Raw genomic sequence first — 72089 nt, 5'->3', positions numbered from 1 at the left:
AATTCAATCTCAGTACCTTTGGGATGAACAATAGACAAGGCTCTTTTATAACAGAGGTCGCAAGCCTTTCAGAAAGGATCATTCTTTACTCTTTACAGAGCGTAGGCTGACTAAGCACCTGTACTGATGAAGGTCTGTAGGTTTCTCAGAGCACAAATAATAATAATATTAATGAAAAAAATTTCCCAATCAGATAGCATCTTGACTCAGGCACTGTAAAGTTTCTTACAAACATTCATGAATGTAGCCTTAAAAAACATTTGACTGTGGGTACAGCAAGATTCACACCAAAATAATGAAACACAAAACAAATTGTACAAATTGGCATCTGATGTAAACTGGCATCAGTCCGCTGCAAACAACATATCTGCATTGACTTGAATGAGCTAAGGATGTAGCCCTACATCTTTTAGTCTAGCCTATACAGCAAGTCCCACCCTCGCGTTTCTGCAGTACAAAGGGAAATTGCAAGAGTGAAGACGTGACATTCATGGTTTCTGCAACTGTATATGCAATTCAGGAAATGGCATTCAAACATTTTTTCATCGTCATCTGAACGCAGAGAACGCAAATCCAAAGAATCCAAGGGTACCTACTAGGGCACTTCACATTTATGTGTGAGCAGATTTTGAAAACAAAATACTAGGACCTACTTTTAAAATATCCCAATTGTTTCCCCAAATCTTCCTTCAGGCTCTTCACATCCTTAATGTTATTATCCATTAGTCTGACCCACGCCTCTTCAGAATCAGTGCTGTTATTGATGTTAAACTGCGCCAGCTGATTTAGATTTCCATGACATATGGACTCCTGTCCACTAGGTACTCAGCTGCAACCACTAAACTCATTTCACTTAGATCTCAACTCCAAATAGAGTATTAGGGATAAACGGTCAGTGCTTTAATGGTCATTTCACACTTCATCATCAAGTCATCCATTCTCTGCATGTGCCACTTAAGTCTTCCATTCTGTTCCCTCAAATATATCATAGCAAAAATGAACATGACAAAACAAATGTTGAAAAAAGCAACCTTTGCTTGTTGTTGGTGGTTTTTTTTTCCCTCTAACTAAATGGCGAATTGTCCCATTATACTCATTTCCTGCAAAATATGTATCTCCAGGACCTTCAGTGCAGCAAAGCAAAGCACTGCTACAGTCATCTTCTGTGTGGAGTGCTTCTGTTTTACATACTGACACGCATTTTAACATGAAAAAGGTCAGAGATGGAAACAGCACAGCTTGTTGCTGTGACAGCAGACATTTAACAGAAAGACTTCTGGACACACTACAGTTTAAAATAATTTAGTAAAATAATTGCCATGATTGATTTTTTAGGTCCCCGAGTTCATACCACACACTTTTGTGTGACAACTCCCTTCAGTGCTGTTTTTTCTTTCTTCTTTTTTTTTTTTTTTTCTTTCTCTCCAGCAATGACAAGAAATGCATTTCAAATAAGTTCTGGGTTGTTGTCAAAGTTTGATCAGATTCACAAACTCCACCATCATTTGTTGGCTAAGACCAGTCTACAGAGCTGTTGCCAATCCTTTGTCCAAACAGCCGGTAGCATAAGGCTAGCAGAAAATCATCTTGTTCAAATGAACCTTTGATAGCCTGCCCTTATGACAAGCTAAGCCGTATTTGTAAGGAATGCAGCACTTGCTTTTGTTGCAAACACAGACGTTGTTACAGCAATGGCCACATCAGGACTGCACAATACATCTGCTCCTGAAAATAATTAGTATAGTTATAACAAATGAAAGCCAGAAAGGATTATGTTTGAGGAAGAAAAGGAACTGTGAGATACCAGAGAAATAAGCAAAGCTGTTGAACTTGGGAGAAACACAGTCCCTTACATACGACACCGCACAGCCTTGGATTCAGCCATTTAAGATAACTAATTTAGGCACAACGATATCTACAAAACTAAACCCCACAGAGTTTATAAGCTAGACTTCCTCCATAGTCAATGGAGACAGACAGGTACATCTGATGACAGCTTCGGTGTGTTTGTAAACAAAAATCAGCTAATCTTTGTAGAGCGATGTGGCACAATCCCAGAAGGAAACCACCTAAATTTACTAAGGGAAATACTGGTAGAGTGATTATATCAAGTATATAATATCAGTATGTATACTGATTCAAAACTGCAAAGTAGATTTCACAATGTTAATTCAGAAAGCCAAGTACTTTCCAAAGGGAGAAGAATTAGTAGAAGAGATTATAGTATTTAGCATAAGTGTGTAATAGAGCATTCATCCTAAAAGTGGGAGAAATTGTTTCTAGTCCAGTTAGTCAAGGGGGTTCAAAGCTACACTTTTCAGAGAGGTGAGTCTGATTTTTAAAACTTGATCCCAGTGTCATTCACATGATTTACGTAGTAACTCTTTAGCAAAAAAAAGCAAAAGCTATTCTTGCAGAAAGGACCAGAATTTGAGACAAGCCATCCTGCAATACAGCGTCTTCATCTGGGCCAATATATCAAGTCTCTATGGCCACACGTGCAGAGGGTAACAACAGAGTTTCAGCAGCGGTGTGCAATCATGAGATGCCACCCAACTTTGCCTATGACTTGGTAGTTTGTGCACTCTTCTGGTCTGCAGAGCACAAGAAGAAGAAGGACTTATAATTAGATTCTGCACTTTCTTGAAACGACTCCCTAATCACAGGACTATACACAGCACAGCAAAGTGTATAAGGCATAGACCATCTCAGCTGCTGCTTTGACCTGAGCTAACTATGGTCTGAACTTTTTATAAATGGTCTGAGAAATCCAGGCTGACGTGGGATCACAGGGTCCTTAGGCTTTATTGACATATCTCCTCATTCTTTGACTTAGAAATCAGCTTGGTTTGGAGCAAGGTGTACAGGTGTAACTTTGCATGATCAGATTATTAATCCCCTGTGACAAGCTCTGTCCTTTGCACACAATTACCCTTATCAAAAAATCACCACTTTGGTCTGAATCAGGGTGCTGATTAGCATAAGGCAGTAAGAAGGAATCACATAGTAGAAAAAATGGGAAAAATTAAAAAAGAACTAACACAAAATGGCAGTGGTAAAAAGCAAACAACATTTGTTGAACATAACATGCAGATGGGTTAGAAATCTAAACACAGATCACAGCAAAGGCCTCTATTAGAAAGAAATCAAAAGGGATTTTGTTTTTATTTTTAAGTACAAGAATCCATATTTGTTCAAAACAAAATCCCTATTTGGATCTCCATTCTGGACAGGCAACATTGAAATTAGACATTTTTCTTAAAAATAATTTTCATCAAAATATAATAATTCAGTAAAAATCCCAGTAGATATGGAAAAAAAAGCCCATGAAAAAGTTATAGTTCGTTTCACTTTTCTCAAGCAGCACATGTTGGCTTACAATGGCAAAATGCTGTTCATGTGTATCCATATGAAATAAAATGGTACGGAAATGGCAAAGATGGCCAAAACCTCCCTCTCAAGCCTCACACTGTTTTTAGAGGACAGAAAGCTTTAAAAATAGATTTTTTTAGAGCATAGTTAAAACTGCTGTTTTAAAATCAGCTGTAACAGTAGATGGACTAGATTCACTACAAATAAACTTTTACTTCAAGATATAGATAAATTAAAATCTCAGGTCCTCATCATTTTGATTTTAGGACTTCAAAGGATGAGAACACCAGCTCTGAAACTTGCCGATATCTCTCTTTTGTACCCAGAGCCTGCAAAAGCCAGACTTCAAAATAATGCAGGAAGAGCAGTTTGCATAGAGACCTTTCCTTTGACCATGAGATCATCAAATAACACAATACATAATTTTGCTTTATAAACATAAGCCTCCATTGTGGAAAGCATTTACACTTGTGTGTGTAAAGAAAAGCAGGAGCTAAAGTGCTTTTCTGAAAAGAAAGGATTCCTTAAAGAGAGTATACACAAGAGTATACACTAATAGTGAGATTTTGTTTTACCTTCTTATACCTTGCTAATAATCTCAAGTGTGGATTGGAGTAATATTTTATCCTCTCCAGCCACAGCCCCAGACCTCCTGATTTGGCAGGACGATGGAGAAGACGGATCAGCCCTTTCCTTGACACAAGGGTGGTATATCCCTCTCTCTCTTTGCTGTTACCCTGCTTTTCACTGTATGTGGAGCATTCGTCCTCGAATATCAAAGTGTTTCAGTATTAAATAGTTGTTTTTCAAACAGCACACAGGAGTGGAAATATTATTGATCATATATATAAGTGTATATGTTGCACAAGGTTCAGCTATGGCATTGGAAAATTATGCAACTGGCCCGTGGTCATAGCGTGTGCCTATCAGGAAGACAGACCTGAGGCACCTGATTGTCACATTCCTGCTAAAGAAGCTAGACTGCACTCTATTTTAAAGCTAGATTATAATCTGTTCACCTCAAAGACATAACACAATCAATTTGTGATCACATTGCTAGTGCAAACTATTACTGATATGAAACGCAATATTTAAAAATATGTTGAAGCATTTGACTTCTCTCCCTTTCTTTGTATACTTAATTTTGACAGTTCTAAACAAATGTCAAACTTGCTTTCAATTTTCTCCCTCCTCCTCCCCACATTTTGTGCTGGTGCATTACTAACAGAATTAAAACTTGAAAATAGCCTTAGGCTTTCTAACCACTTTTGAATGGTATCAGAGGTTTTTGTTTATTTCAGAATATAAACTCAAAGATACTAATTTCGCCATATTTTTAAATAATAAACTAACGAATGTTCATAGCTAAAATAATAAAAATGGGCTGTAAAATGCAAAGAACAAAAAAAGAAAGAAAAATGGATACCATATTGCAAAGAAAAAAGAGTTAGATTGTCATGAATCTGAAAGGAAATCAATAGGACAACTTTGGAGACCCATTTCAATCTGTTGTTGACATTGTTTTCTAGTAGTAATTTTCTCAAAATGTTAACAGTATTGAGTTTGCTTATTGATTCTATTATTTTTGACCTTGCATTAGTGTGGGCTAATCTTACATGCCATAAAATTTCCTTTCACAGCTAAAATTATTGTATGGCTCTAGGGGAAAGTTACAATCAGGTCACAGCCCCCTTAGGATTTTGATGAGCATATAACTGGCAATAATGAGTTATTTTGGTTTTCTATATACCTTTCTGTTCTTTACATTTTATTAGAGAGTTTAGGCAGGACTGTCATACAAGTGATCAGTATATTGACTAAAATACCAAAATCATAATAAATTGAAAAGTAAACTTAGAGCAGCTAGATAGGACTATCTCTACGAGAGTCAATAGTATAAACATATAGAGTGAGCTGAAGGCAACATGTTACTCACTTGCCTGGGGATGTGGCTGAGGAGCAGACTACAGCATAGCCAGCTGTTGCAACATTTATGATTCAGCAGCAAAAAGAGCAACTCCACTCGTCTGCTATATAACGGTAAGAAACACAATATAACAAAGAGGATGATGAGATTATCCTCACAATATAAATTTACGTCATGTATTCCAAGACATATACCTGTGAGACCTTATTTTCAGTCCCTTGTACTTATGCATTAATTACACAGCTATTATTTTTACTCAAGATTCCTGTATTAAGTGTTCAGAACGGACAGTGCTAAATTAATCAGCAGCTACTACATGGTTCAATAGTTTAGCACCATTACCAGTACTTAAACATTTCTCAGAAGACAAACCCATTTGTTTCAGGAAGGATCTTCTGTGACTCCTTTATGCTGAGTGTCTGAATACCTCCCAAGAAAAGAAATGGGAATTTCAAGTTTCAAGCCACACTGAACGGATGTCTAATGCTCTATAGTGGCCACACATCTTTGCTAAAAATATAGGTTTGTGAGAAAACTGCATACACATTTGGGGCTAAACAGTTATTTTCATAAGATCACAAGCAGTCTGACATTTTGAGTTCCTAATAGTGATGGTGGCTGTTTAGAAAGCATTCAAACAGCCGACAGTCGGGTTTATATCTAAGGGAGATATTTTGGATTCTGAAAACTCATAAAGGTCTAGACGTACCCAGATGTTCTTTATAAAAGAACTTTAACACCAGAGAAAAGACACCCAAAGATAAGTGCCCTGCTTGAAGGCTGCATAGTATATATGTCCCCAGAGAAGAGAGCTGGAGGGAGATTTATTGTTTGAGGCTTTTAGCCTCAAGCTTAATTTTTAAAGGTATGTATTTCCCTAGAAACAGAATAGTTCCATTTAAAAGTCACAGGTGCCCTGAAGCTCTGCTTAGAAGATTACCTCAAGTTTCATTTAATAATGGGCTTGAAACTTGAGTCAAATTATTTATTACAGTGGACAATACTTTTGTCTGTTTTTCCTTTATGGTCATCTTAGGTGTAAAAGGGCTCAATAAAAATTAAAAATTATAGCAGCTTATACTGTTCTGCCAATGAAGGTTTTTTCTTTGAATCGTCTTTAAACCTGGTATATAGTTCAAACCAAGCCTTCCATGCAATCCTAAAATAAAACAAGTAGCAGTTCATCCCAGTTTATCCCAGTCTCACATTTTGTTTTTACAGTTTTGATGTCCAAATCCTGATAGTAGTAATCACTATGGGAACACAAATATGAGTTTGCACAAAAATGCGGCAATTAGAACTAGATAGACTGTTACACAGTGGTTGAAAAGATAGATTTTTGTACAGATAAGGTTTGGAAAGTTGATCAAGAGAGATATCAAAAAGAGCTGAGCAGAGAGAGATTTTTCACTTTCTGGACAATTTGGAAAATTCTGAAAGGTTCACCCTCTCGCTCTGCATCTTGTTTAGCAAAAAACCCAGTCTTTGTTCTAAAGAGAATAGTTACACATAAAAAAACCCCCAAAAACAAAACAGGTAAAAAGAAAGGGGGTGTGTGTGCATGTGTAGAAGCTGTAATTTTAAAATAAAATTTAAAATAAAAAAGAATTTTTAAACAGTGACAATTTCAAATGACAACTATGTTTAAAAAGAACACATGAAAACAGAGCTCTTTTAGAAACAGCTTTTGTTCTTTGTCCCCCATAAATAGGATCAAGTGGTCACACACTTGATTGAACATTTGGGTTTTACTGACTCAGTATTTTCCCACTGAAAACAGTATAAAAATACTTTCATCACAATGGTGTCAAGTAATATTTCTTTTCTAAATCATAAGTGAAATGTCTAATTTTTCCTTAAAGAAACATATGGCGTTTTTCTAGAAATACAAGCATACAGTAGCTATTAGGGCTTTTTGTTATTTATTTTAAACAATTTAAGAAGATGCTTTATTAACTAGGAGAACAAAAAGTCGCACAGTGAAAAATTCTATTTTGCTGTAAGGTCTCTACTGTCCTTACAACTTCAGGAAACAAGCTGAAAGTGCCGTACACACTACAGCGTAGTACTTAAGCCCACTAAGAAAATACTTGAGCACATGCTTAAATATTATCCAGGTTGTCTAATCTGTATTGTCTACTTTTGCTGTTATTACATTTTTGTGGTATTGGATGAAGAACAAAGGAAGAAAAAGTTGGAGAAGATTTAAAGAAGTATGAAGCCAAAATAACTTACAACAGCAGATTTTTTTTTGACCTCAAGGAGGGAAGCATTTTCCAAGACCTGATTTGATAAACAACCAGTTTTGTTTCTCTGCAGTCCAGTTAAAAGGAATTTAAGAAATCAAAATACAGAGAGATATTTACTCTCTTAAAATTACATAGGCATGAGTATCTTTTGATTTTTTGTTTTAAGAACTCTCTCAAATGCAGAGATTCAAAGACGAGACAAGCCCAAGCCAGTTATTACACAACCCATCTACAGAAACTTACAGAAGCTCTTACATGCAAGAATAATCATCATATATGGGTTCCTAACATGGCATTTTGAAAGGGGACTCGAGATGGTCAGCAGTTTTACAGGCACCATTAAGTCTAAGTAGAAGTTGACAGAATTTAGGGGATGAGTCTCATTTGAGCTATGACTATCTTTATACGCCTTTGGCGGTGCAAATGCACCTTAAAGTGAGCATAAATTACGTTCAGTAACAGCTAAAAAGTTTCCAAAAACCATCAATGAAAGGCAATGAAACTTGAGCTTCAAAGTCACTTTGGTGCTTTTTGAAACCATGACAGAAATCTTTCAAAGGCCTCTAAAAGGCAGCAGAAACCAGGACACCAGCCTGAGGAACACATCTAGTGACTCTAAGAATGAACAGGGAGCAGTACACTTACATATGTGTGTCCAGTAAGTATCTGATAAAAACATCTCTGTGTTGATGGGTAAATTATAATTACTCTTGTGGTTATGTACTGATGCATCTGTTGCTGTTCCCCAAGGATGCTGCATTTCTCGGGATAGTAACTGTCTATGGGTAGCACTGTAATGGGCACATGGACACCTGGATATTCCATATGCACAGGACTAAGTAAAAACTTTCAATAAGCTTCTGACTATCTTATCTCAGACCTCCTTGAGACATTTTAGTCCATTTCTTTGGGGTTTTTTTGGGTCTCAGCTCCAGCTAGATTTAAGGATTAGCTCTATGTGGTACCAAAACTGGACTCCACATTCTGTAGAAAGCCTGCTGCATCAACTTTAAGAAAGCTGAGCCAGTGTCCTCAGTCTCACCTAGTAACCCCCAAATTCAGGTCCCCCTCTACACTCAGGACATTGCCACGTAAGGTAGTCTTAGGTCACTCTAGGTAACTGAAAATGTGTGGATTATTTTTTTCAGGCACTGTGGAAAATAGAGCTTTTTACCCTCTTCTGTCCTCAGCAAAACCTCTTATAACTGTGATTCTGTACTACTGAGTGAGGGATTGCACCTTGCATGACATGGGCACATTCAGGAAATTCCTGCAGGCTGTGTTTTCAAGAGGAAGGAGACCTCTCCTTCATTCTTAAGGAGATTTGAAATGAGGGACTTCTCAACGCCTTCTCCTATCAGCTACCTTCTGCTCAGATTTTTGCTAGTTTCTCACTGCATAAGGCTATTTTGGATTCCAGTCTAATGCATTTAATTCTCCCAGATACAAGGGAACTACTTATCAGAAGGGGGATCTGGACACTACAAAACATCGAAAATTTTGGTACAATATGTAATTTTCTTTCTACCTATGCAATCCATGACATCAGAGGCTTATATGATCAAAAACCGCAGCCCTTAGTTTCTTTGCTCTTCTGTTCCACAGCTCTAAAATGGAAACATCAAGGCTTTCCAGTCCGTGGAAATCAAATGCAAAAGCACATACTAAGCACAGGGAGGGGCTTGAGTGCTGCAGTAATGGAGTCATCGAAGTTTCAGCTTAGGACACAGAACAGACCACAGAGACTTTTGTTGCCCACTTTTTTGCCATCCACCAAATGCCTGTTTTCTGCTGCATCTGTCTTTAAATCAGCTCTGAGCTGCTCTTTTATGTCTGTTACCTCAGATTTTTCATGAATTAAACTCATTTTGTCTACTTCATTTCAGAAAGACAGAAAAGACAAGACAGTAAGTGATGTGTGTGTTGTGGAGGAGAACTGGCACATTGAGTGGTGGCCTTAGGTTACTCTCTTCTGGGATTTGTATCTCCAAAATCCCCTCTGATCTTTCCCCCCCCCCTTCTTTCAGGTTTACAAATTAATTTCATTTGAAATCAAATTTAATTCAGTGCTACCTGAGCTCTGCCACCAATCACTTATCTATGGTCACTGTGATATATATTTATTTATATTTATACAGTGCATTAAAAAAGCATCTATCCCAGGCCTCCAAGGAGCCTTTGCCATGTATCAGTCAGTATGCAACCACACTAAACTGGTAAAGAGGTATTAAACCAAGAGATGCCAGTCTTGGATGCACCAGTCTCTACTCTCTCCTCCATTCTCCTAAGTGATTTTCAAGTTGTAGTCCCCAAACCCCATAGATTATAATCCATAATGGATTTGCAAATTGAGCAAAGAAAGAGTGGTTTATAAAAACATTATTAGGTTGTTAAATTTTACAGTGTCCCAATAATCAGCAAACTGGAAGTTTTACATATCAAAATGCAAGGGTGTGAACTCCAAAGCCAGGGTGTCCCATTGCAGAAGACTACCAACGGCACCAGTATATCGGTTATACCGCACCAAAAGAAGTAGTAACTTAAATATGCACTCATCAAATGGTGATAAGTTCAAAACTGCTGCTTAATTTGCAAGACAGAGTCCAGACAGAGCTATCAACCAGCACTGATGTGATATAACTTCTGAGAAATGCCACAAAAGATGTCTGCTGTGAGAAATACAGAGGAAAGAAGAGTCTATGAAAGCAGCTGTGGGTTCAGAAGTTATAGTAAATAGTAGTAGTAGTAAATAGGAACCACTGCATCTCCTTGTAAAGGTATAAAAACCCATCGGACAGGCCTGATGATTGACAATATTCACGGCTACTTTAACCCAATAGCAAGGATGAACACTCTCCTACCCTTTCATAACACCAAATTCACCACCTAGCTTTGGTAAAACATTTTTTTCTTGTAAAGTTCTGAGACAAGAAGACAGGCACACCAGGACAAGCCAATTTGCACATGCAGCATTCCACTACTGTACCCAGGGTTGATTTATCTGCTGAACTTTCTCAAATAATTATTTGCATAAGAAATTACCCAACCTGACAATTACTTGAATCCACAGTTGGAGTAACTACAGACAGAGATGAAATAACTGTGCTTAGTTTTGCGCACGTATTCACATCACCAAGTTTTCCGAACATTTAGGACCGTTACAAGAATCACAACTTTCTAGCACACCTTTCTTTGTCTGCAAACTCAGTCTCTTCTGTTTCTGGAAATAGCTACTAATTCATTATTATCACTGACATTTCTTGCAATTTCATGTGTTTCCCTAGCAGTGCCTGTTTCCTCAGTTTCATTATTATCAAACAGCTCTGCTGTGATAGACTGCTGATCCTCATCTTCATATTGATTAATTTCATTTTCACATGCATCATCCTGATTTTTAACATCTTCAGCACAGTCTTCTTACAATGAGTCATTTGCAAGACAGATTTTCATTATTGGAGTCATCCCCAGCGTAGGAATGTGCTGGACCAGTTTCAGGTACAAGGCCATATTCTGCTCAGCTAGATTAGTATAAATTAGAAATGCATGTACAAAATTTAGCAGAATTATTCAAAACCTCCAGTGGTGTAAGGAATAAACTGAATCTGGCCCACAGTGTTTGCTTCTCTCTGCCTTTTGGCTGTCTTGGGTAAGGAATATGCCAATCATACTTGGGCTTGATCATTATCAATGTAATTAAAATGCAATTTATTTTTTTGGATTAATTTGTAGATTAAATAGAGCAATTTTATTATGTTTATCATGGACATCTAAAATATTTAAGCATTTAATGTTACCAAGTTAGCTAAATAAATGTTTAATTTAGCATAATTAGATTTGTTTAAATTAAAAAATGTACTGATATTCCAAAATAGTTCCATATTCACTTGAAACATTAAATTAGAACTTAAAATAACTTGTAGTTGTCCTTGATTTTCCAGTGTACAGGTCATGAAATGCTGTTATCTAATACGATGCATGCTCTTCTATACATCCAGACCCTTACAACTTATTATACCATATCATCAGACCTTCAAGCTCATTCTGGCACGAAGAGAAAGACATCTGTTGTGTTTAGAAGATATAGGCATAATGTGCTCTGGAAGGGTTCAAAAGCAACTGGGCAAGTTCATAGAAGGAAAATCCATCACGCCAGGTTCGGCTGCAGAAGCCTGAGCTGCGGCCAGAGAGCGTTTAGGGCAGTATTGCTGCAGGCGATGCTCAGGCACTGGCCCTGCAGACAGGGCGCTGCCCAGACCTCTGGTGTGAACCTCTACATGAGAGCATAATGGCTTTAACAGAAAGATTATTGCTCTCTAATGCCCTTCTACAACCTAGAAGCATGAGATGAAGTTGCCTTCCTTTTAATGTGTGCAATTACAAATGTTATTGTAGGTCATAAAATTATCAGCTATTATATTAAAATCCAGTTCTAGAGCCAAAATTCAGCTGGTAAGAGGACTTGGAAAGCAGTGTAGCCAACGGAAACAAGCTATACGATACACACAAGCCAGAAGCAATTGTTTGTCTTACATTTCAAAAAATGCACTCCTGGGAGTGGCTACCATTTCCCCTCTTTCTTTTTTGTGAACTTTTTCTTCACTGGGAACAGACTCCAGCCTTCCCTGCAGCAAACTGTCAACTTTATCTGTGGAAAAGGGAAGAGAGAAGAAATGGGGGGGTGCGAAGGGGGATAGAGGGAGAGGAGCAGCAAACAGACATTGTGAAAAAGGGCCATTCAGATGCTGAATCTCTGGCAAAGCCACCCTAATTAATTTTATAGAATCATAGAATACCAGGTTGGAAGGGACCTCAAGAATCATCTGGTCCAGCCTTTCTTGGCAAAAGCATGACCTAGACAAGATGGCCCAGCACCCTGTCCAGCTGAATCATAAAAGTGTCCAATGTTGGGGAAATTTAATCTTTCCCTATCCTATAGATTTCTTCAGTCTTTCTCCCCAAGCTCTTTTTTGGACCCTCTAAGTTGCTTCACACGTTGCACAAACTGCAGTACCCCAAAACCGATGTAGTTGAGCAGCACTGGACAGAACAGAGGGATTGTTTCCCATGTCTTGAAGGTCATGGTCATCTTCATACATTCCAGTTGCTTGCCACAGAACAGCATTGGTGACTCATGCTCACCTTATGCTCAACCGATTGACTCGCAGAACCTGCTACTAAGCAGTTGTTTCCCTATCTTCTTTTTGCTCAGTTGATTATTCTTGCTGAGACACAGGACCTTGAATTTGTCTGTCTTAAGCTGCATCCTTTTCTTCAGGTTATTTCCCCTGTTCATATCATTTTGAATTCTAATCCCATCTTCCAACATAATTACAACCCTTCTCAGTTTGTGTCATTTGGAATGGTAATAAGCACTCTCTCTGGTCCATCACCCAGATCTTTAATGAAATATCACTAGACCTACAGAAACTCACTTACTATATCTTTCCAGTTCTACAGTAAGCTGTTGATAAGTATTTTTGAAGTGAGTTTTTTCAACTAACTAGTATTTTCAGCTGGATCATGCTGTTTACTGGGATGTCCTGTGAAGTTCTCCCCCAAAATCCTATGCTGAAAAAAAGGGCATATGAGTATGGACACCATCCACAGGGAATGGCTACAGTTTTATTTTGAAAGACAATCGCTCAAAGTTTTGAGATGTTGGCAGTGAGCATTAGTATTTTCACCTGCTATTTTATGTCTTCCGGATGCAACAAAACAATATAAAAAGCAGGATCTATCCGTTGTCAAGTTTTCTTCAAGCCTCACACAAACTAAAATCAACTGAAATTATATTCCAGTGTTCTTTTCAACTCAGCCTTAACGTGAGTACACACGTGCACCTGCATACTTGCATACGTTGTGTGCTAAATTCTGCTACTACATTAAATTATGCATACACATTAACAAGTTTACATCCAGTTCTACAATTTACATGAAGGTGACTACAGATCCTGTTGTTTGCTCTCATAGCTAAATATGAGTCCAGCAATGTCTGAGCAGCATTTTGTGCTGATAAAGCTGAAGACAGTTTTTTCCAGAGATTTTTTTATATTTCTACATAAAGGAGAATATGAGCTAGATTTATCTATGGACCATATAATCACATCAGAATTAAAAGATCTTTGATTTGGCTACTCATGTTTACTATAGTTATTTTGCACTTCTCTAGCAGGGAAGGTTTAGCAGGAGGTAAAGATGATGTAAGATATTTTAAGATGATTATTTTCCTGTCCTACCACTATGGCCAAGCTTCTCTCCTTTATCCACAGATTTGTGCCTGCACTACAGCTGCATTTCCACGTGTAGCTGCATCCACATTTTTCACATTTCCTCTGGAATTCCTTTTGCTCCCTCTTATAATGGTCAGTCCCTAATTTTAGGAAACTTTTCTCATCTGATGAACCAGCTCTTAAAAACCTCACTTCAAAACCCATTCCGTAAGTGCTTGCATTTTTCATGAACTTTGGGTGCATCTGGTCTCAAGGACAGTATATTCTCTATTTCAACATTAGAAAAAACAACCCTAACATCAAAAATCCTATGCTATTAACAGATCATTTTGTTCGATCCATTTAAAGAGCAGGACTCAAAAGCAGCATGTTAACCTCAATCCTACGGCTTTCCTATGTAGTGATCAGCAGACCATCAGGTTCTTGTGGGACACTGTATCTGTCTTGACTTTACTGAGCTAACTCATGGGGAGGACAGTTTTATGAAAAACTGAGATCCCTGGAGAAGGGTGTCAGACTTTGTGCAGACAAAAAGCTGGCAATCCTGTGCACATATCCTTCTGCACATCATAAAGAGGTGACAGTTACGATAGTGTTTATTAGAGTGGAAATTTTTCATGCTCCTGTGGCATCTGATAACTGTTATATGCACTAATGAATGACTCATGAATGGCTATCAGAAGTAAGCCAGAGCAGAAAGTAAAAAATTCAGAATTCAAAGGGAGCTTCAGATCTGCAGGCAACAAAGACTTCTCATGTCTCACACAGCCATTGAGCTCAGAGGACCCCAGTAAAGGACCAAATGCAGTCTGCTTCACAATAAAGCCAGGGAGATGGTACAGACCAATAATTACAGAGACATTGCCAGCTGCCTGTATTCTTCCCTTTCAAACACAGACGTTTCATAGAGTACAAGATAATGGTCATAATGTGCCATTTGAACCAAGTTTCCATCTAGCATTAATTCTGCAGACATAAAATTTCACATTTGCAAATTACTGCTTGATCTCATAAGATAAAAGTTTGAGTATCTGAAGGAAAAGGAGGTTGTTTTCAAATCTCCATTTTCTTCCCAGCACTGTCCTGTTCAACCACATGAGAGTCTCACGTGTAAAGACACCAGTAAACCTGGTAAGTGACGCTGAATACGGACACACCTGCCAGGCTTCCCAGTATCATTTAAGAGACAGGCTGCTCGAAGGGGACACAAGTTTTCATTTGGGTAACACCCTTTATTATTGTAATGAAGATGCCATTTGCATCTTTTCTTCCTAAAAGAGGGTTCACGTTGCCTTTGTAATTCTGTGGCTGTTGTGTTTAGCAGCCTGGAAAAACAAACAAGGAAATTTTCAAAATTTCCTCTGAACCTCAGTGTTGCAGTTGCTGCTGAGGAGCAAGACGTCTCAGTGGCCAAGTGGCCTTGACTTCTGCATCAAGACATTCTCCTGCTCAGCCAGCTGCTCACCTTTATGTTCAGCTTTACTAAGCTGACCCCACTACAGCACTTTTAGCCCAAGATAGGAGGGTCTTAGAACATGGACAGTTATCAAGGAAGGAGGAATCCATACATTTCATATAGCCCATAAGAGGATTGTCATAAATACATGCACTTCCTTTTGTCACAGAAATACAGGATGGCATTGTCCCCTCTCCAGAGTTGGCCATAGTCCCCTTTCCTCTCTGTATCAAATACATCCACTCTCCATATCACTGAAATAGCAGATGAGCTTCTCTTCCCCCTTGATTTTCTCTAGGTAATATAAAATTCAGCATTCAAGGTGCTCTTTTAAAAAGTAGGTTACCTCCCGATGAAAATAAGAGTGCATATTTGTGCTGACAATAGTGGATGATGTTAGTACTGTGCTGCCTGTATAAAAAAAACCCCACAGAACACCAAGAACAAAAGAAAGATACCTTTACTTCCTCACTAAAATTCCCTCAGTTCGAGTCAAGGACACCTTTCACCACTTCAACTGGCAAGCAAACGCTATCACACTCCAACCGAATTGTGAATTGCAGACAAACACTCACTATTTTCACAACAAGGCACGGAGACTTTCATAACTGGAAAGACTTTTAGAAGATGCTTTTTCTTTCCCTGAAAAAAAGAAAGCTTGAATTTTTACAAGAAAGATCCATCCTCTGTGTCCCCCCCACACCTCGGAGCTCTAATTCCTTCAGTACTCCCTGTAAGATCTCTAATCTTTACAGTCAAGCACAAAAGCTGCTAATATAAATATTTGCAATACTATCATATGTTGGAGAGTCTTGAGTGATGAACTGTTCTGTAATTTGCAGCCCACTAGCTGTGGGTGCTGTTTCCATTATGCAGAAGGAATGTGGTAGTCTGACAGCAAGTATTAAACAATGGGAAGGTTTTACACAGTGTTAAGTATGGGGTTTTGCCACTTCAGAGGAAAATACTACAACGTATTTGTACTACTTCTAATAAGACAAGGATAAGTAAATCAGGGTCACCAAGTGGACTGTTTCAGTGAGTTATGAAAGTGAGAGTAACAAACTTGAATTTACAATGCATGCCCTTTAGCTAAATCTGAGATTTGTTGCAGTTATTTTGGCCTTATTAAAGTATAATATTAACGTCCATAAGAGAAAATTTGTTATTCCAAAGACACTTCTATACCAAACAATGCTATATTTAGAGACAATAACTATCCTGCATTGCATAATCTGGCATTTGTACCACAAGGGAGTCATATGGCATTATTCACTAATGACAGAAAGGCTTCTGGCTCCTTTTCCTGGTGTAATAAATATCTCTTTAGAGCAAGCAAACTAGAGGGCCAGTACTGTGGTACTGCGGAACTGGAAGTTTTGGGGGTTTGGCTTTTTTTTTTTTTAAATTGCAAATTATCCTGAACTGTTCAGTCCTTATGACACTTATCACTACTGGTGTGGTAAGAGTTAAATTTTATCAAACTTTTAAAACCAATAGTAAATCAAATACAACTACAAGATCACTACTGAAAATTCAGCTCGAGCTTAATCATAAAGGGGGACATATTACTGTTTGATGCCTGGCACAAGTTTGGCAAATTCAGGCTAAGGAGATGGGGTACATCATTTCTGATGACAGAAATCATCACCACAGACTGCAAGTACAGTATGGATTTAGGGTACTGCTGCTTCAGCTAGGATGAGATTTCACAACTGTTCAATGACTGGACTGGTCTTGGGCTACAACATACTATGAATCAACTGTTCTTGGCAAACCTAACGTAAGTTTCTTCTTTTCAGGAGATTTTGGCAAGTGGAGTGCGATTCTGAGGCGCCATTCTTAGAATAACAACATTGGTTAGACAGCAGAAACTAAGGATTTAGGAGAAAAAAACCATTTTAACTCAATAAGCTGTACATACACCTATAGTACCTAAATCCCCTGGAGAGGAAGAAAAAAAAAAAGTCTGCCTACTTTCTTTAGACTTTCCAGGAGAAGTGTCATCCCTCTGGTTTCTCTCCCCTTTGTGAGAGGCTTGGCCTTTTTCAAACTTGATAGAGTAGATCTCATTTTCTGTGTTCTTTTTCCTGTCCTAGTTAAAAGTAGTTTTGTCAGTTTGATGGTTTTTCCTCATTCTCAGCTAGGCTAATGCTTTGGCATTGGTCCTTAACAACTAAATGGTTTGCAGTAAGATGGCCTGTCACCGACCTCTCCTGCATGAGGTTTTTCTGTATCCCCAGACAGCCAATCCTCTGTTGTGTTAAATCAATTTGATTGTAAAAAAACAAAAGATGAAGAAAATCCAAACCCCCATAAAAATAACCAAGCCAGCATGTAGTTATTGCAGAGCAGTTTCAAATCCGTCAGTGTCACCAGGGATCTGATCTTTCCAGTGGGTTGATTCACAAAACGATGGGTGCCTCCAAGAGATCCCCAGCCCGGTACAGCAGTTTGCTGCAGGTGCGTAGCCAAAGGGGTGGGAAAGCAGGACAGCACAAAAGCAAGAATCACTGCAAACCTCCAACCTGCAAAAAGCGCTCCTCTGTTAAAATCTTATTGGAACAAGAGGCTGCAGATATCTATGAATTTACCAGTCTATTGCTTTGAATCACAACTTGTTGCACTGACTTGATAGTGCTCCTAATTCCTCCTTTTTTTGGCATTTTACCCTCCTCCATCTCTTTGCTCCCCAGAGCTTCTTTTTCAAGCTACGAGTTGTTTTTGAGGCATATTGATGGGTGATGGTGGGGTACCCAGATTATCAGCATCAGTGACTCATGAATTCCTCCCACTCAGAGCACTATAAGGCATCCCATATTTATGTGCCTTGCTAGCTTTTGTCATTTTTCCTTAAAGATGCCTAAATGAGTCTGACAGACATTGAATTTATGTTGTTATTTGTAACAAATAAAAGAGGGCCACACCTGATAGCAGCTGGACATTGTCTTCAAAACTTCTGTACAAACAGAAAGATCTGATCCCTGAAGTAAAGCTTCACAAAGTCTGTATTTAAGAACTCAAGGGGCTGGGAAGATAACTTGTGTTATCTTCTCATTAAGATACAAGTGCGCAACAAAATGGAATGCAGAAAATTAAATCTCCATGGTTTGTGGCATTTTGCCATTTACCTTCAAGTTTGTTTTTTTTTTTTTTTTTTAAAAGCATGAGAAAATGATAAAGAGAAGAACTAACCAAAAGACGGAGTGAAATAGTGTGGCAGCAACAAAGGCCAAACATTTCAGGGCATGGAGCAGTGCCCACAGCCCTTCTCCTACGATCTTCTGACAAGGCAGAGAAGACACCCCCACACCAAAAACCAGAGATTGACAAGTCATTAATCTCTGAATTTTGTGGAGTTCAGGTTAGAAAACACTATCCAGATTTCCCCTCCTCTAAAAAAGGCCTGTTAACCACTTCTTTTTAAAGAAAATATTTCTAGAAAACTGTAAAAAGTAAATTGCTTCCTTTTTATAGAGCAGAACTGCTCTGCAACAGGTAAATACATATGTTCTTTTATATTTTTCATGCTCTGGATAACACATCAAGGCATTTTATAGACATCAGGTCAGCACTGACACGTAACCATCGAAACTGTCAGCTGCACAGAAAGTAACAACCCATCTCAACTCTATCCAAACGTAGGAAGTGAAGACAGACTCTGCATCACATTGAAAGTTCACCAGCCCTTTTAATAGGCAGAACACAATCATTTGTATTGAATTCTGCCAATCCAGTTACGGTGAAACAACTATAAATGATGTAAGTATAAGGAGGCAATAACCAACCAAAACGAGATCTATTATCATATTGTCCGTTCTGTGTGGACACTAGGGAAAAGAAAAGTAAGGAAGTCCACAAATAGATGAGTGTCTCTGTCTTAGACCTCTTTCCATTCCAGCTGTGAGAAGTCAGGATGACTTCAGTAAACACTGGACCAGAAAATGAAGCCTGCCACAACCATTGTGTGAGATAGCTTCAGGCACAGTTTATTTCTCTCATCATTAACAATGCATATTCTGATGAGACACTACCATTGCAATCTGCTCTAAAAGCTCAAAATAAGATTCCAAAAATTTTACGCATATTGGCAGACACGTGTTTTATACAAACATGATTTTCCAGTCAGGTCATAATGCCATCTTAAACTCAGAGTAAATTTTTGCAGCTAAGTTATAAACCCCTGAAAGCAGCATTTTATAATGGAAATGCTGATACAAGCTTAACCAGAGCAGCAAGAAGAGTGCCATACACTATAAAAATAAAAGTGAATCGTAAAGCAGTTAAGGTTTGATTACTATAAAATACCTGGGCTTGAAGTTTTGATTCAGACTTTTTTTTTTAATTACTTCTCATGACCTAGAGATACTTTTTGGACAGATAATCTCTAGGGAATTAGATCAAAGATCCTTTTTGTAACTTCTGAATACAGCACTAAGGTGTTCTATGGTCTCCTTCAAGCATAAAACATAGGACTTTGAAAGTTATTTGGTCTACTTGTAAATAACAGTGTGAAGTGAAGCTTGCAGTTAAAGAGAAACTCTTTCTCTGAACTCCAGCCAACCAAAATTGAGATTTGCAGGAGTAAACCAAAAAACAAAACAAACCAAAACCAGACCAAAAAAAAAAAAAAAAAGGGAAAAAATCTCCCAAGATTTCAAAGATGCCTGGTAGGAATATTTCTTAATTGAGCCATGCTTTAGAGCTGCATGGAATTGTTCTTATTAAAAATTAAATAAGAACAGAGAAGAAGAACATGGGAACTTTTGAGAGATTATTAGAGCTTTGTAAGATTTACTTAAAAGGTTTCTATTAGACTTCAGGGGTTCTCTCATATAAAAAACTCACCTACACAGAGCAGTCCTGAAAAGCTAGGGCTCCAGCTATCAAATACCACAATCAGTTGATTGGAAAAAAGAAAAAAGTATTTCTTTCCAATACAGTAGTAATGCTTATTTTGAATCCATGCGCTTGCTTTCTTTGCTAAATAATCATCACATTACTTTTTTTAAACTCAGCATGCTCATTTTCAGCCTACATATTTTCCCGATATTTCTGATTTAACTAATCCAGAACTGGCTCTGTCTGGGCTGCTCACCGTTGCTTTGTTTTCATCTAATGCATAGTTTGCAGTGGGCTGGATATATTTCAAGAAGCGCACACAACAAAAGTTTCTTTACACTGAGTACGTACTGTGAATCATAAAATCCACAGGGACCAGAGATACTGTATCTCTGGTTAAATGATCTTCTGTAGGGTGAACAGGATATAAGACGTGGCTTAAAGATCTTGCTGCAAATTCAGGCCCCTTCTGGAATTTTATCACCTTTCTTCAGTAAAACTTCAGGTTTGCTTCGAAATCCTTAAATATGCCACCTGCTATCTTATTTTGGAATCCACCTGCAAAAATGGAGCCTTAAGATTCATCAGATGGGGACAAAAAACGTTCTCAGTTCTTTGGCTCCCATCTGTGCTAACCCTGTCTTAGCAAGTGCACCTTCTGCATCATGCCAAGCTTTCAAGTATTGGCAGACTTTGGGGATTTCACAAATGAAACACTTAATACTTCTGGGCAACCTGAGGAGCTTTGCTGATCTTTGTTCATATTACGTTTCCAGCTCGTTCAAGTTGGCTCACGGACCAATTTCCCATTAGGTTTTTATCAAAATCTCAAATGACACATTCCCAACCCATTCCCCTCTTCGCAAAGCTATTACATGTTTTAAAAGGAGCTAATCCTGATTCCCATATAACTATCAATGGGCATAGGAAGTTTCCAAAAAATGCTACTGAATGTGGCTCAGGCTGATATTACAGATATGTGGAAATAAAAAAAGGTTGCTAATACACTCAATATATACTAATGCAATAGTAATGCAAGATTTATTGCTTGCTTTAAAGGGGTGCAACTCTTAATGATCAATCAGAAATCTGTAGAAGATTGCTCAGAGAGGAAATAAAAAAAAGAAAAAGCAAGTATGATGGATCTTATTCAAAAAGCTTGAGTACACCAGGTTTTTGGAGTTTCTGAGCTGCCTGGCCTGCCTTGTTTCAGTGAACCCAGCCACCAGCTTGGCTGCAGACCCTCCCTGGCTCAGGGGAGCTTCAGAGCCTGCAGCACCTTTCCCCATCCCACATTCTGTTATTAAAACGCATTATTAGTGAACTATTATCAAACACCAGAAACTCAGTCTCTCTCACAGCTTCCACTATGGCAGTCAGAAATCTCCACTACACGGGGGATGGAGAGGATGTGAAGAGGAACAACTAGTCAATCCCGGTTCCTCCCAGAGCTGCAGCAAGTGCTGTTTGGTTAGAACAGATGACATGCAGACTGCAAGTCCTGGTATTTTTCAGCTCAGCAAGGATCTACTACTTGATCTTTATAACATCCATCCCTAACATACAGAAGTTATTAAAAGCAAGTAAGTGGGAATAAAAGGATGCTACTTCAGTGCCCAGTTCTTCTGGGAACTGTGTTACTTCTGCAGTCAGTCCTTCTGGGAACAGCATCTCCGAGCTGTTGGTGTGCCTGTGCTTTCTAGGGGCTAGAGCTGAGCAAGAAACCAGAATGAATAATTTAATCTGGAAGTTTAAGCTTTTTTATTTATGCTACATTTATCAGCAAGTTACAGTTTAGTATCATCTTTTAATTCATTTCAATAAATGCTCTGAATTTTAAATTAGAAAAAGAGTAAAATAAGATATAAAATAATTAAAAGATAGGATGTGGTTAACAATAAAGGGAGCTAAAGTGAAGCAAGTTAGATGAAGGCTTACAGTATAATTCAGTAAAGAGGACACCAAGACGGGTTACATAAACAAAGACCAGACGCTGCCAGCTCAGCTGTGCCATACAGGACAGTGTAGCTTTAAGGACCAGCACCAGCCGGATGCTGACATAGCAGAGAGAATTTGCACAACAATCAACGTTTCACAGGTGAGGACAAAACGAATGTACATAGAAAGATTTTTGAGCGCATGGCAAGTGCAGCCAAGAGACAGATAAGAGAGGAAGGGTAAGATATCTCTTACAATTATTTCCTATAGAAAGATGTAAAGAAAAGAAAAGGAAAATTTGTGAGCAGCTTAAAAGATATAACTGGGAACAATGGAAACTTCAGGATTAATATTAGGAATTAGTGTTGCTGTGAACTCTACCAGCCCCAAAAAATAACATCACAAATTAAGATGATCTTTACCACTTCCTCGCTAAAGAGTGTGTCTAGCCTGGAGAAATTTAGTCCTTGTGATAAGAAAGGAAAAGGGAAATAAAGGCAAACTAAAATAAACCCTTAAACCCTTTCTTATTCCGCTATGCACATTACTCTTAACACCATCAAATACGTGTTCTTCATATGCAATACTCAGCCTTTTAGTATTGTATTCCTGCTTTCAGCATAACTGACATAATTATTGTTTTCAATGAAATCCAAGATTTTCTTTATACATGCTATTTTTAAGGGGAAAGGTATGTACACTTATAGAACACACACATCTATCAATTATATTCCTTCTCCATTTCAATATTCTATAGTTTGCCTCATATCCCTATATGAATTTCATACTGGAACTGTTAGACTCTACAGACTAACATACAAAAATCATTCTATGGGAGTCTGAACAAGCTTTGAACAAACTTAATTAAGATCCAAACCTTATGGGCAACCAGGTTTTGGGGTGCCTTTTTTGTTTGGTTGGTTTTGGTTTGGTTTGTGTTTCTTTTTTTGTTTGTTTGTTTGTTTTTAAATCAATAGCCTGCTAAAAATCTGATGGTTAATCATTTTACCAGTTTAGGCATTTATAAAGGTCTCCCTATGAATATGCTTTTGTCTTAGAACCTTAATATCCCTTCCAAAAATGACACTGCACAACCAACACCACAGCAAAGCAAATTAGATTTTCTTAAAATGCTAAACAGTTAAAAGAATCTTAAAGGGAATTTTAGGTTTTTTTAAGCAGGGCAGGCTGCCTTGTGCTTACAGTATATTAAACTGTGATTTCAACAGAAGAGCTTTGCTCTTCAGTATTAGCTCACACAAGCCACTTTGAGGCTCTCGTATATCTTAGTACAGAACCAGAATAACTCAAGAAACTTATCTACAGCTTAATTCCCTCTTTCTTTAACTGGAGATTACAAAATTATAAAGAATTTACCAATGGTGGTCTGAAGAGTCACATAAAAAGTACAATATATGATTAGAAAACAATTTTTTGAGGAAAAATCTCTTAGAGCCCATATCATTACCAAAAATTCTTTGATGTAGAACTTTTACCTAAGAACCTATTTTTATGAGAGATTAAATATGAAAACATTAATAATCAAAGGTGAAATGGATCAGTACATACTGATATGCCAGGCAGGGACAAATAAGTTCTCTCTTATATTCTGTGTACGATACCAGCGTTTTTTAACTCCTATTTCCAGCAGAGTCAGGGACTACACCTGTTTTGTCAGGTGATGGTGTCAATTTATTAAAGTTTAAGTGTTGATTAACAATGAAATCCAGTCATAGAAAATGAAATCAATGAAAACTAGCAATGTTTTGGTGAGCTATTCAAATAGTAAGGTTCTGTGAACTTAAATATAGTTTAGCACATTTATTGTAGGGGCTATGCTAGTGCAAGTCTCCTTCTCCCTCTAACATTGTGCTCCCTATTTAGGGTCATCAACTGTTCAGTCAATGGTATTTAATTGTTTACTGACACCGCATTAGCCTCAAATCACTTCCATTCTAAATGTACACCAGAATAGCACACATGAACTGAATATATCAACATTTTGTATATAACAGATATAAATCTAATGGGCAAAGTCTCCAACTGCTGCTGCCATTCATTTTGATAAAATACTAGCCATGAATAATTAGTATTCATTTGCTCTAATTAAGGAATATAGATAATGGAAGCTGGATTTAGAATAGTGTGAAGCAGTTTTCTGGGGCCTGTCATGCTCGGGTCGTGCCAGATCCACCCAAAGATGTGGGTGCTGCCTGCAGAAGGTGGGCATGAGGCTGCCAGTGCCCTGCTCAACCGGACGGAACCCAGGGACAAAGCATTATGCGAGGAATTACAGAGAGATTTCCAACAGCAGACGTGGACTGCAGTATTTCTCAGGTCCTACACTTCCCAAGCACCAGATTCTGTGAATTATGCCTAAAGCAGAAATACAGTACTAGAAGTACAAGTCAGCATAGCAGATGCACAGATGCTTTTCTTTATATATTATTATGCAGTAAACTTGTATATGAGTGAACAAGAAATACATGTACCAGGCAGAGAGCTTTTACAGCTCTGTTTGGTAGCTGACTGGGTGCAAAGGAGCTTTGCTCAGTGGCTGGAGCTGCACAGAGAGGAGATGGACGTCTGTTTTCTTGGTCCCTGAATCAGTCCATGGCCATGGATGGACTTGGTCAGTGTCTTTGTTCACCTGTTTACTCAGATGCAAGGCACAGAGGAACCATCACACAGACACCACTGAAATCAAATTTCAAAACCACTTGGAGAGATTCTCTTTAGGAAAGGCTAAATGTAAGTGCCAAAATACTGACAGAATCCACTAGCCTAAAGCAAGCATTTATTTAAAGAAATACACTCCCCTATGGGTGTTGCCAGGCACAGCTGGGCAGGCCCGTCTTGAAACCCTGTGATAGTTTCCCCTTCCTCCTCTGTTTAATTACTGTATCTGTCAAAACTGTGGCTGTCTTCTCCAGGTTCAGTCTGCAGGTTCAGCCCAGCAAGGCCACCAACCCACTGCTTTTGCATTCAGACCAGCTGGCAGAGGCAGCAATCATTGACAGTTACCCAAAAGGAAATTTTCAGGCAGGACACACACCCACCGACCCAAACACCTTCTCCTTACTCTGGGGCTTAAAAGATGCTTGATTTCTTTTAACCACCAGAAGAGCATGTGCACAGGCACCCATCTCAACTAAGAGACAGTTGCTCTGGCTCCCGTTACCTGCCAGATTAATTACTGCCTGCACCATTTCTTTGCTAAACTCAATCACATTTAAACTTTTTATTGCAGGCACTGGTGGAACAGCACTCATAATTTTTTAGTCATGAGTAGGTAACTGGCAACACTGCTTTTCATTGCAGATACAAGCTCAAATATAAAAATTTGTTTCTGCTTGGTTTCTAAGAAGCAGGTCCCACTTCTGTCTGGGAAGGGTGCTGTGAACTGATGCTTCTCAGGAACAAAGTAGAAGAAAAGCACTCGCCCGCTTAGTCTCTAGGCTCAGCTGAGGAGCGATACTGTTAGTAGCTGCTTCCAAAAATCATTCTGCATGAGTGCCCCTTTGCTGCAGCTCCCTGGGAGACTGGCAGCAGTGCACTGGTCCTGGCTGGGAGACGGTGCCGTTAGTGCTCCCAAATCACAGCATGGAGGACGAGCATTTTGGGCAGCTGAGCTCTAGGCTTGGTGGGGAGATGATGGCCAGCAGTGGAGGTGGCACGGAGCAGCATGCAGAGCCCCTTCTCAGCACGGACAAGTCCCTCTGCCCACCCTGTGTAGCAGGTTGCTGCAGTGGCCACGAAGGCTTCAGATCCAAGAGAAGGAGTGCTGCACGCAAGGCTTGCAAGTTAACTACACAGACTAAGAGAAACCAGGAATCAAATCCTAGGTCAGAACTAGAAAATAGAAACATAGCCTGTGTATGTAGTTTCATGTTTCCTCTAACAAATTTTCTATTGGCTGTGGAGGTCTCTTACAAAGCAAGAAGAGAGAAAAATACATTTGGAATTTAAGATCAGAGCATGCAGGAATAGCCATATGACCCAGGTATCTAAACCAAGCTTCAAAATTATAAATAATGTCAATAGTTGTAGGCAACATGTAGCCCAGTGATAACTGGAGTTCTACTGGGAATAAGCAAAGCATATTATACCTATTGCATTATAGTTTTGATTTTTCTATCCTTTGAAAATGCAAAATCATTGGTACTTTAAAAAAGCTTTCCCACCTAGATTCCCCTTAAATGCTGCTCCTTCACTAATTAATCTATGTTTTCAGTTAATTAAAAGAAAACCATTATACTTATTAGATAAGTGGAATTTACAGAGCAACAGAAAAATGCTCCACCTCTAGCTTTAAAATGGTAAAAATAATTTCAATTTAAAAAAAAACCCCAAACACCCACAAAATGAATACAGCTTACCCCAAATCCCACTTTTTTGTTCCCCTCTGTAAAATACCTTCTGGGAGGAGGCCAAATTACATACTAAGCACTTCTAAAGGGCTTAATAACACAATCAGATTTGATGTGAAAATGGTTATAGATTCTGCTCTACAGTAGTGTTAGTTGGCTCAGCTATAAAATATCTATATCTCTGTATCAATGATAGATGACCCAGTATAATAAAAGATCTTGACTTGCGTGTATGTTAACAATTAATGGGATGTATAATGTATCACATACTGTGTGTGGAAGGTAATAAAGAGGTGTAAATGAGAATTACACTGGTTAATTGGTGTCATTAATGGTTCTTTTGTTCTGCTAGAAAAGCAGTATCTTACTCTGAAGATGATATTGTAGGGCTGACTGCAGTCTTCAAGTCAAGAGTTGAGTCAAAAATGCCAGCTCAGCTATGAAATTGTTTCTTCAGGGATGTGTCCTGACATGAAACCCCCTTAGAAACCCAGATTCAGTCCTGTTGAAGAGACTTGTTTCCTCCTTCTCATGATTGCCCTCAGACCTCATCCACACTTTGCAAAACACATCAACATATGGCTCCCTCTAGTATGTCCGTAACAGATCAGGCATTTGCTCTCCATGTTTTCCAGGCAGTCATAGTCCTGGCTGGATTTGTTGTTTCACATGAGCTTAGTCATCTTGTGTCTATCCTCTTCTGTCTATCCTCTCCCTTCTCCATCCATGCAACACAAGCAGCAAGTCCCTGCAGTGATGACACTCTGATAACCATCCCCCCTTCATCAGGGTTTTTCAATTCAACCTGTTCCATAACGCAGCTTACTGCCCTGCCACAGAACACGCTTGATGATGACTACAATGAAAACCAGAAAGTGCTGATTTTGATGTTTAGGATACACTGGCCTAAAAGAGAGTGTTGCAGTATCTTGCTGAGCAGGACATTGTTTACATCTAAGCAGATCCTCTGCACAAAGATTTTTGGATCCTAAGAGCTTTGATAAGTCATGGGACATACGTAAAGCCAAGAAGAAAATCTGGACTAAGAGTAACCATCCTTCCATGAATCTAGCCATAAACAGAATACAGCACAGACCCACCATTGTTTTGAGGCATAAAGACAAGGAGGACGAAAAAAAATTTCCAAGATCACTGCAGAAGGAGTGTGTATGCCATTACACCAACATTTCTCTTTTGTTATTTCGAAGACCAGCTTCACAGTGTCTGGTAAATTAAATCCTATGATCATCAACTGGCTGGAAGTTGTGTAATGCTTTTTATACAGGACTCCTAGAATATTTTATGACAGATAGGTCCAATTCCAGCTATTGTGAAAGAGAAGGGGAGGAGTTAAATAGCTTCTCCCAGTTCAGAAGGAAAACTGGTACCCGGGAGTGAAAGCCAGGTTTCCAAATTCTACCCTATCCAGAAGAACATGCTGATATTCCTCTACTTCAGAAAAGAAAGCATGTGAAAATGCAAAGCATTGCAAAGCCTCTGCCACTTCAGTACAAATCTGAGAGCCAGTGGCTCTGACTCGACAGCTTGGGAGAAGAGCCAGCACACATACATCATTTTAAAGGTGAAACCTACTAACCGCACCAAAAAATATTTAGCAATTATAATAAAAGATACCTTTTTAACGAGTGACTTTTTAATCAGCTCTACAGTGCTGTAAATCAAACTGTGCAGGATGTTTTCCAAAAGACTAAGTGCTAAGCCACTGAATTTAAATGGTCTGACAAATGATGGGCCATATAGTGCCCACTGACATCAGAGCTGATCAGGAGATCTGTAGTGGATTTAAGGCAATGCAGAACTCTATAAAATCACTGTATCATATTCAGAGTTTTGATTTTTACATCCTTCTTCAGTATTTGTGTGTTAATTTAGTGCTTGTGGAAGATGCCAGCTATACTGAGGCCCTTTTCAAGCCAAAGCACAGGCTCAGCACAGTGAAAGTAAAGTAAGCCTCCAGATATGCTGCTAAATTTGGCTTTCAGTGCTAAACACCACACTCAAGTACAAGAGGTATGTCTACACAGGCAAGCTCAGACTGATGCATCTCCCTATGCTCTTGGATTGGTGGACATGAATGTGCTGCTTGAGAGAGCAGGCAAGAGATGTGTCCTGGAGTCTGCCCCTACCCGCATCTCCAGACACAGCGGGAGCTGTGCTCCCTTTAATTCTTGTGAATCTAGTGACAACTGTGAAAGACAAGTGTGAAGGTCAAATACACAAGATTCTGACTGAAAGCTTTATGCCTAATCTTAAAGTCTCCAAGCCTAACAAGATTTCTTCCAAGATATATGTCCTGAACAGTGACAGACCACACAACAATCTTTTCTTTTTCAAGTATAGCATTGTTCATATTGTGTCTGAGGCCAAAACTAGGATCACCACCCCAGGGTGGTGGCTGATTGCTGAATACCCAAGCAGTGAAAGACAATGTTTCCTCACAGAAGGAAGGTCTGGCTTTTCTAAAGCTGTTTAATCACTGCTCTGATGATCCTTGCTATACCTAAGTTATTTAGAGGGTTAATTTACCTTTTCAATAGTGACCTAGGTACACTGGAAAGTTAATTTTAATTACTGTTTTTAAGAAATTAATGAAATGATAATAGAAAAACACTGCAGAGATGAAACCAGTCTTCAGTCACTCTAACTTAGTTCACTTCTGTAGTAAGCTACTGTTGAAATGGGATGTCTGAAGAATACCATGAAGACAGACCATAATACTGTCACTCTCTCCAACCCCTGTTACTGCCCTGAGCAATGCACTATTTTACTTATATCTGGAACCAGCCTTGAACCCCAGATCAGTACATTGCCATATCTAGCTGAAAAGCATTAACTTTTTTTTTTTAACATTCTCTCACACCACAGACATCTGTAGGTTTTAAAAATTTTAGAGCATTTTGAGTACATCGTTTCTCTTGAACAAATTTGCATAACTAAAAGCAAACAGGCGATATAAAAATGCATTTGTGTGATCATCATTTTAAGGGGTTGACTAAAACCTTTTTAGGGAGACAATTAGAAATGCAGAGGGAGTGTGACTGATTTATGTGTATGACAGATTCACTAACTACTCTGTCTTGGTACATTCTGAGCTCTCCATTCCCATCACCAACTGGTAAACACCCACATTAAATATTTCTCTTTTGACCTGTACACTTATATTTCATTAGCATACATTACACATGGGCCAGTATCAGAGCAATTTATCCAAACTCAAGTTTGCTGGTGCAGTAGGTTTTGAGAGCAGAAAGTTGCATGCAAAATTAAAAGCCAGACAGAAAGAAGGTCCTTGAACTACCCAGAACACAGTTGTGGTTTCTAAATAATTCAAAGGTTATTTAATCTTAAACTATTCACCTAAAATTTTTGCACATGTTTATATTTGTATGATACAATGAAAAAGAAAGTAGAACAGCAAACTGTTTAACTGTGTAGGACCCATAACTGCAAAGGAATGTAAATTTGTGAACATTGTCTGACCTTCCCCGTAATGGTTTGTCTGTCTCTCTAGCTTTCCTTCCTAGCTTAAATGCTTCCAACAAGCAACTTAATTTTACTTAGTTGCCTCCCTCCTAGAACTATCCTCTTCAGGTGAACCTGAAATTAATTGGTTGTATGTTTATTAGTTATTTGGGTCATTTTTCAAGGATGTATCATGGTGAGATTTCTCACCCATAATTAATTATTCCAGTTGTACAGACCAAGGCAACTCTAACACTGGTACAATTTACTAAATCCAACACCTTTTATTTTTGGAAAAAATAAAAGTGTTAAAAGCTATAAAAGCGTTCATTAGCTGTTCTGAAACATGCACTGTGTTCTTGCACAGGCATGAGTGCTGAGGCCCCGCGAACTCATCATTCTCTTCGAAGCAATGTGGAGTAACAACAGGGCACTTCCTAGAGGAGCCACAGCATTTTTCTTACTTGGTGAAGAACATGCTCCTAAAGCAAGATACAGTCTTTACCATCAGAGACTTCTGATCTGGGACTTGTGCTTGCAACTCTCACTTCCTTGGATGAGAAAGAGGATGGCAGTGAAGAGAAACATCAGTAGCACTATACTCTGTAATACAAGGCAGATGCTGATTGCTGATTAGGAATTACACAGTACATCTTATGAGAAGAAAAAGTATTTTGATTTAAGTTAACAACTGCATCATGCATGTGTCCATATTCTCACATTGGCTGCAGAAGAAACAAGCTTGCACATAAGCCAGTACGCACATCTATCTCAAGACGGAAATGAGCATTCATGCCTACACCCTTGCCACTCTGTATTGAGTCAGCAGTCCCAACTTCAGGAGATGTTTTGGAGCCAGACTTGCAAATGGATCCGATCCCAGGAAAGTTCATATATACAGCTGCAAACATCATCACTTTGACAGTGGCTAATCATTTTTGAAAGATCTCATGGAAAAGTGTGCCTTATGTAAAGTAAGGATGAAACAGCTGACTAATGATTTTCATGACAGGAGAAAGAATAAGCATAAAAACTATTCAAAACTATTCCTCCTCTTCCCTACTCCCCTGCCCCCTACCAAAATAACTCCTGCAAAGGGACAAGCCCCACCGCTTTACACTTACACAGTCTTATCCACTTTAATGGGACTTCACACAGGCACACTGCAGGCCAGTAGCACCGAGTGCAGCAGCTGCAGGCAGACTTACCCTGAGAGGCTCATCTTTCCATTTCCCTGGGCTCCGAGAACAGTCACCTCTGACACTGCCAAAGGTAAACCACATTTAGAGGACAGGAATAACAATTGTAACATTCAGTATGTCACCAGAGTCCTTTATCCTTTTATTATTCCTAGTTAGCCTGTCAGGAAACATTTGCTACATACAATAGTGAAGAAGCATGGCACCAAGTGAATAACCAGAGACTAATCCTAACCAACCTCAATTCATTATTTCACCCTGGATCTTACAGGATGAGTTTCGAACAGAAGGAGCAAAAGGATATTTTGATATTCTTTCATCCTTCATTGTGGTTAGGTTCTCTCTGCTACAATCCTATTATCAACAATCATGATGAAAGCAAACTTGTACTCCTCCAGTTTAAGGACGTGGCCCAAGACAGCTCAGTCCAGACTGTCACCTTGCATCAACTGCAATTTCTTCACAGGCTTTTAGATTCAGTGCGAGGAATTTTATTTTAGTTGCTATACTCTGCTCTCAATCCAGATTAGGTTTAAAAGCTAATGATCAACAATGAACCAAGTTTACTTCAAATTATAAATCTGACTGTACTCAGTGCGCAGCAGCTCTTAAGGAAAATAGAAAAATTCTGGTCTTCTATGAAAGCCTCTCTCAAACACATCAGCTTAAGACAGACCACTCCAAAATTCCAGTTTCATTTAGTTGTCATTGACTTCTTTACAGAGCTCGGTGCTGAAAAGCACACATCATGTTGACTCAGAAATCACGGAAAGATTTAAAAGTAAAGCTACAAGGCATACAGTAGAGGTTCAGAGATGATAGGTGTATTACAATGTATTTTGATCTCTGCACAAAAGAATATTCCCACTAATATTGATAAGAATTAGATATACACATGCAGAGGCAGAAGCACACATTTATTTGCTTATAAATAATTTTTAAACTCAGGAAATAAATGTGTCAGTATTGTTTTCACAGACCTCTTAGATTCAGGTGACATTATGAAGACCAGAGTACTCTGACTGGGAAATAATTTCTATTTCAGGGAGCTCATTTCTTTGAAGCAAAGAACCTGAAAGTTTATAATGCTCACTAGAAATGAGTAATAATTTATTACTTATAGATATGTCTGTGCTCTGAAGTGTATGGGACATGGGATGAAATCCTGGACCCATTCAAGTTAATAACAGAACTGCCACACTTTAAAAGGGTGTTAGCCTCTATAATTTACAGTCTAAGAGCAGATATTGGACCCTGGAAAAGTTTAATTTGAACTTCAGAGAAGAATCAGACTATATCAGACTAGAAATCTTTCAACTATTTTAGGAATCGCTTGAATGAGTTGAAGCAACCGCATTACAACACATGTCCAGAGATGTCAGTAAATAATATTTATTTAAACAATGAATGGAAAATAATAATTAAAAAAAAGCCATGGCAAAACCACTCAGAAGCAACAGTCAAGCTCACATGGACACAGGACAAACAAATTATGAAAAAAAAGTAAAGCAATTCAAAGTCTTCAGGGAAATAGAAATCAGGTCCTCGCTTATAGGAGATCATGATTAAAAAAAAAAGAAAAAAACACACTGACAGTGCCCTTTTAAGTGTACAAGCTTTCTACACTGAAGAATATAGTCTAGTTGAAATTAGTATAAATCTTGCAGTGTATTAAAGCATCAGAAGATGAGGGTAGCTATGGTAATTCTAGCACTTTATTAAACACCAGACAAATTGAAGAGTACATTTCCTGCTTTTTGAAAGAAATGAATGATATCTTCTGATTGGGGAATGCTAAGGGCAAAGGAAGCTGGCTGAAATGGCTTAAAACAGTACCGCAGTACATTTATCAGGACATTTAGTGTGACTTTTCATGGGAAAATGGTGGAAAGAGGAGGGGGGAGTGATTTTTATTGCTAAAATTAATTTTATTGCAGTGCTAACTAATCCTCTTCCCCTCTGGAATCACACAAAAATAAAGAAAAATGACTGGGAATGCTCTTCCTCTTTGTGGCTTTTCAGTACTCATTTGTGTTTTCAGCGGTGCAGTGCTAGATCTGGGCTGTGCACTGCACCATTCTTCTGCCCAAACTACAGCATGGGAAACAGATACATAAAGAACGAGAATCTGATTAAGAAAAGTACATTTATATTTTGACTGTGTTTTATTTTTAACATAAAACATCTTGAAAAAAGTTTTATGATTTAGCATTTATGAATGACTAGATTTTAAGAGAATTGTAATATTTTTTTTAGGGTATTTCAGCTCTATGAGTTATTTCTTGTAGATTCAGATAATGACATTATAAATCTTTCTGTGGAGGCAATTACTAAGGCAGAAATGGCCTATTCCCCATTGGCTTTTAGGCTCAGCTTACTGACATATTACAAGCAGGCTTACCATGGTCATTAAAAACTGATCTGGGATTTATTGTACCTCTTTAAACTCTCAGTACTTTGAGAAGTATTGAACAGAAAGGAATACAAGGTGAAGTTACAAAGAAATCCAACGAAGCAATCGGGAAAAATAGGCTTAATTTATCCCAGCAAGGCCCACCAGAAGCATCACAAAAATATTTGAAATTGAGCTTTGAGTCTTTAATAGAGATCACTCACAAGAGCTATTAATCATATCAAATGGAAACACTTTTAAACAGAGGGTTTGGGAACATAAAGGACATCAACACAAGATTACAGGGCAGAAAACAAAGCCAAGATTTTAAGACTGCCAATAATGACAAAATAGCTGCCCAATGCAGTAGACGAGAATGAAAAAAATTCAGCTACAGCAACTTTTCTTGCCTAGATCCCAGTCACCTGCAGTGCAAGCAGGAATTTTATCTATACCTTGTGTTAACATCAGACCTGAGATCACTGCACCGTAGTCGGTTTTCAGGGTAATCTCTGGTGGCCAGCAGTAGGGCAGGCAGTTGAACAAATGCCTGAGAGCACAAATGCACCATCACCTTGTGCAAATGGATCTAAAAGAAGGCCAGAATAAGGGAAACACTAACTACCACTGGATTTGAGCAGGACTGGCGTACTCATTAACAGGCAAAGGTCAGTGACAAAATTTCTGTTTCATCATCTGCCAGTTAACCTTCAGTTCTAGGTTGCCAATGATAGGAGCTGCGTCTTCAGAGCAGCTGCAGTCCCAAACCGCTTGTTCCTCCAGGACATACCCCCGGGTAGAGGGTTCGGAGCATTTGGGAGATTGCCTGATGCAGTGCACACCTTCCACTTCTTATGGCTTTGTCCCAAACTGCTTTCACAGGAATCAGGTGCTGCCTGGGGGAGCTACTTTGCGGCTGTCTTTTCTATTCTACAGTCATCCCCAAGAATCCCATTCATTTTAGGGAAGAAACCCACCAAGGGTGACTGGTGTCTCAGGGTGTTATACATGACCTGTACATTGCTGTAAGTAAATAGCCAAACCCTGAGTTTTATCAACAATTCTCTATCTGTTAGCAGACCACAACTGCCTGAAAAAGAACACAGTTTCACTGCCTATTTTTTTAGAGCACCATCTTTGGTTTGAATTCTCAAAAATAGGTAGCAATTTGGTTATCTTTCTAGAAAACTGTGAATGGGCATCAGATTTGCAATGGATAATGGTTCAGTACCTTTCTGAAAACCATACTACAGATGTTTGAAGGCTGTTGATCTAAGAACTAAATGTCATTTCTGCCTTGTAAGCCATCTTTTGCTTTCTCAAGATGATTCTGACAGGCACATACATATTCTAATGTTGTACAGTATGTTAGGCTGGTCAACATTCATTTGAAAGAGTATGTTTTAACATAATATTAATTTCAATCCTGAAACCAAATTATTGCAGGTAGTCTAGAAACACAGCCTTTTTGTCAAGTTTGCATTTTCCAGAGAGATTTGTCACTCTAAAATTCTCTTTACTTTTCACCAGGAATAAACTGAACTGTATTTGAAAATAATGGCTTTAATTATAATTGGCATATCTGAGCCTACAGCTAGTGCCAGTCACTTTACTAAGTGACATTACTTATGACACTGGCAAGATCAGAGTCTTTTATCACTTTTTTTTTTAAATTATTAATAGGAGACCAATTTCCAACCTTCTCTAATATCTGATTATCTCTGGATAACTGGAGACGGGTGAAGATAGAGGATCACATCCAGAACTGGGCCCCCACTAGTAATCCCTAAAAATCCATGGTATTCAGTATTCAGAATCTTCTCAAGATGAGCAGAAATTAAAAGATTTACATCCCCCTTCGACTAAAGTGGCTGTCATAAGATTGCTGTATATAAATCAGGGGTGAGAAAACCTATGCCCCAGAACTAGGCACAGCCCATGACCTCAAGTCATATTTTTGGTGTGTGTTAGCATACAATCCACCAAAAGTGCCTGACAGACCTATTCATCACTGCTAAAATTGTGAAGAAATATTTCCTAGTAGAAATGGCATAATACTGCACCAGAGCCCAAGGGGTAGGAGGTAAGGGATAGCAAGAGGGAGAAAGGGGAGGACTGGTAGGCACTGGGTGGTACCCCTGTGCTACACCAGCCTGGGTGCAGCACCCAGAGGATGGGTGAGATGAGGGGTGCAGCACGAGGTCTTTCTGTCCCTCCTCTTGCTCCTCATGTATTTGCCTTGTATATACAGCCCAGCTTAGGATCACATTCAGTGATTATCTAACAAAACTAACAAGGTTAATGCAATCATTAAGAAAGAACAGCAGCAGTGCATGTTTGTTCTAGGCTAAGTAAATTCACCTTTCACTACAGAAAAGGGGAGGCCATTAGACTTGACTGCAGAATATGGCGCCATACATGTAGCATCTGCCTCCACATATGCAGAATTTGTCTAAAATACTCTTTCCATTAAGACAAAGCTCATTCGGACCCGCTCTTCCTCCTTGGAACGTACACAGCATTGATTTACACTTTAGTAGTAATAACTTCAGCTATTAGAATGCTCTTAGTATCCTTTTTAAATTGGCTTCAGGCATTTGGGGAGTCATTGTCAGGCCATCTAGAATGCAGATAAAGGGATCCTATGGCAGAGTAATATTCTGTATAAACTCCAGTCTAGCGATGATGATATATTTCCCATAACTCCTGCATTGCGGGCATTCCGATAACATGTGGACAAAGTGTTCCAGAATATATACTACATCACCAGCCCCCTTATTATTCAAAACACCAGCAGAGTAAACACCCTTCAGAGTCCAGGAGATCTGCAGTGTAATTTTGTTGTTAGAGAAGACCTTAATCACCTAGTGATTATTTTGACTTCTAGTACAAACATCATCCCAGGCTTAGCCTGACATTTGAGTGCTTGTATCTGAATCTCTGAGTTCCTTCAGCACCCTTAGCTAGGTAACACTATACTGCAGAATGACATCTTTTTCAATTATTATTTTTTAAAATGTATTTTCCATAAAATCTGGAAGCATCAACTATACTGTATCAGATGAGTCGTTCTGGTTTAAGACAACATACTTTACTGACATGTCCAATTCCTGATATTCCAGAAATGAGTGAATAGCCCTCTAACGTGCTTCATTCTGTAACCAAACCATGTGAGAATTATCCTTCCAATAGCTGGTGAAATACTCTGGCTGATTGGCAAAGGCAAAATGGCAGGGACTATATCAATATTAAAATACAGATTACAGCTTCAATTTTTAAATTTACTTAATGGTGTAGCATCAGCTGCAAAATATGACAATGAGACCCAACTCCATTTTCTACCTTATAAACTCAGAAGTGGTTAAAATTCTGGATGGTTTCCTTTAGCTCCTTCCAAATGAGTATCATAAGGATTTCTTCTTAAGGGAATAATTTTGCACTTTTCAAGATAGAAATAAATAGATTAACACACAAGATTATTTCATGACAACTGCTGAAATTTTTTTCAGACTAGCAGGAAAAAAAAAAGACAGGCCCTCAAAGATGTAACTTGAGAATGCTGATTTGTATTTTATATTATAAGCATAAGGATAACTATAGAGGATAACTAAGATGCTGAAGTTCTGTGAATGTTGATTGCTTAATATAAGATAATGTGGGGTTTTTTTCTTCTGGGAGGACCATTATATAGAGACACATAATTTAAAACAATAGTAACCAGAATTGTAGTGCATCTGGAAGTCAAAGGTAACAACCATATCATACAAGTTTGTGCATATACAAACATATTAAAAGAACGACAGCGAGGCACTGCTGCAAGTAGCAAGGAAACACGTACAAATGTGCACACTTGCATTTTGGCTTTTTGTATGCCTTTTAAATTTTTCCTAATAATTTTTACTTATTTCCTGAACATATCATCACAAGATGTCCTACCTGAGAGCTGGGTTAGAAAATCAGCAGCTGCACGTGCAGACAAAAGTGGTTTCTTTGGCACCATGGATGCATACAGAGGTGCTCCTCCCCTTTTCCAAGTTCCCTAAAGTGTTGGCTCTTCTCTGCTTGGCTTGCATGGAGAACCTGTGGTAACAAGGGATAATGCTGCTCAGAGCTCAAATACAGGATAATGCCCCTGCCAGTCCTGCGCTCACACAGAATTGCCTTGTGCAGAAAAGTTGGGAAAAGGTCCCTCCAAACATTGATCACACTTTCCTGTGATCAGGTGGATTGCAATGCCCAAGTTAGATGAGATAATTGGGCAGCTTCAGAAGTAAAATCTCAAAAGTAAAAGCTCCAAACCCACAAGACAAATCAGAGACAGAAAGCACACCTAGTTAATATTTTCTTTTGCTTTGTCCACACACACTGTAGCCTGTAATCTCCCACTGCCTTCCTTCACAGTCATTATGATAAAAGACAGTCGGTTGATATCAAGACTAAGTTGAAAAATTTCCATGATAGTTTGTTAGTGCATGCAAGCAAACATATTTCCAAGGCTGTGAAAAATAATGAATAAATTGGGGTTTGGGAATTTCAGTTTGGAATGTCTATCTAAATAGACCTTTTTTCTCCTCATGGCACATGGAATAGAGTGAACTGAAACATCTATAAGTTTCTTACTGTAAACTACATAACATATTGATTGCTACGCCGTACCAAAAGAGTTCTAGCACTCAAGCAAACTCTAAAAGATTCCCACTAATCTAATCTCTGTGGCATGTTACAATTCTCAAGTGTAAACTGATGCCTTCCCCAAGTGAACTAGATGACCTCCAGAAGTCCCTTCCAACCTAAATTATTCTACAATTCTATAAGCATTTCGAGTCATCATTTTCTGTGCTGTATCACTGGTGTTAAGAATACCACTTAGTATGCTCAGAAATGAACTATGCAGCAACCAAGATGTAGTTAGAAGAATGCAATTTAAAACACATTTTCTTCACAGATAATACGATATGTGGTCTTCCCAGGAGTGACTCTCATGACCTATTCCAGTCACAACCCTTATTTATAGGTGGTGATGGAATGAATGAAACCTGCTGCTCCATAGTGAGAAATTTGTGTGATGCAATAACTGAACTAGCCATCACGGGAAATTAGGTCTCTGCATGATTGCGCATGAAAACAACTTGAGGATTCTCTCTGTACCAAGTGATTTACAGTAGAGAAATATTTCTCACTGCTACACAGAGTGCCCAGATGGAATCTTTGATGGAACAGCTGTAATCCTGAAGGAGTGCAATGTGTCAGCCCACCACCTGACAAGAGTTAAAGTGGGGGAAGGAGTAATTCTTGAGAATTCATCCTGTACCTGCAGATTGACACAAGTGCTACTGGATCAAATTCAGGTCCATCCAACCCCAGTACCTGTCTCCAACATTTATACCAGATACTCAGGGGAAATGGAAGAAATGGCAGATAGTGAATAAGGATACTCAACCTCCAGGAGCAAGTGTTCTGGGTTCTTCTAAAGGCAGTAGTTATAGATGGATCAGTGTTTAACGGCCACTGATGGAATGAACCTGCCTGAATTACCCAAACAGAAAGATCAGGTGCACAAAACTTTTCCTGATAAAATAGAAGTTAATGAGAGATTTTAATTCTCTAGGCAAGGTCCAAGGCACATAACAAGAAAATCAAGGTACAAAGTGAGATACAAATGACATAATCAGAAAACACTTCCTAACTAATTTAGTGAAAGGAGTCCAAGTGAAGTTGGATTGTCCTAACTTTTCAACTTGCTTCAACTCAAAAAGGTGGAGGAAACCATTGGCAGATGTCCTCAGGATGGCCTACATATTTATTACTTTTTTGGGGGTGGGTTGCACTACAAAGACAGTGTCACCACAAGGCTGTAGTCTTTGATAAGAAAGGTTATAAAATATTGGGACAATTTAGATATTTTTGAATCATTTGCCTGCTTTGTAGTCCATTCTACCTCATCCTCCATTATTTAAAGGATTAAAGCTCAGAAGTATTAATAGTTATTCTTGAGAAATATTGAAGAACGGGTTAAGTGACAAAACACAGAAGTCAAGGGAATGGGAAAAAGAACTAACTGGATGATAAAGGAGTTCCTTTTAAATTTCTGGGAAAACTCTGAAACAAATTATCTGTATTCTGCAAAGATAACAAGCAGAAGAGTTTGACATTTTGTTCTTGAGGACTGGCTGTTGAACCAATCCAATTTTCTTCCACAAGGAAGGAGGTTTTGTGGACAGAAAACAATAGATGTTATTAACTTTTAGAGAAATTTCTGATTGCTGTAAGATACCTTGTACTTAAAAGCTAAGGAAACGTGGTTCCGATAAAACAATTCTAGGGTGGATACAAAATCAATTTCAAAACTGTACTCAGAGAATTTATCAAAGGTTCATGGCCAGAATGGGAGGCTGTATGAACTGAGGTTCCACAGGGGACTGGGGTTGGTACTATTCAATATTTTCATTAGTGACCTCATTGACGGAATAGATTATGCTTATTACAACTGCAGACAGCATCAAATTGTGAGTATGCTGGAAGACAGGATTAGAATTCAAAATGATCATGACAAATCGGAGTAGTAGTCTGAAAAATAGGATGCTGTTCAAAAGGGATAGGTGCATCAAATTTCATGTAGGCAGCAACATTCAACAGTACATGATCAGGGAATAACTAGCTAATTAACAATTCTGTATAAAAAAATTCAGGACTACAGTGGATCGTGTATAGCTTCTATCAAAGTTGGACCTCAGATGTGAAAGAACAGGCAAGACCCAGACCCGTGTACTTCTGTTGCCTGAAGCTTTAGCTAGCAGAAGAAAAGCACATGCAAATACTACTAGGTTATTAAAATAACCTTTCATATTCTGCTTAAAAATCCTTCTAGATGCAGACATCCAAAGCTTAATGTTTCTGCAAGAGGTGCAAGGCTACTGGAGAGATACCTCTGCTACCAGAGTCTTGGTTTTGAATTGCCGATACAAAGAGTTGCTGACAGGAAGAATTTTACCTCGCTAATTCCAAAATATGGGTTACTTTAGGAAGAGGGTGACATGATCAGTTGCTTTGATGCACTTGAATGACAAGAGTTGTGTGAGCACGCATTAAGTGTCTGATACTCCATTAAGCTAAGTGAGTGGCACAGAAAAAGTCAAATAGTAGTGTCTTTTAGATGGTTATAAATAATGGACTTCAAAGTAAAAACTGGTTAACGGGTGCCAGAAAGAAGTCCATCTATACTGAATCCACTGGGAAAAATTGCCTGAAAAGAGTTTATTTATATGAAAATATGACCATAGCACTGTTGTCAAGGTCAGTAAGACTTATGGCGATCTGCTGAGTAAGTCCTGTTTGTGCAAGACTGATATGCATAAGGGGTACCTTGAGTTTACACAATAATCCCATCCTTCCATGAATTTTTAGACAGATTAATAACATTAGTCTGAAATCACTTTCCACACTCTTCTGGGACAGTATCTTGAATATTACTATATTTGCATAGCTCAGGCATCTTTAACTCATCTATCTCATTCTATTTAGATACTGGTACAATAGTCTGATACAGGTATCAGACAAGAACAGAGTTCAACATTAAAGCATACTGTTACTGGGAAAAGAAACCACTCCTTATACTATCTGTGGTTGTTATCTATCTTTACCTTGTCTTTTTTGTTTTGATGGTGTCCACGCCGCATTTGAGATAAGTACCTGAACTCCAATTTGCACCAAGGTGAATGATAAATAACAGCAGGAAAGCTCATTTCACATAATTTTCAGTAACGTGATTTACTAAAATGGCATTAACAATTAAAATGATGTAAAAACACTATCACAATGAAAAACATGGAGGAGTAGTATGTAGGGCATAAGTAACAACTAGACAAGGCTGTTGCATATAGTACTTTCTCTCTGACCCCAGTTCATTAGAGAAAAAGCAATGATTTAAACTACCTAGCTAACCTCTTCCAGAGCTATAGTTTATAATCATAAATCAGGCATGTGACTACCTGGAGGCATTGGGGAGCTTGCTGCTGCACTACGTTACAGAGCTAGGAGGGAAAGAAAGTTCCTATTATTGGATCATGCAGTAGACATTGGTGCTTGAAATTTCCACTTACACTACATTAGCTCGAGGCAGTTCATTTGCTAAAATAAAAGAAACAAAGTGTAAAATATTCACTGACTTGCTCAACAAAGCAATCAACGAAAGGAAGAAAGAGGAAGAGGGAGAGAGAGGGAATGTGATTTTTTTTCCCTTGCTATCACACTGTTGATAAATACCATTAGTGTTTTAAAATTATCTCACCCATTCAGTTTAAATTTAAAAGTATTAGTGGTATTATCAGTCTGTCTATCCATCTCCCTTTATTTTGTCTGTCTCCTGCTTCTATTTTGTGTGAAATTTCAAGAGATGAATCCCATTTTCTATTAATTCAATGGCTGTCATCTTGCATTGCATCATGTAGCCCAGATCACAACAATGAAATCTAAGGGTTTAAATTAATAATATTGCAACACATCATTTTGTAAAGCGTTGTACTCATCCATATCTAGCCAGCTCAGGTACCTTGCCTCCAGTCTGATGCCTTTCACTGGTAGCTATGGGTGGGATTACACCTGTACAGTTGCAAACAATCTATAATTGGTAACCGAATACTCAGACTTCATGGTGGATAGCATTACTTTAATAGGGTGTTGAGATTTAACAAGATGTTTTTGCTTAAAAATAAAATAGTTGGGAAAAGCTTCAGGGAATATGAGATCTCTGTTCTCTGAGTGGCATTTTCCACACCTACAAATATATGCTGACAGGTAACTATATTGCATTACAATTGCCTTACATACAATGTCAGCTAAAGCTACATGGAAAGTCAGCATCTTGGAGCACCTATGCATCATGAAACAGCTGATAGATCTGGTTAACTATTAGAAGTTCAGCTATAATTTCATTATAGCCACTAATTCACAAAAAGGAAAGGAAAAAAAAAAGCCGACATTATGTGCAAGTAAATCATCAGAACCACTACAAATTCAGGAAGGAATAAAACATTATGCCTAAAGGAAAATAACACATGAGATCAAAAATACATCCTATCCAACATTTACTGTTGTTATTCAGGCATGTCTCCTATTATGTTTTGTCATGTAGAAACAAATCCACTAGTGGGAATCTACATTTTTAGTTTGTGAATGTTTCTAAAAGGAAGGATAAAAAAGAAATATGACCATAAGTTCTTCAGTGGCCAACCCAAACTATAAGAAACAGATGTGCAGCTGGGAGTGCCTACCTTTTTCTCCCCTTTCCTCAGAGCATACTTGAAGCTGTAAGAATATTCATAAGACTTTATATACTGACAAACATATGAAGCACTTGGTAAGCAGATAGGCACAGAATTATATGGGATTCATTAGATAGCTGCTAATCGTCAAGTAAGTTCCAGCCCAACCTGCTGAGTGTAAATGCAAATTTACCACCTTTGGAGCTGCCTCATTGTACAGCTATTGATTTATGTTTGAACGGGAGTTCAAAAAAAAAGTTGTCTTTTGAAGCCTTACTATCTGAGCATGGCTCCTTTGTCCAGGTGTCTTGGGGATCTCTTGCTGCAATTTTGATCTTTGTATTCCAAAAGCCTTAGAGAGTCAATTCAGGTAACTTAAAAGTGAGATATAATCAGAAAGGATTTGGAAATAAAGTCTTTGCCTTGTCACATTAATGCGGCCCTATCAAGTGGCAGTTTATCAAGAGGCAGCTCACAAGGTTTTAATGAGCATGCTGCCTGTTCTTGTACAATACTAATTAATCCCATTTTTTCACACTGGTGTGATTGCTTCATGAAACCCGCATTGTTTTATGCTCAGCAGCAAAGCGGGCTCTCACTGATTAAATCTCCTTCCCAGAGCTGGAGCCTGACAACTGAATTATACCTTGCTCAAAATAATAATGGGTATCAGCTAATAAATACGGTTTAACACACACAAAACTATGCAGCCAAAATCACACCACAAAATAGGAGTTTGACTTATAGGCACAGCAGTGTTTCATTAAACATCTGTATTATAATTCACTGGTTTTCCAACTGATGTAATAACTTAATTGATGAGAACAAAGACAAGCTTATTTATTCACCCAATTGCTTGCTTCTTGACTAACGTTTTTCCTTGGTCTTATTGTGGAAATAAATATGCAATATTCTTTTTATAGAAGTCTAATTTAGGCCCTTTTTTTCCCCTATTGAGAAGTCAACATCACAATCTGTTTCTGACAAGTTCTTGCTGCAGTGAAGCAGACCGCATTATGATAAGACAGCAGTGTGTTGTTTACCCTAATGTTCAGACATTCCAGCAAAGGTGAGAGAGGTGTGATGCTTCAGGCAGTTAATAATGAATAATTGTCTGCAAATTTACATTACAGGGTTCAAAAAGCTTGTTTTCTCTCTTTTCCCTTCCCCACTCTCCCACATGATTTAAAGCTTCTTCCACCTCAGCCAGGGAAGGGATAACTGCAAAGTACTAATGAGAGGTATAGCACTTTTCTCTGCGAGACCAAGTCAAATTAGGGACATCATAGATATAAAATAATTTTTGGGAAATAAAAAAGATTTTTTTCTCCAATTGACAAATATAAGAAGATATGATTTACTCTCTTTTGCAATGCATTAGTCGCACATTGCAGAATAGGATGGTCAAAACTTAATGTTTCATTATGCTTAAGAAGCTCCAAAGAAAGCTACTTTACCACTTAGACAGGATTTCCTTTAGAAAGTGCTCCCCACAGTCAACAAAACAGAAAAGCAATCATTAACCTTAGATTTAATATAGATTTATATATGTAGCTTTGGATGCCCTGGGAGAAACTGTTTATTATTTATCTCTCATTCGTAATAGTTCCAGAAAAGTATGAGGAATTTTACAGCTGGATCTAAAAAAAATGAAGGGGTGGGATTTTCAAGGGAGAAAGAAGAGTCCTACCTCCATCCCCTCTAGTACCATGAACTGAATTTTGCAGCTGAATTTAATGGGCGAAAAAGTAGTTTTAAAAACACATCCCTAACACCACCTTGCTGAAATATTTACAGTCTAAAGAGTACCTGGCAAGAGTTTGGCCAACAGAAAAAACACTTTTAAAATAAAAATATTTTTCATTAATTGCTGTCATATGTTTTTGCACTGGACTTTTCAGTTAAGAATACTGGTGCAACTAGAGCTTCTACAGATTTAAGAATTACTCTGAATCCTTATGAAAACATGACTCAACGAATTGGAAGGAGTGCATTCAGTCAGAAAGGATGCATGAGAAGGTGCTATCAGATAAGACAAAAATAGCAGTTTTTAAGCTGTTCTGCTTTTTGATATAATTACCAAAATGAGGAACAAGACATCTTAGAAAACATGAGCAAAGAAAAAAAAACACCAAACCCCTTTCAATTATTCCAATTTCATTCCAGTTGTTGTGATATCATAATTTAGCTAAGTCTCTCTAGTCACCATTCAAATCTTCAGCTGATGCAAGCTGCAACCATCCCCTGAGGATCTCGCCCATGCAGTCTTCCAGATCTTCCCCTCCAGACAAGATTAGCATTTCCACATTATTCACAACAGCACGAAGCAAACACGTTGGCTGCGTATGGTTCTACCAGATCAGATTCCTCACCTGTCTCTTCTGACTATGGCACTACCTCATTATTTCCCTAGGCATGATTTTTCACCATTGAATGTGCTATCACTTATACTTCTACTAAAAGAGTGGAAAGGGACATAAAGGTTAACAAAGCAGAACGGTTCTTCCCCTGGTTCATAGCCAGTTTGCAGAGATAGAAGTTCCTGGGGAATCAGTCACTATTATCTATCCTCACAAATGTCGTAACTCTGTGACAGATCAAGCTATAATTAGATCATGACCTATGTCTGATATTAGAATTCAATTCATAGAATTGATGTGCCATATGAAATAAAAATAATTAAAAAGGATAATTAATTCATATTAGAAAAGCAATATTAACCATCTGCAACAATGACTTCTCCATGTGCAAGTGACATACATATTGGCATAAAAATGCCCAAACAACTTATTTATACTTTTATATATAAAAATACACGAAAGATACTTTTGGGGCCCAGATTCAATCTATTTTTAAAAATTTGCTTGTAAGAGCAGAAGAATTTGAGCCTACCCCTAAATAAAATAGCTACTACATTATTTTCTAATAATTTTGTTCAGAAAAAAACCTTTCCCTTCTTCTAGAGAATCTAATTATTCAGTGACAGCAGTTGGCTGACTTGGGCACAACACAACATGTCAATTTTCAGTTGCTTACACAGTATCACAGAAACTGTTAGAAATTGTTTTGAAATCTGGCATACTTTTCAGTCATCCTAATTCCTCCAAGTGAGCCAAACCTGATTACATTTGGCTCACCCACAAAAGATCTGCAAGATGGGGAGAAGAACGAGTAGGAAAGAGAATCAAAAAAATCAACAAGATTTCCTCCCCCCCACCTTCAGCTATGTCTCACTGTAACAGCAATCTATACTACGTGAAACCATATGGATTTTAATTTTCTAAACTAACCTAAAATCCTCAAACTTTTTTTTATTTTTGGAATATTGATACTGCATCTGCAGGAGGAGATCATAATCTGTCCAAGAAGCAATAAGTCCCCTACTTCAAGGGATAGTTTGTAGATCTATACTCATTAACGCTCTCTTGAAATTTGTATCTGAAACCTCTCTTCCCCACGCTAATGTATGCTGGGTCCCAGTTAGTGTGAGACTAATCACAACGAAAACATCCTTAACAAATTTATCACATACAGGATATGTTTGGAATAGCTGGCTTAGGAACATGGTAAATGCATGATGCAAGTAGGTAAAACATTCCAAGTCTGAATATGAATTCAGATGCCGCAGTGCAATTACGCTGAATTACATCAGCCGAGTACCTGGCTCTTTATACGAGAACTATTCTACTTTTGCAACATATTGCCACCCCATCAGTAACATTCACTAAAAGGCCTGTTGATTTAAACCCTTCCTTTGATACCAAATTAATTTGATGGCTTTCCTTTTGGATTTAAGTAGAAGACATTTATGTTTATTATGAAATACTTGTAATCTTCCAGCTGCTAAAAATATACAGCTCTATAAGTGTAGAAGCACAGACCAAAATTCCTGTTTCTAATATGAAATAAAAAAAGCTTACTTTAACGCAAAGAAACTTAATTCAGTCTCTTTACACTGTAACTACAGGATTTTAAGAAAATTTTTTTTAGGATTCTTTGTTTGATAGACCAATGGAAAAAATGTTAAAGCCATTATTCAAATGTTTGTGGACCCTTTTAGCTAATGGATTCAAATCTATAATTCTGCACTTGTCAACAAGATAATTCTTCAATCATATTAAGACTGCATAACTCAGTTCAGTCCAAATCTTCTAGGAACCCATTCTGCAAAGCAAATAACGTTTCCCCAGGGGGGAAAATGTGTACTCATGATATTTAATTCTCATGTTATCTCAATGTTTTCTTGATTTTTTTTTTTTTTTTGAATAGAGACAGATTTCTTGTAGGTGTGTCCCCATTTACATAAAACCTAGTCCCCTCCATACGCACACACACAAAGATATTCAAAATAGCATAATTTTAGGGCAATTATCTGTGTTCTCCAAGACAATACCAGACTTTTTTACACTCGGTTTTCAGAGAAAAGTCTGTGCTTTATTATGACTTATAAGGTAAGTAGTTTAAAAGTTTAATTATATTTATGTCTTTGCAAAAGCTTGCCTCTCCCTTCCTACGCTACATTATTAAATTAAAAGCTGAACTAATCAGAAAAGTTTTGCACAAAAGAAATTCAGATTTAAAAATGAACTTTTAAAAAGTTTCTTAACTCTGCTTCTGTTTGAATGCTAACAGCAGACTACCAGCTTGAAGAAAGCTGTATTTTTAGAGGCCTATGGCATGGCAAGTCCTGCAGAAAGTCCGTAACCCAACAAGTCCCTTAAATATAGCATTAATTTGGACAGGTGTTTCAGTTCCCACTCGAATTATAATGCAATTTACAACATGTGTATCAAGAATAATAGAAATGTCTTTTAAATAAGATAATAAGCATTAAAAGTTTTAGTAGAAATTTAGTTGACTACTTTCATTTTCACCTCTGGAGGGAATGCTGGAAACAATTGAAAGAATATGCCCATCACTAAGGCAGTTTAGATAACAGTGCTCATCTAGGACATTTTAAAATAAGCACTACCCACCACAGAAAGTATCATCCAGCATTTAAAATTCATTTAAAATCTTGAAACTTTCTGCTTTGTCTTTTAATGTGTCACTTCTATGGTCCTCAGTATTAGAATTCTTCAGACAGAGATCAAACTGTGCTGATTAAATCAGGTGTTTCTACCATAAATATATAATTATTCTTCTAGAATAGAACACATACAAAGTTGTTATGTGCTTTGCTTTTTTTTTTTTGTTTCTTTGTGCTCGCATAAAGAACATTCTCATTCTATTTACATTATGCACTTAAAGCACTTATTAAAATAAACAAAGAAGTCAACAAAACCCACAGAATTAAACGGCACACATGATGTAAAGCTGGATTTAGCATAGTATTGGGGCATCATAATGCAACCCAGGTGTGCACCATAAGCAAACAAATGCTATTGTTTAAATGTTTTTAACAGTTGCAAAAAGCAGATCATGAACTGCTGCTGGGCTAAGCAGAGCTTACCATTAGCTGGTTGGACACAGTGCTGGTTCCAGTACCACAAAGTAATTTCCTACATAGGTCAAAAAATGTATTAAATATTTCCCTATAGCAGTTATGTGAAATAAGGCTAAATGGTTGCAAGCAGGTGAGTTACTGTAACTTACTGAGTTACCACTCACCTGCTGAGCCACAGTAACTAGTTGCTGCTCACCAGAGTTGGGAAGCTGGCTTGAACCAACTTCATAACCTTAAAAAAACCACTAGTCTTTCAAGAAACCTTGAGCCTTACAGGATGATTTCCATGGTGTTTTATTTAAATGAGAAATATGAAATATTTTCCCAGCTTCTAGAGATTGAAGGAAAAATAGGAGATGCAACTGTGCAAGCCTTTTTGCACCAGAGACTGACCTTTACTGGCCGGCATTTAATAGGGATTGCTGGAGTGTTTCTTAGTTCCTCTGTTCTCCATAGAGGGTTGGAGATATCCCTAATATTCTGAGACTAAAATACACTAGATTTGATGACCCCTTCTTCATTTTCTACCGTGTACTTCAGAATTAGAGGTGGCGGCAGCCCCAATTTTACCTGAAAAATATTAGCATAAGTAGGAAGAGAGGAAAGACAAAAATTCTCCTTAATACAGGTTGATATGTGACTTTGCATAGCACTTTGAATGTTATTAAGTGTTTGAATTTCTTCCTGTGTCTTTTTAGCCTAGATGACTGTCTTTCTCTTTCACTGACAGCCTCTACAGGACCAAATTGACAGCTCTTTAAAGCAGTCTGACAAAAAGCAGCATTAATTAAGTCATTGCCGGACTGTAATTGTGTTAAGAAGTAAAAATCTAATATGAGAAAAGGTTAGTGAGTCCTCTCTTGTGTCAGATTTTCTACTCTCTATGAATATTAATGTCCTTAATGAAGACAATCTTTGCCTCATCAAGCCGTTGTTCTGCATTCAGGTGCCAAATCCCTGCACCATTGATTTGTTTTTAAAGAACAAATATGTCAGGGGAGAGTGACTGTCCTGTTTCTTATCAACATCATAGAGAATGCTTTTGTATTCCTGGAAAGAGTTTATAGATTTTGTGTGCCATGTACAAGCAGTGTCTGTGATGGCAGAGGAGCGGCAGGGAGGGGAATAATGTCGAGGCGAGGTAAACTAGTTTAAGTAATTTAATAGAAGCATTACATTTTATCATGTTAGCTTTTTTGTGTGTGTTAGCAATATCCATATATTAACGAGGTTATGATCAGCAGTTTTAATGATAAAACATGAATTATCTCTCCAGAAAGAATCCTGCAGTTTAAGCACCGAAATGAAGGAGCTCAGTGATAAGACGCTGATCATCTCTTGCTGATTATCCCTCCCCTCCTCCTCCCGATCGAGCAGATAATGATGATGGTGCTGATGAATGATGATCCTTTTTAAATAGGTTGAAGGCCCTTAGGAGTCTAACTCTGGTGAGGAACGTTTCCTGCACTTCTCTGTCTTCCTTGCTCAGCCCCCACATCTCCCATCGCTTCACTTATTACTATCCTCACAGCTTAGATCAGCTGTGAAATACTTCTGCATTATTGGTTACCACTATTGCTAATACTTTTGGTTACAAATTGTTGCGTCTACTCCAATGAACATATAACAGGCCTCTGACACCCAGTTAAAGCTCAGCACACCAGACTGAAAGGCGAAACTATTCTCTTGATGGTGCTGGAAACCAGATTAAGTAAGAATCCTACTGAGGGCATTAGGAGGTATGTGAATTTCTGTAGAGGGTATTTAAAAGATTCATGCCCCTTCTGAGAGTCGAGAGGTAATTAATATTCTATTTTCCAAGCAGAAATCCTTGTAACAACTCAATTTTAAAGGAAATTCTGGTATGTGTTTTACTACAGAAAAGTAATGAAAATCTGAGTAGCATGGTTCTTTTTAAAGAAAATCTCAGCATATGTTACACTGACAGAACAACATGAGAATTTTTCTAGACAAAATTAAACATTTTTTTTATTTGAGATGGATTATGTCTGCCAGTTAAGATGGATACAATAAATCCTCAGTGATGATAGTACCAACAGTTCTAGAGTGATTTGTACAGCAAAAGGAGCGGAGGAAGTTTCTGACCTGACATACTGGAAAGTATAAGCTCAGAACTGAGAAGCCTCTATTAAAACAAGAGTCACCCAACATCAACAAGAATCACTGCCACCAAATAAGATGCATGAATTTTGTACACAAGGCAGCGAAGGATCCACAACACTGATTACAGCACAGTGCACTCCAGACAGTGGGCACTGACTCATCCTCTGCCAGTGCATCTTATTTCTGACTCTAGAGCAGCATCTCTAGGTGATATTCTATATGATGTTTTTTACCTTCAACTGGTCAAGCTAGAGCTGTGCAGCTGGTTACAATAGAACAGGGTGCCTGAAAAAGCTACAAAGCTCAGTAATAATTCAGCTGCAATCACTAAATCTGAACTGGAGCAAAAGCAGTTGACTTCTGAATGCCAGACTAGTTGTCAAGAAAAGTTCAAGGTTTTTTAAAAGCTGGCTACAGCACAAGACCTGAACTGCTGTGTTATAGCAGCATTCCCTGTGGAGATGAGGGATGTGTTACTATTTGGCAATAGCTAAGCCTTCACATTTCTCATTGCCTCACTCTACATCTGACCAGGCTTCCAGGCACCAGCACAAAAGTTGTTCTTCTAATGTTTTAAGCAACTACAGCTTTTGTGAATGGCTTGCTCTTGCTACCCCAGTGTGTGCCACCTTCTCTTTCTTCTCTCTACCCAAAAGCTGTTCTTACAATCCAAGTCAGTGTTTATTTCCTCAGCTGTAAATCAGTTCATCCTAATTCCCCTAGATACTTTCCTCTCCTTAAAACTAACTTCTAATCCACACAATAAGAGGTAGGACAGAGTATTTCAAACTAACTCTCTGCACAATGGTTCAAAAAAAATAGCAATTCTGAAAATTCAGGTGAAAAATGGATTTAAACTAGGATCTTTTATAGAAGCAATAAATTGGGATCTCATTTTTTTTTATAGAAGGTGAAAGGCACTGACCCTTTAAGATTTGAAAAGCCATTTATTAATCTAGCATTGTCCCCCAGTTCCTTAGCATTTAAGTTTGTAATTCATGTATCTAAGAAAAGGAGCAACCCTGACTTTTAAAATACTTAAAGTGACATTAGATATTAATACAGAAAGAGACCACATTTGATAGGCTAGTGGCACAGCAACCCAATTCAGAAAAAAAACTCTTTAGAAAAAACCCTCTTCAGGATAGTTTGGGAAAATTTTATGCAGCAAAATAAAGCCTTACTGCAAAACATTTCCTTGATGAAAAAAAAAATTAATTACAACAGTGTTTGGCAATACAGCATACATGGACATGACAAAGGTTTGGTTTGGGTTTTTTTACTTTAAAAAGCCCCCCCCCAATGTCTGTCCTTAGCCCCCTTGACAAGGGAAAAGGAATTAAATGCCATATTCTTGCCTCGTTGGGGAAACCAACTTTGCTGTCCTTTCACTGGTTTAATGTGCAATCACCACCTGGCTCCACCACTAGTTTAAGCTACATGACTGAAAGCAGCTCTCTAGCACTTATTTGTTCAAACTGACTTGCATCAAAGTTGTTAGAAGAGTTTGCATAACTGGATATCAACTGAGATGACACATGGTGAGGTTTGCGGGTGGTTCCGAAGGCAAGAGATACCTGCAGCGAGTCCCCCCTGAAGCAGGTGATGCTGCAACAGTGGTGCAGTCATGGAGGAAAGTTCAAGAAGGACAAAGGTAGCTCTCCAAGGGAAAAACATTTTCCATGAGTTGAAAGGGGATTGTCTAGAGCTTGATTCAGCAGATGGAGTTGTTGAATGCTGCTTTATGGAGAACTGGACAGATGTTTAATTGTTCTGGCTTTTATTCAGCTTGTCTCGCCTCTCGAGCAGCATTGTCACCTATAAGTAGGACTTCCACTGCTTGGAGAATGACCTTCTGAGGGCCTTTCTAGAAGTATCCCCACTATGCTGGAACATCTGAAATCGTGCAAATAATATGAAGCCAGCTTCCCTCAGCCTAAATTCAGATTGGCTCCTATGTAGTGAGAGGAATTACACTAGATTTATGCTGTCAGTGACTTATACTGTAACTCAGAAACCAGGTGAGGGAGTTATAAATACAATACTGTAACATAAGAGTTTCTGACATGCCATGTGGGAGTTGTGTTTTTCATATTAATTTTCCTCTGATTTCCTTTTCCTCATTTTTTCACTGGTCCATCTTAGTTTATTAACCTTAAATAGTCTTCTCTTGGGACAGCCTTCCCTGATTTAGCTTTCCCATTGTCCAGCTGACCCACTTGTAAAGCAGATGGACAATACAGAGGACATTTAGAGGAAAGCATATAGTGACTTGTGTGACCAACAGGTCAATTTTCAATTACTTATTAAAATAATTCACCGTAATTCTAAGTTAATTGCTACAAACCTTCTTTTTCTGCACTTACTTTTTCTTCCTCCAAGTATAACTCTCTTTCGAAAGACAAAGACTGTTGTCTCACTAGGTCTATAGTCTTTGACCCATACTTTACGCTCATGCCCCTATATTTGATCACTGTTTATCTGACATCCCACTTCCACCCCTGCCAGCACAGCTGGAAGTCAGTGTTGCTAAAACACCTGAGATTATATATAAACACATTATTTAAAATTGTGTGAACATTAAATATAATTACTTTCTGTCAATCAAAACTTACACACAAGTAAAATAGCTATATTTCAGGCTGTTCCCTATTTGTTTTAAAATTTCTGGATGACTCGAAGCAATCAAAGTCAGTCTATCACTAATAATTTTTTCCAGGTCATTACCCTACATTCTGGCATTTCTTAACCAAAATGCCAAACGTCTAAGATAGGTGTACATCTCTACCCTTACCACACCCACAGAGAAAACTGTAGATGACAAGGAGAATACTGGTCAAACTGCAAAGACCTTTTTTCTCTACTCCCTATACAGTGAAATTTATAGCCTAAGTTTTACTGTATTGAGAAACTTTCAAGAACACCTGCCCAACTATGGTTTAAGAGTGTCTGCCCTACTTTCTTTGTTCTCTGAATGCTAACTCCCCTTTACACACAGTGTGAGCCAAGCACATATCTGATACTTGGTGTTGTATTCTACTGAGTTCCAGCTATAGGCAGTCTGGCAGATTAAGTTCAAGGTTTGTGAACAGAAGAGAGATAATTCAGAGGCTTCTTATTACTTCTGATCTCTGAGCTGTGCAGGGATCACAGCTCCCGGACTGCATCTGTTCCCAAAATTTTCAAAACAAAACCAGCTTCTATGCATAATCTATTTTCTTACTATTATGTAGCAAGACATTCAAGAATCATTTAAAAAAAAAAAATCCCCTAGAAAAACACAACAACCTTCAGGTGATTAAAATAACCACAAGATGAAAATCACAAGATTTTTTTTCAATATATATTTCCCCGCAAGAATACATGCGCACAAATGGTGGCCTTTTCAGTTGAGAATTACAAGAGAAACCATACAGACCAGGGACAAGCTTAAAATATAGACTTTTTTGCAGATGCAACACCATTCATTCTGCAGTTGAACTGAGGTATGAGTGGATTGCATGTACCAATTTAATTATGACCTTGAAAGATCACAAAGAGACTAAAATTCACAATTTCCTTCCCCACCAGCAAAGCTCAAACATTCACTTATCAATGTATGAGCTTTATAATTTATTTTCTGAGTGTGCAACCTGCTACAAAATGCCAGAGGTATTTCTCTGGATTTTTAAAATATTTTTCAGGGTGACATGCTTGGATGAGAGCTTTGTATCATGAACACATAGGACTGGGGTGCCCTTAGTCCAGCTCCTGTATCTGTGTAGGAAACGGTATCAGCTTCTTCCTTTCTAGTGTATAAGTATGCTTCGTATCTGTCCCAGAGAGACTACTTTTACAGGTAAAAGGATATAGCAGCAATTCCAACTATAAATAGGGTTCGAGACACGAGACGAAAGAAATTAAGAGGTGTATAAATGAACCTTGCTATAACACTGACCTAGCTCCTTCTCTCCAATTAATTTAATTGAGAGTTTTGGTTTACTTAGCACTTTTAATCCATAGATCTAAAAGCACTTTATAAAGAAATGCAAATGTCAATATCCTCATTTTACAGATGAGGATAAAAGGGCACAGGGAACTTATATGAATCACCTCAGGTCAGCAAGTAGGTGGCAAAACCAGGAACAGAAACCAGTTTGCTTACTCTGTCTGCTGCGTCCCCCTTCCAGCAGGAACTGTGAATTCCAGGCCATTTAACAAAGAGCTATGAAAAATCCTCTACAAAACCAAGAGCTACCCCTTTTACATATAGAGGTGCAAGCATCCCACCCATAGAACTCTTCAATCAATCTAAACCTTAGTAAAAAGAGCTGTATGAAATTCCAAAGCTTGTACTTTTTTAAAAAATGAAGAAACATTTTATCTAGCTAACATTATGAAAAAAATTATATTTCACAGTTTTTCCCCTCCAGAAAAAGTTATGTTTTACCACATGCATATATAATTATTTTTCAGGCAGTTCAACTACCTACACCTTACACTACTATTCAAATAAACCTGATTTTACCTACCTGAAAGCAAATATTCTCAGTTTTAACTGATCTTCTCCCATGGCAAAGACATTAGGAGGTGACCAAGTAGGGACAAAGGCTAGAAAGTCTTCTGAAACTTGGGGTCACCATCAATGGAGTTGTTAAATCTCAGAGCATCCACATGTCTGGATGGTGTTTACAGGAGCTGCTGAACTACTCTGTTTCAAGAGTTGGCACTTATTCATTGTTCTTCACAGAATATATTGGAGTACTTCCGGAGTACTTGAGGTTCAGTTACAATACTTCACAAAGTTTCTCCATGCTCTGCTTTATAGTGACATGCAATGACAACCAATGATTTTCAAAAATCTCAATAGGCTGTTTTAGCTACAAAGATAAATAAAGGATAATACGATATGGAACACAGCTTAATCTATCATACTGAGAGTCTCAGCCACGGGATAAAGTGACTCTCAATTGATTCATCTGCAAACCCACAGTTGAGAGGCCAGTTTACAGAGAACTTGTGTTATTCCTGCAATGGCAAACTGCATTTGATCATATTGCAGTGCAGATTCATGGGCTGAACCATCAACAGCTACGTTGTTAAGTCAAAGTCTGCATACCCCATTGCTGCTTTCCACATTGAGATTTCATCTGAAAGACTAGAGACATTAAGGATATTTGAGACATTCCGTCAGTATTTTATGTCACCCAAGGCTAGAGAAATGAAGCAAGAGAAATTGGGATCTGGAGAAACAATCACTTCTTTATATAAATATAGCACCAAAATTGGAAAGCGAGCTGGACTTTCTGATCCTAACATACGCATACCATTTCCATAGGAAGGACTCCCTCTCCAATTGTGAGCAACATAAAGGTTGTTTTACTAATCAGAGGCTTATGGCAATTTCCTTATGCATCTTTTCTGAAAGAGTAAGCCTGATGACCAGTTACCCCAAAGCATTTGGCTTTTGAATCTGAAGTCTTAAAGGGCAGATTTCACTATTCTTTTGCTGAGCTCTCTGTGAATAATACCTCTGTGATATTTCAAGACTTCAGTATAGTGCATGACTCATGAATTCTGTAGTAAATAGGCCAGACTTGCAGCTCCAGGTATTTTTAACCTCCTAAGCAGAAAAAGGGAATATTTAGGATAAGAAACGAACATGAATTTAACAATAAAAATAGAAAGACCACTTGGTATACAGCACTTGGGTAACCCTCTGGGACAGAACTATACAGATTACCATATGTTCTTTTCCAAGCAATATAAAAAATAAAAAGAAGATAAAATACGCTTTATGAAATTCTTTACTGTGCGATAGCACTGATGCAAAGCTGTAGCTAAAATAAATATGATACCTTCCTTGTGGTACTCTAAGGCACTGGTGACCTATCAATTTCTCAATCTGAGCAAAAAGAGAGCTAAAAGATGACAGGCCTTTCCCAGCAGAATGGTTGATATACAGCAAACAGCTACAGCTCTGTCCCTGATTATTAGTTGTGACTAATATAAAGTAAGCAGATGCTGAGAATGCCTGGGGCTAGCTTTGAAACTGGGAGGTCTCATCTTACCTTCCTTCTAGTACATATACTGAGTAGGACAATGACTACCCTGCAAGAGGGTGATCTGGTGGCTAGAGGTGGTCCTCACCACACACTTATTTTTTTGTGTTGATACACTATGCAGGAAGTAAACCAACACATCTCCATGCAAGTGTAATTCCTGTGTATCCCCTCTATACTGGGACCTCTGCTGAGACCAGGGTCTGAGCTGAAGCTTGCAAAACCCCATAAAAAGCCTGGGGAGCAAAGGTGCTGCCTCACAACCTTAAGGACAACGCTGCAAATCAGACCCGAGCTGGAAGGGGATGAAGAGGCAACTAAGGCGGCAAAACTCCTCTACAAGCACGTGGGACTGGCTTTCACATTGGATGGTTTCACTTGTACTTTCAAGATAAAATTTTCAGATGTCTATCAGATTTGAGTGCTTAACTCTCATTGAATTTACTAGGTTTTGGGCAACTAAATCCCTCAGGCTTTTTCAAAAATCCCATCCGTAGTCATTTTCCTGTCCTTGTTCTCACTAATTAGCACGATGCTCCTGTGTGTGACTTTACAACACTGCAGAGGATTCTCCTGAATATGGGGGGGGGGGGGGGGGGAGTTATCTTATTGAAATTTGATTCAAAAGACGGAAAAAGAAAAACATTTCTATTCACATTAGGTTTTGTAAAACCATTTAGTGTTATGAAAAGCCTAATGTTTAAGCCTAAACTAAGTAGACAGTGATCCTTTAAGTCCCTGTCTTCCAGTACATTTCACCATTCTATTCTTTCAGGAAAAGTTAGGTTTGTTATTCTTTCACCTTCCAAAGTCCTTGATGGGTTATTTCTAGAGAATATTTAAATCCGTAAAGTATTTTTGTCGGCAAAGATGTCTATAGAAATTTCCTCAAACTCCAGCATGTATTTACCCACTTCTCAGAAATTCCTCTTCCATTTTCTATTAATATTATTTCACTGGGATCAGTCTCTGTTGAGAAATTTAGTTTAAGCTGCCTAGCAGTCTTAAAAGAGGAAGATCTATTAATTTAATCATTTATATGAATCATGTCTAAATGATCTCAGCAGAGAAAATGTGTTAGCCATTTAAATCCCATCATTACATATTATATAATAATTACCACTAATTCTAGTTTGGATGGGCCACAATATTGCTTTACATACCTAATATATTCAGAACATCTACCTTACCAAGCTCAGTCTTTTTGTGACCTTTGAGTTTATGCTTGTCTCTTGATTATGAACATAGGACAGGCTCTCCAAGAAATTAGGTATGCAAAACACACACACAGTACCACATCTATTTGGCATGCACAACTACCACTTTTTTTTTTTTTTTAAATATCTCAAGTTCTTTTTGTCTTTGGAAGATATCGAGCATGCTATTGATACTGTTGTAATCAAAATAATATTTATTTGTTAAGTATTCTCAGTATACTCAGTGCTGTACATGACACTAATTCACACTCTGTATCAAGCTGAGTTTACAGCATAAAATGGGGTTATTCACAGGGGACTACAGGGTGTAACTTCCACTGAATTTTCAGTTCCCTTACTCTGAAAGAGCTGCTTAAACATTGTGTGCGCAAGCAACTATACACATACACATACAAACTGTTTGTACGTTTTTGTCTACAGCTTAGACTGATAGAATTCACATGGATTTTTTCCAATGAGAAAAGGGAAAATATTAATTAGCCATAAGAGATCTCTGTGCAGGTCTGAACATAGGTTTCACTATATACTATTACAGAGCACTCATGCATGCAAGGCCCAGGGAGGGAATAAAAACTATACAGCAATGAATGAACAAGCTACCAAGTCGCTTCTCTGTTAGGCAACCTTAGCAAAGGCCATCAATGCACAATTCCTTACTGGGTGCCAATCAATTTTCACATGGACATGACAAGCCAGCATTACTCAATAAGCCAAAAATGGGTCCAAACACTTTCCACGTACTGTTGATGTGAGATGGTGCTGCTGGCATCATGCTGAACAGATGCTGGCTTCCAGAGTTAGAGCTCTGCACCCTGGGTCACAAATGGAGCTTCCAGTGAGTGATTTTCAGAAGAAATCCACAGTTCTGTGCACTTACTGGGAGCCTATTGCTCTGGTACTGCTTACAGATGTGGGTATCTGGCTTTGCCCTTGAGAAAGGTTGAACTGTGTCTGCCATGCTAGAACAACATGAATAGCTTCATTCAGTGTGGACACTCAGTTTAATTTTTTTTTTTTTTTAAATTATTATTCTTTATTCTTTTTCACCAGCTCTGCATGAATGCATCTGCCAGCAACCTTTCCTCTACTCTATCAAAATTTCAACACAAGATACACCCCTGATTAATTACAGAAGAGTGAAGCTTCCAACTCTCATATCCCAAGGGTCAAATTTATCCCTGGTGTAACCCAGAACTCAGTAGCGAGACAAATTTGGCCCTAGGTGACTTTTTTCCCCCAACTAACTCATTACACCATCCCTTCTAGAGCTGATGAATTGAGCCCCTTGTGTTCTGTTTGTAACCATAATTAGTATTCATCTTACAAGCTTAAAGTTCACCCTTGATACAGGACTGAGCCTAATGTTAATCACTGCAGTGTCTTACCGCCTTTGACTCTGATCTGTCAGGTTTGCATTACTTGTCCCATACCTAATTTTTTGCCCTTACCAGCCAACTAGCACCTCGACATCACACTGTGTCAGAATTAGAAACTTTTGACAGATCTGTAATCATCTAGTTCTCATCAGCTCTATGCATGTTAGTCACTTCATTTCCACATTCTAACAGTTAATATGCCTTAATTTCTCTCACTTTGTGAATATTTAATTCCTCCCTTTTCAACATCATTTTTAGGTTGTGTGAATCATTTTCAAAGCCTTTGCTATTCTCCCTCCACTATCATCTGCATATTTTATGAAATGGCACAGTTGAATCTCTAAGGGCTCTTGATAAAAATGAAACTGGCAGGCTGCTCATTAGTTGTTTACCTGGAGCTGTGTGAATCCCCTAGAATGGTGGATTCCCATTTGGATTTGAATTAGGATATTCTGACACATAAGAATTGAAAACCTTTCCAAGCCAAGTGTGATTCTTCCCCCAACCCCCCCACCCCAGTTAATAGCTCTTCTAGGAAGTTTGCATTCTTTTGACCAATCTGCTAGTAGTACAGTACCACGTACACCAACATCTGAAACAACTGGATTGTTAAAAGGTGAGAGACAGAGACTGTAGCCAATTAGCAACTCTAATGAGGGGAAAAAGTGTCCGATCAAGAATGCACAGAGGGCAGCATGACTAAAATGTGAACTTTTCAGGCTTTCGGAGTCAAATCAAGTTGCTGGGACTAGGGCTACGGTTTATTTAAGCATGTATTTTAATGGGCAAGTAATCAAACATTTACATTCAGTGAAAATTCTGTGAGCAAAGTTTAAAAAATAAGTACTTTACAGTGACCATACCTGGCAAGTCTCATACAGTTGTTACCCAGGAAGAACAGTTTTCATTATTTCCTTGATCTTATTTATGCAATAAGGCATTGCATATCTCACCACTGAAATAAACTTCGGAGCCACACTCAACAATCCATGAGTTATGAGATGGAAAAAAAGGACACCCTTGTGTTTACCAGAAAATATCAACAGAAGAATTCAGTGTGTTCTCTATTCCATCCCTGACACGGAACGTTTTTTCCCTACTGCATCTATACTTCTCTCTTTCGGAAGCTGGGTGCATGCTGTTTGCATATATCTCCACGCAGTTCTCCGTGTCATGTCTACAATAAACCATATCTCTACTTTCCAATAGTTTTAGTGTTTAGTATCCACAGATTTACATTTAGCTTGATTTATTTTTATGATGATATCATGCTCTTACTTTTCATAGATTTTACTTAAAAGCAGTAATGCTATCTCTCTATGCACTAAATTTTTTATGAATTTTTTGGCCTCTGTTGACTTCATAAGTACATAGGGAATTGGGGCCATTATAAATAAGGGTAAGAGAAGCTTTCCAGCTGTAGAAGCTGCATCTGCATTGGTACTTTGGTCATACAGGTGTTTTGATGAAAGAAAAAGCAAAAATGAGAAATAGAAGGCACTTGGTTTTGATAGGTACCATCTTTCCATTTTATCATCATGTCTCACCTAATACATCTTAATACATCTCTTAAAACTTTGTACACTAAAAATAAAAATAACCAAGAGCAGAGTTCATAATTAAAATTCCACAGAGTTTCTGGCCATCTGATGTTATATATTTTATTCCCTGAAAATGAACAGCCAAGAACAATCAGGAGCTCACTTCTCTAGTACCTAAAACTATCTCCTTAGTACCAGTTGAGAGGATAGGTGAGAAACAGTTTACTGGCATATCATATTGTTTGATGCTAGCTCTCAATCTAATCATGTGTCTCATACAATTTGCTGTACTTGTTTAAATCCCAGCTTTAAGAAGCCCTTGAATATTTAAAAATCTAATAATGAAAACTGATATTTTTATATAGCCTTGGCTAGAACAAGGGTGGATTTAAATATGCTTTGTTTATTGTAAAGATTCAGAAATTAGATATATATTAACAATAATTTTCTACAGTCTCATGAAGCTTGGTGGCCTGTACAGTTGGGTTTTTAATTCTTGGGTTTGACAGTATTGCATTATTTTGATTTGTTATATATGCTTCAGATCTATTACTTTTTAATTGGACATGAACATGCCTATGAACTGAACTTAGTCTCCAAGGATTTTCATAAAATTAGCCAAGACATGGGGAAAATGGAGTTGTCACTACGACTCGAAACTATCAGATATTACAAGCAGTTAAAAATAACAATAGCCATAAAGACGCTCATGCAACATCACATAACTAAACACAGTAAACAGCAGGTTTGGTAGAGTGACATTTTAACTCAATTTTCAAAGATTCTTTCCCTACTCCCACAAGTTAAGTATTTAACATTTATCACTTTCTATCTTATTAAATATTGGTTGGATTCAGAAATACTTTTATCCTACCGACTAGAAGCATACTTATTATTTAGATATATGTGCATCATTCACCCCAGTGATATCAGCCTTTCAAAAATCTTAAAGATCTCAGCCTACAATATGATTATGTTTCAAAAAGGCATTCTTACTGTTACAGTTGCACACAAAAGAACTACTACAATTATTTTGTTAGCTGCTAGTGTGAGTTAAATTAACTTATGGCTTCAGTCTTGCAATACTAGCCAGTGTGGTTACCTTAACACAAGGAACATTAACGAATTCACTTCTAGTAAAGCACTGATACATATGAGGACACGCTTTTAAAAAATTGTTCTCTATTTGATGAAAACAATTGTCATACCTCTCACTACTATAACACTGCACATTCTAGGCAAAGCAAAGGACTTCTTTGGGAAATGGCAGTTTAAAGCAACAGTTCAGTTGCACGTTGAACCCTTGATCTGTTCTTGCTCTCAATGGAAGTCATCTGCATCAACCTTACGCTGCTTGTCTGTGCTGACCAGAACACTGTATGAAGCAAAACAATCTCTACCAACCCAAAGCCATATAAATAAGATGAAACGCTCTTAGAACTGGGTATTCCTCTGCATGGTTACTGTGTAATAGGTAGTGCTCACAGGGAAGCACAAGTGACAACATGGTTACTCTAGCAGAACAACAGAACACAACAGGGGCTGCCTATGAAACTGGGGGGGTGGTGGTGATGTGAGAATACATTATTCTGGGAACGAAGACAGGTAAAGGGACTGGAAACACAGGGAACACCAAACTATTTGATGCAAGCAACTGAAAGACTTGACCAGAAAGGCAAATTCTGTCTGTAGAGATACTGCTCTTTTCCCATGCAGTTGTCAACTTTTTCTAAAATCCTTTTCAAAAGAAAAGCTTTCCAGTTTGGCTTGGTACAATACAGAGTCATGGTTTACGCTTCTCTACGCTCCCTACCCATCCTCCCACATGTTAAACAGACCAGAGACCTGACATTTTATGTTGTTTGTTTGAAATGATAAACTTAATCATGAGTGAAATGTTAGGAAGTGACAGCGCTGGCCACAGTAAGGTCATTTCTCATTTCAGCCAAGTACAATACAGCTTTCCCCTTAATTGCATTGCCAGTCCTTGCCACAGGAGGACCCAGGCATTTGCAAGTGGGGAACTGAATCTGTCTTTGTGATAATTAAACCATGGACCTCTGTAAAGACTGCCAAATCTGCCATATGGTAGTTTTATGACCTAGACTGCTGTTATCTCTTGAGAAAGCTAACATCCTAATCTCATTTTAGTTATCTGTGATCAGAACCCGTATTTCTAGAGGGCAAAATGCAGGAGTACTGCTTGTCACAGAGCATCCTAAAGCAATGAAATTTTTTTCAGTGGTTCACATTAATAAAATGAAGAGAGAACTCATTATTGACATACTGGAATTAAAACAGAAATCAAGAAGCTAAAACCAAATAACTCATGGGTTACCTGCGTAACACAGATTGTAACATCTCACTGTGAAAAATTCCTGGGACTCGACTTTGGATAGATGAGCCCTCTGATGAGTAATTAAAATATTCATTGCAGGAAGGTTGTGAAAAGGCCACTGAGTTTTTCCAATGCAAACACATTATTTTAGAACACAGGAGGCTAGTGCCTTTGGAAGTCTGGTGTCATTTATCACAGCCATACTGCTTTAAGAGCATCCTCGTGAGCTGAGAGCAGGGCAAATATTTTATAGGAAGAGAAAGACAGACTGTAAGATGCCTGGTACAAAGAATGAACAGATCAGAACTGGTGCTGAATAACACTTTATGCCTGGCCCCTCTAATACTTCTATTATTTCAATAAATTAACACTAATCTGTCTTGAAATCTGCAATACATCCATCCGAGCACTTGCACCGCAGTTCAGAAACACATTGCCCTTTAGAACTAAAATACACTTACCAGCTGTGGTCACCTTCTTTCGTATCTTTTGGGGCTGGATCATTTCATAACCAAGAGAATGCATCTAGTCCTTTCAGCAAGGTTATGTCTTCAAAAGTGCATTGAAAGCATAAGAAACAGGTGGCATATTTTTCATCTCACTGGTAGCAAGCAAACATGCAGGCTATATTCTTTGATGGCTAAGAGAACCTTAAACATTGGTATCTTTAGTACTTGAAATTGCTATTTGAAGATGATGCTTGTTAGATGTTTTGGGATGGGCTATTTCTTTGCCAAGAAAGACCTAATGGCTACTCAGGTCTACACTAAGTTCTCCAAGACCAGTGACCTTCATCACATTTATCTGCTAGACAGACACTCTTATTGAGAAAGTACATAGGTCTGTTTTTACAGAAATATTCTGGTTATATGATCTAGATAATGTAGCCTGCTATAAATCACCCTGGTTGTCCCTTGATATTTTGAAAACTGATGAGACTGCCGATTCTTGCTTCTTACTTTGTATGCAAATGATAAATTATAGATGGGAAATAGGAAAAAGAAGGTTTTACTCATTTGCTGGATTGAAACAGACTGGATTAGTGAGCGAGCAGTGGTACCCTTGGACTATTTATTGTGACATTGCTTAGAAAAATTCAAACCCCAAAGCCTTCAAATCACTGGGGACATTGTTAGCCTTCTGCAGGAATTATTAAAATGTACAGAAATGTATGAGCATCACTTTATAATAATTAATCAGGGGCTGTTGATTAATAAAGCTCATTTTTTAGTCCCGATGATTCAGGGTATTATCCAAAGGACAGTGTCCTTGTCATATTGATTAAGAAACCAGACTTTGCTGTGGAAGAAAGTGTAAGAACAGTCGCGCTTCTTCCTTCCCCCCCTCTCCCCATATAAAATAAATATTGAATGAGAATATTAACTCGTTAACCTTGACAACAATTTGTAATTTTCATAAGGAGGAAAACTCGCATATTCAGCAAATAAATTGCTGCAGGGATTTCAGGGAAACAAATTGGAGAGAATGAAGAATGCTACCATATGAAATCTGTCGTTTTTATGGGCTGCAATGATAAATTTGTTTGGTTATGTCCCTCAATTAAGGCCACAAATACTGTAAAGCGTCAGAAGCAAGTTAACTGGTAGAGCTGGTACAGAGAAGTCTGGGTGACAATCTAAGGTCATTCAGGAAGTTAAGTTTTCTTTCTTCTTTTAGATCTAGCTCAGATCTGGAGCAAACATCTTAACCGAGTTACAGAGTGCATCTTCTGTACAGCATATTAATCCCCTTAAAGCCTTTGTTAAAAGATAACTCCGTTTATTAGGTATTGCATGAGAAAATCTTTATGTGGAATTAACAGCACCAGTCACAGGTTTTACAGGGTTATCTAATTATTTTGAACTGAGTTTAACCAGGAATGCAGGTAAAATAAATAATTTGTAAGCTGTTTACCTCTGCAGTTGGTGAGCACTATTTTTTTAACCCCCTATAAAAATGTTATGCTTTGAAACTCAAGCTGGATCACTGTTTTAATGATTACAGGAAAAATGGACACTCTTTGCTTCTTCATGTATTTCTAGCTGTAAAAACCTTATTTGTTCAGATCATTGACTAAGTCAGCAAGCCAGCTAAACACATTTAAGCCTGTGCCTAGTTTTAAGCTTGTTTTGCCTCAACTGACATCAAGTTATAGTACACACACTTAAAATTAAGCATATGCTTAACTGCTTTGTTGGATTACAGCCTAAATTATCTATTAATCCAATTGCATGGTTTCCTCTGATCACTGCCGTCTTGAAATTCTTACTGTACAATAGATTTAATATAAATGCATTATGTTTGTCAGGCATGCCACTAGATTTGCATGCTGTCCTTGTCTGCTTGGGCATATTATCGTCCATAGGAGAATATTAAAGATTTAATATGATTTTTAAAAATTTAATTTTAGCTACTTTTTGAAGGATATGAATGAACTGTATCTTGTTTCAGAAAGTAAAAGGAAAAATTAAATAAAAGTGTTTAGTACTTTAAAGGTCCAGACAGGGAACACAAGGCAAATGAGAAAATGCACATGGAAACTAGGAGCCTTGGAACAGAAAAGGCAAGACAACACACATGGTATTTGGTATGCCACTAGTTACTTTTACAGCAACAATAACTGGTGTCTGATTATATTCCGATTTTACTGTACTCATTCTGCAAGGACTCCAGGTTAGAGAAATGCTGTCTCCCTATCTTATATGTAGGAAGCTTAAGCATAGAGAAACTGGCTGCCAGGCTATTGAAGGTATGTAAGTGAATTCCCATTCATTTCAACACATGAATGCATATGAGATGCCCACTTATTTCACTGAAGGGGACCATGGAAATCACAGCACATTTGCTGCTGGTTTGCCTTTCCAATCTGTACCTTTTGATGGTTGTTTTTCCTTGGTGTCCTCACACATTTTAATGACACTAAGAGTCATTTTAAGTACACTTAATAAAAAAAGCCTCACAAATGCAGCCTTAAGTAATTTGTCCATGATCTCACAGCACCCTGTGAAGGAGCTGGTCTATGCCCTATGTCACCCTCCTCCTTGCAGCTGGCCAGCCCCAATCCTTCCCAGTGAAATCCTGGCCATCTTGCAGCAATGGTGGCAGTTTGACCGTTCACAGCAACCGGAGCAAGTTTTCAGTCCTGTTCAGCTACACATGCTGTGCTGCTTCAGCTGAAGTGCAGAACAAAAAATTTGTGTAACCCTGATAAGATGTTATTAATATGAAGTGATGGTGTACATGCTCAGAGATGTAGTTATTCACTCATGATGCATTGTAGAGGATAAGAGTAATAATGACTTTTGCTAAGCCTTTTTTGTTCTCAAAGTGCTAAAAGCAAAAATAAATAAATAAAAATAAGAAAATCCCTGCATTTCTATTACTGGTGGCACTGGAATATAATCAGGCAGTACCTGCAGGATAAATCAAAAGATTAAATTAAGTTGGGATTTGAATCCCCACTAAACAAAGAATCAAACAGAGATTACGTTTTTCTGGACTCTAGTCTCAGAATAGCTTTCAAGGGCCTCCCTTACAAACATAATATCATTATTTGCTTTGACCACTGGTACGTTAAAGAAAATACGGGAGAGGGGGTGGAAGGGGGAGTAGTCAGGCAAGCAACAATATGGAGAGCAGTATGGGGCATGCTAATTTTTATTCATTGCCTGGCCTCCTGCCTGCTTCTCCTGAGTCTATTCAAGTCCTAGCCTTGGGTTCTGACTCTTGACCGATATCTGTCAGCATGTTCTGTATCCCACCTTCTGCTGCTACTTTTGTTCAGCCTGATATTTTACCTTGCTTTTTGCAGGAGACTGATACCTGCTGTCCTTCCACCCACACTGCCATCTCATGAAGCTATTTATTCGTTCTCCACAAAAGCACAATCGCCAAAACCCTCTCTACCTTTGGAGAGAGGTTGTTCAAATACAAGCAAGATTAATCTTAATCACAGAATAATATACTATTTAGAGGCATGAGCATCACCGTACTGGCTCTGACCCACGGGCTGTACAGTCCTGAATTCCCCCCCTGCCAGCAACTGAAGAAAGGTGAAAGAAACACCAAAACTTACAAATAATTTATGTCTCCCTGCCGACAAGATATCACCCTGAATTTTAACAAAGGTAGATTTACCCTTAAATATTAACTTCTCTCCTTCCCATATTCTGTTCATTAGAATCAACTACATTAACTCTTAAGTATTTATGATTTATATACAATCACAAAAATCCTGTTTGAATCTTGCTGCTCCTGACTTCATGTATTCCACGACTGAATTCTGGGCTGTATTTCCTCTAATTTTTCATAGTGCGGGATAAATATTTTCAGATCAGTCTGCACAGCTCAATCCAGTGTGACCAAAGACTGTTTTAGTAATGTTCATCTCTCAAGTTTGAGAACAAGTATGTGGGATATTCTTTAATGTAGAGTCTTAAAGTATGTTATCTGATAGCAGCGGCCTCAGATTTCAAGTATTTCACAGCTTTTGGACGATAAAAAATCCCAGCATGAAAAAAAGGAATGAGAAATATCTCTAAACCTTCTTGAAAGTGGAAGTGACAACAGCCTTATGAGAGTGCATTTGCCAATTCTTTAGCCTTGGAAGATGATGTATTTGAATTTCTAAGGTTTAGTATGTACTGTTATTTTAAAAACTGATTCAGTTTGTTTAGACCCCAGAGCTGCAACTCCATCTTGAGAATATGCCGATGTGTACACAAAGCTTTGCTGCTCTTTTCATCAAGAAAGAAAACTGTTTCTGCCAGATTTTTTGCACCCGTTTTACATATTCCCTCAGCTCTGTCTCTGCGCAGAGACCACAGACCCAATTGTGGTAAGGGAGCATGTCAATGACCCATTATAAACCTGACATGACATTTATGTGCACATTTACCAGGGTTGCTCTCACAAGCACAATAATTACACACACAAATGAGGTTTGAAATTGCCCTTTTATGAAAATTCAAACCTTGATATTTAACTATTTAATAAGAACCTATCTTGCATCTGATTTGCAAATCAGATGTTTGTGTTAAAGGCTGGATTTTTCAGAGAGAGGAGGTCTGACACTGGTATGTGTTTTGTGTCTATTTTGAGTGCTCATTTATGGAGCATGCATATATGAATTTGGCTCTTTTTGTGAAAATATTTGTTTCATCTCTTTATGTGTGAGTGTTTGCACACAACCGCCAGATAACTAACAACTGGACACACAGAACAGGCACAGAGGCACATGTATAAACTTGAATCTCAGAACTTCCTAAACACCTTAAAAACAGGTCTCCCAGATTTATCAGTGGGTGATTACAAACACCTTTGCACCAGAACACTGCACCGTACTGTGATGGGCCTCTGTCAAAGCAGTCCCAGCCTATTGCTACACATACGGGTATTTTTTAAAAATAGTCAATAGAATTTTAAGAAATTTATGTGGTATATCGAACCCATATACTATATGCAGTATTTTATTTTTAAAGTATATTATTTTATAGTTAACCCAAAACACTGGGGCTGCTTTCAAGGGTAGTTTCTTCCTGATTTTATGGAAATAGTTAAACACTGACTACCTTGGAATTTTTACCTATAGATTATTTTCCTACTTGCTGTTTTTTCTCGAATTCAGGAGATTCTTTTGGAGATTCTAACATAAGTGTCAGATTTGAGAAAAGAAGATAAGGAAATTTCTCTTCCTAATCTTTATCCTTCATCAACATCAACAACGCTCAGCAGTTCTGCATCAGGTTGCAACTGAAGATGTCCAAATACTTCATAAGGCAGTAAGTCGCTAAACACTGTATATCAGAGAGTTAATCACTGTACCTACTGTACCGGTGGGAAAACAGAAGCACAGAGTGTTCAACTGATTTGCCCAGAGCCACATGTCAAGTTTGTGGCAGAGCTTGGAAGTAGTACTGAGATCACCTGGCTCTCAGTCTTGAGCTTTAATAGCAAGACCATCTGTGCTCCTAGACACTATGACAATACAAATACTTAATTCAGCTGAAGAGTTTTAATGAATTGTACATGCATACAAATATATATCCCGACCAATGGAATGTGTCATACCTGTCCCATCACCATGTCCAGGGAGGGGGTGCAAGTCTAGTAGACAACCACTCACCACTGATGAAAGAAGCCAGCACTCTGGCTCTGAGAACTAGAGTTTTTAGAGGGAAAAAAAGCGCCCCCCTCCCACTCCCAACCAGCCTATCCTTCCTTATTTTACTCCAAGCATCAGAAGGGGGAAGCAGGGTGCTCAACCAAACTTCCTAGAAAGAGTGTATTTGTGGAGCAGCTATATTGAAGACTATTTGTCTAGAAGACTAAACCATTGAACCAGAAACATTTCTATCTCAACATTTACTACAAAACCATCTTTGAAATCTCTGCCCTTTCTATAAAGTATTCTAATCTGATATCCAGTAGCAGATTTTGTTCATGCCAAGTACACTATTACTATGAAAACTCACCAGTTACCTTAATATTACTTCAGACTCCAAGTAAAAATAAAGGCTGAGAAACACTGTAAAGAGAACATCATTATCTAAATCAAAACTAGATTTTTTAGCAGGAAAATAAATAGTTTATTGTTGTTACATTTTCATCGATTTGCAGCTATCATGCAAGAGGATATGAGAAACACTAAGGGACTAATTAAATTTACTCCTAGGAAGCCATAATTTTTCAACAGTTTTCTCCAGCAAATTTCACTAAATATCCAGGCTAAGTTTCACGCCACTAATTCACCAAACCCTGTAAATATTTTGATCACCTTTGTAGGGCAATACACTGTAAATGCACATACTTAGAATGACTATTTTTACGAATGAACCAGAGCATCTTGAATAGCAGGATCTCAAAGATCCATGCAGGTCAAATTTCAGAGGCAGGAGCTGATTTGTTTCAGCCACCACGCATCTTCTCTGATAATTAAATTTTTCTTTCAAAAAGCTCTGCACCAAAGTAGCAATTGGTCAAGACATCAGGAGGCTTAAAATAAACAAAAAATTTTAATTTCAAACTTTGAAACATGGTCAGCATGAGCTAAATTCTCTCTAAATTTTCACTACTCATCTCCAGCAGTTCAAATCAGGATGGATTTTCATAGGAAGTTATTTAAAAGGGCAGCTGTATCGTATCCTGATTCTATCACTGGTATTGATTTTAGTAAACGTCACTTACCTTAAAAAAAAGTTTACATACTCGGACCCATTCTCCTCCCACCTCTTCTTCCCTGAGCTGCCATTACATTTAGTTCTTCTGTGGATTTTCTTAATAGTTTATAAGCAGTGATTACGGATAGTCACTCAATAACCACAATTGACAAACCCGAGTTGATACATTTTCTCTGCAGAGGCTTCTCTAACTGCAGTTTACAGAAATGCACAGGTCAATTTTAAAAATAGAGAGAGGATATAATGTTTAATGTCAGTAGCTAGCTTTAGGATTTTATAGCCTGACTATAATCACAAAGTAAATTTTTTGAAGACTTACAAGCTTTTTGGGAAAAAAATGTCAAAGTAAACTTAAAGGCTGTAATTAGTCATTGATATTAGTGCGTTACAACATTTTTAAATAGCCTTGAATGTTAGGCATTGGTCAAGCACATTAAGGGAAATTCCACCTTCCGAAGTGTGTATTATTTCAGTCTTGACTGGCTGCCTTATCCCACAGGCAAAAACTGAAATTCGGGGTACGAAGGGGCCCCCGCTATGATCACCAACAAGCTTGTGGAAGAGGGGCATTGTGCCTCCATGGCACAACCCTGGGACTTCCCTAGAGCCCTCCTCAGAGCTACAGCCCCCAGATCAGAGCAGAGCTCCTAGGAAAGCAGCTACAAACACAGGCTGCAGTCACATAAGCACCATTAACACAGCCTGCACACAAGCACGGAGTAGCACTACTATGGAAGGGACAAGAGGTTAGTTTTTTTAATTCATATAGGAAACGTTCCACCAGAACAGCTAGCCCTCGGCTCTCCCAGCACATCTTTAGACTGTTTCTGGGAGGTGGACACATGGTATCTTATCTTTCATTCAAACTGAGTAAATGTCTCCTTTTGCAAACTGCACTGTTATCTAACTTGCACACCTACCTGAAACAGGTGCTCACCACATACAGGGCGTAACCGAGAGCACGTTTCACTTGTGCAAGCTTATCCTTTGTTTCTATTCTGTGTTTTTACCAGAGGCAAATGACTGCATGTGCAGCAGCAAGCTGCTTCACCTCGACTGACTACTGCACATCAAGCACCATTCAATCCCAGCAAGGAAAATTAAACCCCTGGATGTGGTTGGACTCCATCGTTTTCAAGCCAACCAATATGTTCTGAAGCTCCCTCTTGTGCTTGACTGAGCCCAGTGGGGGCTTCCACGGAGCCCTGCCCCCAGCCACCCCCACCAGCACCCAGCACCCAGCTACAGAGTAGCCGGAGTTCAGAGGGAGATAAGGGTTGATGTACCAAGTACTTAATCACAATTTAAAGTGAAGAAAAGGCCACTACAGCATTCTGCACCATGGTGGCCCTGCTCTGTACTCCAAAGCAAAGACTGAAGTATGAGCATGAATGCCATCAGGTTTTGTACAGGAGGAGAAAATGTCTCTACTGGTTAAACCCTTCTTATTGACCACTCAGAATAAAAACAGGAGTGAAAACCCTCAGCAATGAATACTCAAGTTGACTGTCTTATATAACTGGCCTACCTTTCACAGGAATTCAGGAAATGAACGATGATATCTTCTAAAGAGGCAGAATTTATTTGTTTTGAAAAGGTACATGTATCACAAACCCAGAATTTAGAGAAAAGAAAAGGCAAAGCACCCATCCATAGCATTCTCTCATGGGGGGAAAAATATCTTCAGTGTTATATTTCCACAGAGGTGAGTTAAAAAACAAAATGCATAAAGCAAGCTTTCTACCTCAGACAAATATCCACCTTTGATTACCATGCCTACATAGGAGGGCCAATCTTGGACATTGCTGAGCCTTCCTAAGAGATCCTGAGTGCCTGCATGTACAGCAGCTCAGCCCCTTACAGGAGCAGGCTGTAAACAAGCACCATTTCTTTTTACAGACACAGGAAGGAAGCGTATTTCAAAAATTAGCAAGCTCACACTCCCTGAAGTCATAAACAATCATTTTCCACAGTACAATAAAGAGATATCAGGATTATTCTCCATGATTAAGCCATTGACAGGCTGGCATCCTTGCAACAAGCATCATGCCAGGATTTATTAGTAAATCAGGTCTACAAAGTTCTCTAACCTAAAGTTGCACTGGCTCAG

Source organism: Strix uralensis, chromosome 18, assembly GCF_047716275.1.
Source record: "Strix uralensis isolate ZFMK-TIS-50842 chromosome 18, bStrUra1, whole genome shotgun sequence".
NCBI lineage: Eukaryota > Metazoa > Chordata > Aves > Strigiformes > Strigidae > Strix > Strix uralensis.
Note: the sequence above shows the minus strand (reverse complement) of the source record.